Source organism: Rhinopithecus bieti, unplaced genomic scaffold, assembly GCF_001698545.2.
Source record: "Rhinopithecus bieti isolate Rb0 unplaced genomic scaffold, ASM169854v2 scaffold_15813, whole genome shotgun sequence".
Taxonomy (NCBI): domain Eukaryota; kingdom Metazoa; phylum Chordata; class Mammalia; order Primates; family Cercopithecidae; genus Rhinopithecus; species Rhinopithecus bieti.
Genome location: NW_016809040.1, coordinates 1,348,286 through 1,404,036, shown reverse-complemented (window position 1 = coordinate 1,404,036; position 55,751 = coordinate 1,348,286). Strand labels below are relative to the sequence as shown.

Sequence of the window (55,751 nt, the reverse complement as noted above, 5' to 3'; positions counted from 1 at the left end):
AAAAAAAAAAAAAAAAAAAAAAAAAAAAAAAGATTGCACCACTGCATTTTAGCCTGGACGACAGAGCAAGACTCTGTCTTAAAAATATAGGTAGGTAGGTAGGTAGGTAGATAGATAGATAGATAGATAGATAGATAGATAGATAATAGCATCTGCTTCTTAATGTTATTATGATGATTAAATGAGTATAGAACAGTGCTTGGCATACAGTAAAAACTCATTAAATGTCTAGTATTATTGTTGTTGCTCTTGTTATGAGTTAAAATCTACAAGCTTTTAAACTTAGAGTAGAATTTGGAAATTGGACAAAGTAATTTCAAGGTCCAAGTTTCACCAAAAAGGAATCTCCCTGAGAAACCCTTATCAATACACATCCAAATAAGTGAAGGAATGCAGTATTATATCTTATTTAGCAGAATGTTTTCCTTCCAGGTCTATTTCACTAATTTATAGCCCCAGTGAGAGAATGCTGAGTGGGTTGCAGGGAAAGTTGGGTAAAGGTTTCATAGCCCAGAATATTCTTGATAATAACTAGAAGTTATCCAAGAAATTAAAATATAAGATCAAAAGTGAGTATATTATTCTCACTCAGATTGCTAATGGTTGCAACTGCTCAGCAGGGTAGTAGAGTAGTAGAGACCAGATGCTAAGATTCCCTTGTCCTGGGGAAGCAGATTTTCCATAGACAGTGTGCCGAAACAGGGTCTCCATAGCACAGGTCACGGTGACATTTACCCTAACTGGCAAATGGTGCACAGCTCGATAGTAAACATGGAAATGACTTCACTGTCACTAACTTGCTAGCTCCATGTTTTAAGAATTGTGCAAGAATCACTCATCTGCATAGAGAGTACTGATGGTTACACAGCATTCTGAATGTATTTGATGCCAGTGAATTGTACACTTACAAGTGGTTACAATGACAGATACGTCTATCTTGCCACAATAAAAAAAATAAAGTTGCAAATAAAAAATAAATAAACAAAAATAAGCACCACCCGTCTTTAGCCCAGAAGATAGGATATCGTAATACATCTACCCACCAAATGGTGGGACAAAATAGGTGGTAAGTCCACGGGTGAGAAAGTTGACTTGAGGAGAGGAAAACTAGCCTATGAGTCACATCTAATTTCAGAGAGTATCAGCTGGTATTCAGATATGTACAGCCCCTTATGTATGCTGGGATGGAAAACTAACAAACAGGAAAGAATGTGTCTCCATAGTTTAGCAGGGTAGCCAAGAGGCCAAAATAGATTCTGCCGGTAAAATGCTATTAAAAATCTACTCAATTAAGGCAACCTCTTAAGTGTGTGGCCCAATTTCTCTGACCACATTTTTCACTCTATATGGGTGAGGTTGAGTAAGGACGCCAGCCCAAGTTTATGGGTCTTCAAGTCTTCTTTTAAGAAGGCTTTTAATCCCTCTTTTCAGGGAGGCTGGTCTCGTCAGGAATCGCAAGCTTGCCAGGAACCTCCGGTCTTTGGCGCCACTCACAACACTGCTAACAGCTGCTGTTACCACGCTTGTAGGGGGTGATCTTCTGCACGGCGCCTGCTGCGCCCTCTAGTGTCATCAACGGTCTTGTGCAGTTCTTTGTGGGAAAGGGAACAAGGCTTAGCGCTATTCAAAGCCTAACCTCCAGCGATTTTCCTTTCTGGACTCCTTGGTTCATAGAGAGCTCCCTCAGGGATCATGGCAGAGGGGAGCCCTGGGTACCCTGTGTATCCGTGTGTATACCCAGGAATTCGGGTCACTTAAAGCCTTGCATTCCTCTTCATTCATTTTCCAGTGAAGTTCAACAGCACACATACAATAGCAATTCTAGAAACTATTCTGGACAGATAGGTCTCCAGGGTGCAGAGGCTAAATAGACACTAACAACTACGGCAGAGCCAAGTTGAGGCTCACAGCCCTGTTTTCTCCCCCTATGACTAGACCGTACATCCCAGTCAGCCTTGCAATTAGCTATGACCAGTAATTGAATTCTAATCCATGTATAAAAATCCATACATAAAGAAACAATGAATTTGTTTAGGCTCTTAAAAACTCCCACATTTCATCCTCCTTTTTTTCCCCTCATATGCTAGCTGAATGAAAAAGATTCAAGACCCTGGAGGACAGTGGATCTATAATATGGGACACCATCCAGGGAAAAATTTGAACTTTGGTCTGTGACGTAAGTGAGAAATAAACTTTTCTTGTATTAAGCCACTAAGATTTTGAGTCTGTTCGTTATATCAGCAAGCATTACTTGGTCTAACTAGTACATTGACCCTGTGGTTCTACTTTCAAAACAGCATGCTAATAAAAAAAGCAGTGATGCATATAATAATTTTTAAAAAGAAGATAATAAGGAAGAAAAGTTGTATATTTTTCATTAAAAAACTATCCCTTGCTTAATGATACAAAAAGCTTCCAGTAAACTGACCATACAAGAAATGACTGTTAAGTGAATCTATTTCAGTAATGAAAACCATTATAAAACCAGTTATATTTTTTCTGAAGAAAAAGACAGTCTTTTATGTGGTAAAATTGCATGTTTAAAGATATGAATATTTTATAAATCCAAATTATAAAAGAAGAGCATAATAATTTATCACAATTATGTATTATTATATACCATATAGAAATTATCAATATTATATATTATTCTAGATTTCAAAGGAAGTATCTGCATTATGTCAGTTGGTGAGCATTACTATTACTCAGCTGCCAGAATTTCATTGTCAGAACCTCATCCGGGTAGGCTCTGTTTTTTTGTCCAATGATGGCAAGGAGGAAAAGCTCCCCGACCATCTGGTAGGGATGCTCTGGTGGGCATGCCTGCCTTGGGAGGGCACGGGATGGAAGTCTGAGACCTCTTTTAACCCTGAGTGTTTACGCCTTAGCAAAGGAGCCAAATGATCTCCAAATTCCATAAGTTTTATGAGGCTTAATGTGAGATTATATTTGGAATTCCAGGAGCAATTTTTTACTTATTTTGTAAAAAATTCCCAATTCTAAATTCTAATTAAGAAAAGCACAAAAAAGCCATATTTGCATATCATGAGGTCTTCCTAGCAATTTCCTTGATGTTCTTTTGGAAAATAAAATTATACTGACTTTGCATTACCTGAGTTTTCACTAACTCAAGTATAAAGGGAGGGTGGGAAGAATGTGGATTCTTTCATCCTAAAGAGCTATCAGCATTTCAACAGCAAGAAAGTCATTCTGCAACTACCCTGTCTATCTGGGAGGGGAAAAATGAATTTAAAATAAAGCAAATGGTTAAGAACTAGTGTTAATTGAAGATCAATCAGGAGTTAACCTACATTACATCTGAAATTATAGTGCTAATTGATGGAATGCTAGGATTCAATTTAAAAGCAGTTGGTTCACATACAGATTTTCACAACTTGAGTAATATAAAAGATTAGATATCCTGCCATATTTGTTTACCCTTTCAATAGGCAGGAATGAGCTCCTTCAAAGATGCACATGTAAAAGAAGAAAACTTCCTCTTTTGTTTTATCGGTTTAATTTCACTGGGGGCCTATGCTTGGAATGAAGGTAGGTAGGGGCAGGGTCTGAGCAGTGACTAGATATATATTACTAAACATAAATTGCCAGTACACTTTCTGTTTAACTGCTGTGCACATGAAATCCCTGTTCCCAGCAAGGAGAAATTTGCAGGCTGGTTGCATTCATCACCAGAAAAAGCCCTGGATTTTCTGCTGCTGTTGTGTTTGGTGGCTTGTTTTAATTAGGGACCAGGAAATTGATCAGTTTTAGCCTACCAAGCACGAATTCCGGCTTAGACTCTTATTCCTTTCGCCACCATTTTCAGAATTAATTTCTACAATTCTTCAGCTGCATCAGCATTTTGACCCTGAGTTCACGCGAATCCAAAACAGTTGCTTGAGTTGGTCAATACAAACAAGAGAAATCATGCAATACAGTTGAGAAAATCATCGTTTCAGTCAAAAAGTTGATTTAAATGCAGTAAGAAAAGCCTAAAGTTCACCTTTTTGATGAGAAGCAAAAGGCTGTGAAGAGATTTTACTCTAAGGCAAAATTTAAGACAAATGTTTTTAAAATGTCACTATCTCCACAACCTAAGGAGCCCTTGTCACAGTGTCTATGTGTATCCTTTTAACAGTGAATGAATTTAACATTCTATAAACACTTGCCTGTATTTCTGCTCTCCGCCCCAACACATACACACAAAATAAGACAAAGCACTAGTTTTAGATGCAAAGATTGTACTCTTTCCTTAATAGATACATTTGTTGTTTAATGGAACCTATTATTTTGGAAGTGAATCCTTTAGTTCTTAAGATGGTATCAAGTATAACATTGAGTTGCATTTCAGAAAACAGTGGTACATGTGTGGCCTCGAATTGAAAATAAGGAAAAAAAAAAAAAAAAAGAAGGAGAAGGAGAAAAGGCTTTAAAAAGAATAGTCTTACTAAAGGATAAAAAAAATCTGCAAATAATTGGACAACACAAAATAAAATCCTTATTACCTATAAAGCACAACCAAACACCACCTGGTTCTTGACGAAGTCTCTCTAATGGCAGAAATATGTGAATGAAAATGAAATAAGTTAGCAATGCCTCTGTTACTACTGGCATATTAGAGAGAATGGTGGAGGGGAACTAAGGGATATGAGATCTGATTTTGGCACCCACCAGCCGGTCATCTATGACATTGACCAAGCCCCATGACCTCTCTGGGCCTCAGCTTCCTAATCTTTAGTATAAGGGGAATCATTTAGATCAGAGTTTCCCAATGAGTTTATTACAACTCTAGTTCCATAGGATGGTGGGAATATAAGGTAAAAAAAAATTTTTTTTTTGAGACGAGATCTAGCTCTGTTGCCCAGGCTAGAGTGCAGTGGTGTGATATCAGCTCACTGCAACCTCTGCCTCCTGGGTTGAAGCGATTCTTCTGTCTCAGCCTCCTGAGTAGCTGGGATTACAGATGCCTGCCACCATGCCCGGCTAATTTTTGTATTTTTAGTAGAGACGGGGTTTCACCATGTTGGCCAAGCTGGTCTTGAACTCCTGACCTTGTGATCTGCCCACCTCGGCCTCCCAAAGTGCTGGGATTACCGGCGTTAGCCACCGCGCCCAGCAAAAAATTAAAATACTAGATTAAATTCAGGTAAAAGATTCTATAGTCAATAAATTAGGACAAACCTGGGTTAAATAAAGTCAAACAGGTATCTTTACTGCAGAACTTCTCAGGCTTCCTGGCATGCTGTATCGTATTACATGGATATTTTCTTCCTGGTGTTACTGAATGAACTAGGGTCCAGTTGCCTGGTGCAGTAAACCCAGACACTGATGCTTGAGATTTGCAGTGGAGAAAAGGGCATTTATTGCATGGCGTTAAGCAAGAAGAATGAGTGTTAACACTTGAGACCTGAACTACCTGATAGCTTACAAGCAACGGTTTCAGGAAAGCAGAAGTTGCTGTCAAAATTGTAAACCAACTCATGGAGGTTATATATCGGTTTTGCCCATGGGTGTGACTCTTTCCAGGCCCTTCAAGAAGAAATTTAAAACAAGAACCACAGTCAGAGTTTAGTTTTCAGTTCCTCCTTATCTAAGGTCTATGTGACAGCAGTGGGCATTTTCCAGCCAGTGGGAGTTTCTGTAAAACAACTTAAGAACATATGCTAAGATGTTACCTTTTAGTTTCTATAAGGAGCCAAAACAACTTGTGACTCCAGCTTGCTTGGGAGATTGTTGTTACTATTTTCTTGCTTATCTGTTCCTCATTTACTTTTTTTTTTTTTTTTTTTTTTGAGACCGAGTCTTGCTCTGTCACCCAGGCTGGAGTGCAGTGGTGGGATCTTGGCTCACTGCAAGCTCCACCTCCCTGGTTCACGCCATTCTCCTGCCTCAGCCTCCCGAGTAGCTGGGACTACAGGTGTGTGCCACCACACCCGGCTAATTATTTGTATTTTCAGTAGAGATGGGGTTTCACCATGTTAGCCCGGATGGTCTCGATCTCCCGACCTCGTGATCCATCTGCCTCAGCCTCCCAAAGTGCTGGGATTATAGGCATGAGTCACCATGCCTGGCCTATTCATTTACTTTTTAAGGCTAGCTAGGTGCCTGTAATTTCTCTTGAAGGAAGTCAGGATTTTTCTTTTATTTTCATGCTTGGGGGGTCCCAGCAGACCTCAAAGAGGGTTCTTACTTCATCTCACTGGCACATACTATGTCCAATTTATTTATTTATTATGTAACATTCCCCTCCCCAAATTAGGATGTCAGCTCCATGAGCTCTGGAGCCTTGTTTGCCTTGAAAGACAGTGGGGTGTTGACTAGGACCAGCTTTGAGGGAATGTGTGATCTGCAGTTGCTCAGGTCTTCATGCTCAGAAGAGCCTTATAGTTGGTTTAATGTTCTGCTGTTGCCATCTTGAAATTCGTAATAACTTTTGAATATGGAACATCAGATTTTTATTTGTCACTGGGCCTTGCAAATTATGTAGTTCATCCTACCTTTTCTGGTGTTAACTATAAACAGGTTACCTGGCTTTAAAGCCTAGTTCTGCCACTTGTGACTATTGGCAAGTTATTTTTGCCTCTGTAACTCTGTTTTCTCCTCTGTTAGGTGGGGATAATAATGATAGTATGTGCTCATAGGGTCATTGTAAAGTTTAAATGAGTTTGTATAAGCAGAGCAATTTGAATAGGGTGTGGTACACTGCAAGCAAAACTGCCTTTGCAAAAATTATAACAGTAAGAGAAATCTAACATAACTAACTCCATCTTGCTTTTACTCTCACAAGCTAACTGCTCTTGCTCATTCCGGGGAGGCCGAGCAAACTATGAGAGGAATTTAGTTTATAATTTAACTTTTTTTTAGAGACAGAGTCTTGCTCTGTTGCCCAGGCTAGAGAATAGTAGCATGATCATAGTTCACTGCAGCCTCAACCTCCGGGCTCAAGCAATCCTCCTACATTAGCCTCCCCAGTAGCTGGGACTACAGGCATGTGCTTCCACACCCAGCTAATTTTTAAATTTTTTGTAGAGACAGGGTCTCACTATGCTGCTCTGGCTGGTCTTGAACTCCTGACCTCAAGCTATCCTCTCATCTCAGGCTCCCAAGGTGCTGGGATTATAGATGTGAGCCACCACACTTGGCCTATAGCTTAATGTTGAAATAAGAATAATAGTCACTTTGCAAAACTGATCCTCTCAAGGCACTGAGACTGCCTTTGTAAGACTTTGTAAAAGGCCACAGAATTAGGATTATAACAGGGGTCTGAATTCTGCTAAGACATGAACATAATTAAACAGTAACCAACCATTGTTCCCTAGCTTGCTTTTGTATAATTGCTTACTGCTCAGGAGTCACGTCGCTGGAGGTCACAAGACTTGTAACTTCCCCAATTGCTCTTATAGATAACATCACTATTGTAAAACCTAACACTGATCTTTTAGATATTTTTTAGACTTTTGCATTCTAGTGGTACAACTGACACCACCTGGACCCACTCATACCAAGGAACTGACTTAACTGGTCCTGTGACCTCCCACCCAGAAACTGATTCAGCACATGAAGACAGTTTCAACATTCCTATGAGTTCATACCCAGCCAATCAGCAGCACCCATTCCCTAGCCCCCTGCTCACCAAATTATCCTTAAAAACCCTAGCCTCTGAGTTCTCAGGAAGGTGAATTTCAGCAATATTTCTCATCTTCCTCACTCTGTGCCCCACAAATATTAAACTATTTTGCTACTGCAACACCTGCTATCTCAGTATATTGACTTCTTCTGTGCAACAGGCCATAAGAACCCTCTGGTTTCTTTTGGTCTGTAACAAAAGTGCCATACATGCATAAGCTATCACAGAATAATGTCTGGCACAGAGTAACACTCCATACATATCTATCCCCAAATTCATGAGTACATATGCTACAACACTTGTAAAAATCTTCCCAAAAGGAAAATATAGTATGTATTGACCATTGTGTCATTTGACTTTAGAAAGTTAACTCTCACAAAATCCAAAAGTATACAATGAATGTTTTTTCCCAACCCTTTCTGCTAACCATCCCACAACTCTCCTTGAAGACAACCAATGTTAACAGTTTCTTAAGTACATTTCAGATACTCTATGCAAAAACAAGCAATTTTTTCTATTTTCACGCAAAATATAACATGTGGTAAAATATATACATGATATATACATATGCATATATATAATATTGTTGGGACTCAGAAAACAATGCCCTAAAATATGTTGCTTTTACGTGCTGGCTTAAAGAAGCAGCCTCAAAATCTATTTCTGACCCCCTGACTCCTCTCTCTGATCCTCTTCTGAGGCATCAGAAAAGACTTTATTTGGAATTTTCTTATATGAATAAGAAAACTTCTTTCCAAAAGAAATGCAATCATCTTAAAACCCTCTCTCCGGGAATTTCCTCAAAGAAACAGAAAAGATTAAGAGAGGAGACTGGAGTTGTCATTAAGAACAAGTAGACTTTTCCATCTATTCTTCTGAGAGAAGCTCTGAGAGATTACCTGGGAGACTGTATCTGCATAATAAGACAACCTTTGTTCTGTCTTTCACCTTCCTGTAACTTGTCCACAAACTATCGTTTGTCCTTCAATCATTGACACACCATTGTCTGGTCTTTGGGCCCATTCATTTACAGCTTCCTCCTTTACATCTCCCCAGTGAAGATGATATTTAAGCATCAACTATCTGACTCTTCTTTGAGTTTTCACCCTTTTTCTGCCCTTACAAAACACACACACATGCACACACACACACACGTGCATGTGCACATACACCTTAATTTTTTCTACTTAAGGTATCTTAGAGAAAATGTTCTAAGATCTTTAATAAGATCTTAGAAAATACTTATGAATATATTGTATTACACTTTCCAGATGTACTACCGTTTATTTAAAAAGTCATCCACTAGAGAAAATTTAGATCGTTAACAATCTTTTGATTATGGACAATGTTGCCATATAGATGTATCATTTGTGTGACTACAGCTGTAGAATAAATTCCTAGAATTGCAGAGTCAAAGACATATGTTTATAATTTTCATGTATTTTTGCCAAATCACATACCATTACTGTATGATAGAGCTGTTTACCACACTCTTACTCATATAGTGTTCAAACCTTTGAACAAATATTTAAAACAAATATCAATTCAGTTTTCACTTAGATATATCTTATTGTGAATATAACTGGGTATCTTTTTCTGTGTTCAAGGGAGTCATTTGTGTTTCTTTTATGTGTGTATGTGAATTCTCTCTTCATATAAATCATGACTTAAATCATGACTTTATTATTAAGTTGTAAGAATGCTTTACCCACCTGGGAAACAAGTTTTTGTGATGTGAACTAAGAATAGCCTATCAGATTATTGTTACTTTTTACTTTTTGTCATAATTTATTATATGTGCAAATTTTCAATTTCACACGTCAAATTAAGAGTCCACACATAAACATTTTGCTATATTGTTTACTTGAATTGTCATGTTGGATGTACTAATAAATCCACTGTAAGTTCACCTTACTCTCATGAATAAGATGTCTCTCTTATCCTCAGTTTGTAGATAAGATAAATGAAGTTCTGAGTGTGTAAATAACTAGTCATGCATTAAGTGGCAGAGCTAAGATTTAAACTCAGATCCTTTGGGTTACACTTGATGTTTTTAGTCTCTTTGCTGAATTGCATCCTCCAATACCTGTAAGTTTCATGAAAGTTGAGCCTGTCTTTACTTTTTGTATTCTCATAGTACCTAACACAGGGCAAGGCACATAGATTTTCACTAACTGATGGACTGTTTTCCATTTACTTCTTTCTTTCTCTGTCTCTTATTAATGTAGCTCTTATGGGTAACATGCTAACTTTCAGCCTCTTATATTGATTTTTAAGAAATCCACAAAGTCCTCAGATAAGACAGAATTCACAGGAAGACAAACATCAGACACAAAATAGCTAAAGGACATTTGCTTTTAGAATAGTCTAGGGTGGTTTCATTTGGACAGATAAATGTTTTCACTTTAATGGGAAGCAAAGACACTAGCTACATACAGATACTGAAGTCCTCAAATAATCAAAAGTTCACCTCTAGAAAGACAGAGGCCAAGCAGGGAGCCAGCATCATTTACCAACCACAAAGAGGTATGACATGAGGATTCCATTTCATGGCAGTTAGTGTTAGGGCAAGAAAATGATGCCCCAAAATATGGTGCTTTGACATGCCAACTGCTTTGAATTTTAAACAATGGAAAAGCCTCAGAAATATTCTTAGAACAAAGATCTCTCTCTCTGATCTTTTCCTGCTCTCCTGTGTCTCTGATCCTCTTTCTTTTCTGAAGCACCAGGAGGGACGTTCTCTGGAGAAATGCAATTGTCTTAAGACCCCCTTCCTAGGAATCTCATCAAATAACCAGGAAATATTAATCCCTAGAGAAGAGAAGACACTAGGAGTCATCACCATGCCCAGGCAGATTTTTCATCTATTTTTCTGCAGGCAGTTCTAAGGGATTACTTGGGAGGCTTTATCTGCATAACAACACAACTTTTGTTCACAGTGAAGTTCCATCCCTCACCTTCCTGCCATCTCCCCCACAGCACAGAAGAACTCTGTCCCAGGCCTTTGTTCTTTGGGCCATTCCTTTGCCATGAAAATGATTTACTTTTACAACCTCCATCTCCCCTTCTCTTATGAAGAAGGGTACATAAGTATCTGGACCTCATTGGGTTACTGGGGAATCATTATGCTGTAATTCCCCCTTGCTCATGCACATTAAATAAAATAAAAAATAAAGCAAAGGCAAAGCTTTCCCTCTTCAACACTGTATTAGTGATCACTCAGCTGTAAGACATCTCATCCCTGGTAGCCCATTTCTAGGATAGTAAGCATGTGATTTCCCATTCATATCTCAGAGAACCCTAACCCACATGGGCATTTCACTGAAGCTGCCTGTATTGCTTTATCACTCCACCTAGCCTCCGAGAAGCAGCAGTAGTTCACTGTGCCCATGAGATTAGCAAGTGAGTAAAGGGCACTACAGCAAACCATTGCCGCTGCACTGCTCTCCACCATCTATTAAAAATGGATGCACAAAAATCAGATCAGTTAAGGCTTTACTTAACTTTGGCCTGAACAATGGGCCTTATTTGCTTAGGCAGTATGTGGGAGAGAAGCAAGGCACTAGCTCCTGGTGTATCTCTGCTTGATATTTTAAAAAACAAACAAAAGAATGCTACTGTTTCACACTCCCTTTAAAAAAAAAAGGGGGGGGATCTGACAGTCTCTGAAGCCAGTCTACAACCTAACCTTGTGCTCTTTTTTATCTTTCCTGCTTCATGCTGCTAGATAATTCAAACCCAACTCCTCCCTCTGTTGCTTGCCCCAGTCCTGTATTACTCCGCCCCTTCTCTAGTGCTATAGAGACGCGGTGGAGCACAGGCTCCCCACCTGGCTGGGCTTGGCAATTCAGGTAGCTTTTTAGTATGAATCTGCAGGCCTGAGTAGAAAGTCACTGAATCAGAGTGTTAGAGCAGGAAGGGAAGGGCAGGGTGTCTCACAAACTTGTTTTGTTGTTGTTGTTGTTGTTGTTGTTGTTGCTGCTGTTGTTTGCTTGGTTAATTGGTTGCGTTTGGTTTGGTTTGGCTTGATTTTGTTTGTTTTTTAATGATTTTAATGCAACCAGTTAGAAAGGGCCAGAGTCTGGGAACCACTGCCATAGAAAATACCTGTCTTGAATGAGTAATTGAATTAGGCTAGTTTAAAAGTTCTTTTCTACACCAAGATTCTGATATTTGGTATTGCGTACAAGCAAAATTAAGTCCATAAGGTGCGAAGAGTGAAGTGTGTGCAAGTTGTATTTGGATTTTGTTTCCATCACTTACTATGTGACCAAACTTGTTAACTTTTCGAATCCTCCATTTCTCCATCTGTAAAATGGGAGTTGTAACTGCCTTCACCTCATACGACCATTATGAAAGTTACCTGAGATAGGATGTAGAGGGCCAAGTACATAGTAAGTATTCAATAAGTGCTAGCTCTTATCAGTGACTTCAACATTCTCATTCAGCACTCAAGTCCCTGTTATAAAATGGCATAGTAAGACAGATGTAGTAGCTCATGCCTGTAATCTTAGCACTCTGGGAGGTGGAGGCAGGGAAAATCACTTGATGCCAGGAGTTCGAGACTAGCTTGGGCACATAGCAAGACTCCAGTTTCAACCAAAAAATTAAAAATTAGCCAGGCGTGGTGGCACACACCTGTGGTCCTAGGGACGCAGAAGACTGACATGGGAGGATTGCTTGAGCCCAAGAGTTTGAGGCTGCAGTGAGCTATGATCACACCACTGCACTCCATCCTGGGCAACAGAGTGAGACCCTGTCTTTAAATAAACTAGCAAATAAAATGGTGCATCTGCACACAACCTCCCATATACTTTAAATAACTTCTAGGCTACTTATAATACTTAATGCAATATAAATGCTATGTAAATAGCTGTTACACTGTATTTTTAAATTTGTATTATTTTAATTGTTGTATTATCATTTTACTGGGTTTAAAACAAATATTTTGATCCAAGGTTGATTGAATCTGCGGATGCAGAACTTGCCGACATGGAGGGCTGGCTGTCCTTAAATTACTAATTTAAAAAGATTTTTAAAATTTAAATAAGTGCTAGATCTGCAGTTGTTGTGGCTGCCTTTCAGTGGTGAACTATTACTTACAACGCTTCTGACACTAAATTTGTGGGTTTTCTTTTTTTTTTTTCTGACACTATCCAAATTCTCTAACCATCTGGACATCAACTGGTTGCCCTTCAACCCAACTCAAGTCAGACACTAACTACCGATAGTTTGACAATTTGCTGGAATGGCTCACAAAGTGAGGGAAACATTTACTTACATTGACTGGTTTATAATAAAGGAATAAAGGATACAAATGAAAAGCCAAATAAAGAGATACATAGAGTAAAGTTTGGAGGGTCCCGAGCACAGGTGTTTCTCTGCCCCCAAGGAGTTGGGGCACATCACCCTCCCAGTACGTGGATGTATTCACCAACTCGAAAGTTCTCAGAATATTATTATTTAGGTCTTTCACAGATGTTCCATGAGGTAGGTATGATTGATTAAATTATTGGCTATTGGTGACTGAGCTCAATCTCCATCTCCTCTCCGCTCCTGGAGGTTGAGGGATGGGCTGAAAACCAAGTCTTTAAACTCATGGTTGGTTCCTCTGGAAACCCACCCCATCCTGAAGCTATCTAGGGGCCCACCAATAGTCATTTCATTAGCATAAACTCAGGAATAGTTGAAAGAGGCTTGTTATGAATTACAAAAGATGTGCCTATTACCCCATCACTGAAGAGTTTTAGAAGCTCTCTGCCAGGAACAGGAGACAAAGACCAAATATTTATTTCTTATTAATGGTTGCCCAACTCTTCCTGGGAAGCTCAGGTATGTTGCAGGTGCTGAGTCTATCATACAGAAGAGAAGGCAGTCCAGGCCGGCAGTGCAGGGCATCCTAAAGTGAAATATTTGTCCAGATGGACTGAGACCACTGAAGATGGGTCCCCTGTCTTCAAAAGCTATAGGTGCTCCAAAGGTATGATTATCATTTAGCACAACCTCCCGGAGTGAGGGGTTAAGGGAGGGGAGGATTTTATATTCTGTTTGCAACCTCCTGGGCATCCTCCTCCTCTCTCTTCAGTCCTTTGTCTGTTTACTCATCAGAGCCCAAAAAGGAACAGGGAAGCAATCTGGTATTATGATTATAACTGTTTATGTTACTTAATATTATAATCACCATCCAGATCATTTCTGCTGTTATTTTTACTTAATGTCTAAACGGCCCACAGGGCTCTTAAGATGTATACAGTGGAGATGCCGGTTAAAACTGTGGTGGGGCCTGGCAGGGCGCAGTGGCTCAAGCCTGTAACCCCAGCACTTTGGGAGGCCGAGGTGGGCGGATCACAAGGTTAGGAGTTCGAGACCAGCCTGACCAACATGGTGAACCCCCATCTCTACTAAAAATACAAAAATTAGCCGGGTGTGGTGGCACACACCTATAATCCCAGCTACTCAGGAGGCTGAGGCAGGAGAATCACTTGAACGCAGGAGACGGAGGTTGCAGTGAGCCGAGATCACATCACTGCACTCCAACCTGGGTGACAGAGCAAGACTTCATCTCCAAAAAAAAAAAAATTGTGGTGGGGCCTGAGGTCAGGTCCCTGGGCTGGCAGAGGCAGCAATGACAGTCACTCTCACTCACTGCACCGTGTGCTTCCACCTACAGTTCCTCATTCCTAATGCCAGCCCTTCTCAGAAATGTTCTGTTAAGTCCTTTCTCAGGGACTTAAGGGAATTGCAAATTTATTCTCCTGCCACTAGGTGGCAGGCAACACGATGTGCATTTTCCAAGTAAGATATTAACGACAGTCATAAACGGTCCCCCTCTGTCTCCAAGCATTTATTCCCTATAATAAAGTCAGTAAATCTTAAGCTCATTTCTGATTGCAAGCCCAACTTGCTCCATCTGAGAGCACCCCAGGTCTGCCTGCTGTAATGTCTGCCCTTCAGGGATTCATAATCACAACTCTGATAATAGCAAACCCACGTGTCTATGGCGTTTTGTAGTTTACAAAGCACTGTAGGGTTGGTAAAGCTCTTCTGCATGCAGGATCTTATTTGACAAGTGAATGTACATACACACCAAGCCCAGCCATAATGAAACTTCATTATACTGATGAACAATGCATACACAATGTCCTGCTGATCCATTTGCATCCACTTTATATGGAAACAGTTGCTACAGAAGGTCTTGGAACCAATGGCAGTATTTTAAGGTACTCAACTAGTGATAGGCATCACTTCAGCTCAGTGTCTCTGGGACCACCACGGGGAGGTCGGCAGCTGAAGGGGCAAAGCTCTTGGGCTGGGCACCACGAGTACAGCATCTCCTCGTTTGGCTTAGTACTGCCACACCATGGAGGTCTGGTTTGTTCTTTCCTCACAAACAAGAATCAGCTACATCTTGTCATTTGCATATAGCCAGCATGAGTTAAGTCACCCTTGCACTCTGGAATAAATTAATTCATTCAAGAAGGGAGTGAATCCTGTTTATGTGAGTGTGTGTGGTGTTGGTGGGGGGTGCTGTGATTTGGGGGGATTCAGGGTAAGAGAATTGAAAATCCACTTGTCTGAGATTATTTTCGTCTGTCTCACAGTTTTATAACTCTGTCTGAAAAGGTCTGATTCCTTTTATTAACAATTGTGAAGGCTTTTCTCCCAGGCTGAATTTAAGAGGCCGACTCTGCATAGGCAGATAGTGATACACTGCAGAGCTCATTGTTTTCTGTTGTGAACTACAAATGACACACATTTGTATTTCATAAAATCAGCATAAAAGCAAAAAATGTATTGGCTTGGAGAGTGAGTTTGTCCATCAATGTAATATTCCTATTAGTGCAGCTATTCAGCTGTGGAAAAAAACCACATTGTATTCCAATAATTAAATAGAGCAGGTGAGTGTTAGGACTTCCACATTAGAAACTCTGCTATTTACACATTACATATATTTTATTATAGGGCTGGAGGGAAATAAGTTTTGCATAATTTTCCAAAAATCCTCATTGCATATGGAGGCTACAGAAAGCCATGGCTGTTCCCTTAGAATGCTCGTTAATCAAGTCCCTTCCTTTCCAACCAGCCACTGAGATGACCCTATTCAGTCTCCCTGGGTCACCCACTATCCTGGGCCTGTCGGTGCTGGCCTCAGGTACCTTTGGTAATATGACTTGCTATTTCAGAATGCAAGTTGCATAGCAGGTGCAAATTCTCTGATGGAACTTGCAGAATGGACAGAGCAAAATCTCACCGCTTTCATTTCATCTGTGCCCAGAGCAGACTTTACAAAGCAATAAAGACTGAATGTCTAAGAACTTAAAAGAAATCTACTGTGTTATCATCATCAATTTACGAAACTCCCACAAGGAAGCAGGCAGGATACAAAACATACGAATTGTATCGTTGTTGCCTCTGGAAGTTTACATGGCAAAGTAGGAAATGTTGAAATTGGATATTACTTCTGCCTCACCTCCTCTTTCCTCTTTCTCCCTACCCTTTTTTTTATTTTCTGTTTTGCCTTTGAGTTTGAAGGGTTCCCTCTGGTGACTAGCGCTTGGCGAAGCCTCTGAGTATAATACCGTAGAAGACACTGAAGCGTGAGTCACTTCTAAATACTAGGTCGGGGCTAGGGCCACAAGAGGGAAGTGGCGAGAAGTGTGTGTGTGTGTGTGTGTGTGTGTGTGTGTTGAACCAAGGGGTGCAAGTTAAATGGGGCTAAAAAAAGAAGGAAAACAGATGGAGATATTCACTAGGCTGTGTTCACTTTGTTTCTGTGATAGATACTCCCTCGCTACCTCCACATCACCATCCCACCCTTCGGGAATTACTGGCCACGAGGACCTTTCCCTGCTTTTGGACATAAGCCTCATACTCATTGCACAAACTGTCCTCTGTGTTTAGAATGTGTCAGACATTATGGAAGCAAGGATGACAAGGGCATGGCTCCCACTTTTGACAAGATCCTAATCGTGTGCTGAAGACAATTCTGCCATCCCAGTACAGAAAAACATGTTCTACAAGGACTGAGCAAACTGCTAAGGGAACAAATGCATCTGTTCTGAGTGTCTGGGGCAGCTTCAGAGGACAGGGGACATCTTATAAAAGGCTGAAGGAGATAAATAAATTCTGCAGAATGCTGGGCAGAAAAGACATGCACGTAGTACAAAGGCAGAAAATTGCTGAGCCTGTTTTTAGCGATGATAAATTCTGTTGAAGAATATTGAAAATAAAATTTGTAAAAATTGGTTGGGGTCTTACTGTCAATTGCTTTATATGCTACAGTTAGCCAGGTCCTTTTAATTGCAAGTAATGATACCCAGGCTGGAGCTCAGGTTTGGGACAGGGAGAGCTGCTTTCATTGTTAAGAAAAATTATAGAAGTGCTAAGATGTCTCAGAGGACTCAAGAAGAAGGATACAGCTAGGCTTCAGAAACAACTGGAAGCAGAGACTTGCATATTGTCAGTAATCCAGTTATCTAGGTATCACAAATTTCTGCTCCTCTCTGTCTCTCTGCCTGTCTTTTTCTCAGCATGGTATGTATGTGTGTTGTTCAAAGGCTTTCTCGTTTACTCTTCTTGTCCACAAAGTGAGAAACATGGCTGCCAGCACATCCTGGCTTTCAGTCTCACATTCAAGGAATGCAAAGAGAAACTGACTTCTTTTTACCCATTTCAGTGCCAAAATTCCCAGGAAAGAATTTGGATCAACTCAGGTTATGTCAGGTATCCACTATGGAACAATCTGCTATGGCTATGGGGCATTACAATATTCAAACCAGCATGGATCCTATGCCAAGTCCTCAACCAATATAATAAAACTGGGCACTGGGGGATGGGCTGTCTTCATGCAGCTACTATTCTTCAGCCTATGGATAGACAGAGGGTCAAATCTCAAATTAAAAAAAAAAAAAAGATAGTGCTGAGCAGACAGTTCTATAGAAGCCCACTCCACCATGAACTCCATTCAAAGCCACAGGGAAATATTACCAGCTTCAAGGAGACAATGACATGGTCTGATCCAATCTGTCCCCAAGATATAGACAACAATCCTATTTTGGAATTTATTATAGCATCTAATAATTTTATTGTCAGCAAGTGTTTATACCTGACCTGTCATATCTACACTTCCTTTAGAGAATATGAAATATTCACCTCATGACCACAGACTCAAAGACAACTAGTAAGTATTTCTAAAATGTGTCCCCTATAATCAAGCACTGACAAAAAGACTGCCACGCAGTGAGTATTCAGCTAGGTTCTAGGTTTTCAACAGCAACTAAGATCCAGTCCATGCTGACAAGGCCTTTGAAGTCTGGGACCTAGCAAGACGACAAAGACAAATCAAACCTCCACCAACTAGCAGCAGAGCATTTGGTTATGTTTCTCTGTCCCCTTCTGAAGACCCAGCTCTGTGAGAAGAACTGGGAGGATGCAAAGACTGCATCTCCCACTGCCCTCCCCATCCCTGACCTCCAGCTGTTTGGGTGTCAGCAGGTTTGAACTCAAGATAGGCAACTCTGCACTGAGAGCCTCTCTCCCACTCACTGGTGTGCAGTTCAATCACAAAAGAAGCCCTCTAGTTCACAGACTGCTGAGCCCTGACAAGGTGGAAGCAGAGGGCTGCAGGCCGAGAACAGCCAGCCCACGAGACTCTGTGGATCCACTCCATGGATGCTTCCTTGCCCAGAGGAAGGTGGTACCCTGAGTCTATCATGCCTTCCTGGTGACCGAGCCTCAGCACTTCCTGAAAGAGTGAGCAGCCTGAGAATCAGGACATCTTGGCTCTCAGCCACCGGGAGGAAAAGAGGCAGATACATACTCCTGGGAACCAGAGAATCGGTCTTAGAAGCTCCACGATCGGCCAGATCAGCTGAGCTACGCAGAAACTACCATTGCTGAAAACCAGGGCCAGGAAAGGAGCATGTGGGTGGCACACGCATGAGCATCTGGTGCTTCTGCTGTGTACTGGTGACTCTACCACCCCTGCGGGGGACACAGGACCAGAAGACAGGTCCTACCACCTCAACCCCAGGTGTAACCCTAAACCCCCTGCCGAGTTAAACCCCAAATCGTGACTCTTTGGAGGCGTGGGGAATGGAGGCGGGGTTGGCATTATTTTTCCACGCCAGTCGGAGCCTGAGAGCTTTGTTTCAGCGGAGGCGGAAGCCTCCACTCCAGGGCTTGGGGTGGGCTCGGAGAGGCCGCCCGCCGTCTGCCTGGTTCACAGCGAGCTCGGCGCTCCCTCTTGTGGCTTCTGTGTTCCCCGTCAGCCTCGGGAAGCTGCCGGCCACCACATACAAATGGACTCCGCGTAGTTAAGCTGTCAGGTCTAATGTATTTATTTGACTCTCTCCTGTTAAAATGATTTCTCTACAGCACTGCGGTTATTTACGACTATTGTCAGTACAAGGCGATGAGAAGGCAGCAGCAGAGGAAAACAACAACTGCTGAAGGAAAGGTTCTGTCTGGGAGGGCCGGGTGGCTTGGTCACGGGCTTTCCCGCGGCTGCAGCGGCTGTGTGTTTACTTTATCTGCAGTGGGGGCTTCGGAGCTCTTCCATCCATAATGCAGAGCCCACTGCCCTCAGCCCGCAGTTCACGGCCAGCCCCAGTAAGCGCCCTTGCGGAGGAGCTCTGGCCCGGGGAAGACACCTCCAGCACTTTTCAGCGCTAAACATTTTCACAGAGACCCGGCGAATGGGCTTTTGGCTTTTCTAGGGTCCAGATCAAGTTCTTCTTTATTCAGATCGGGGCAGTTCAGAGATGGCTGAACCTGGGACCCAGATGTCGCCCCATGGTTTATCATTTTGGGTAGTTTGCCAAAATGCCGTCCCTGGGTAGCAGCACCCACATTACCTAAGAATTTGTCAGAAATTCACATGGTCAGGTCCCACCCCAGGTTGAAAGATGGAAGTTCCAGGGATGGGGCCCAGTCATCTGCCTTGTAACAAGACCTCCAAGGGATTCTGATGTGGGTTAAGTGTGAGAATCACAGACCTAGACAGTTAAGCCCCAGGACAGACCTTGAAATGAGTTTCCAGAGGGAAATGGCCCAATACTCCTGCACCCCAGTCTCCTCCTTATTGCAAAGGTTCCTAGAGGCCAGGTGAGTCCCAACCTCCCCTGGAGCTGATTTGGAAAAAGATCTGCTCTGACCTGCAGCAGCATGGAACAGGAGTGATCTGAGAGAAGCAGGATAAGGTAGTGGTTAATGACAGAGTTCCTGCAGTCAGTCTCTGTGCAAATTTAGGTAACTCCACTTACTGGTCCTGTGATCTTGGGGAAATGACTTAATCTCTGTAAAATGAATGTAAGATAGCTTTAGAGGGTTATTATAAGGACTAGATGAATTAATTCAGAAAAATTCTTAGAAGAGTAGCTGACATATAGCGTTAATAAATGCTAACTGTGATTCTATTTTGTAATATTGGCTTCCATGTCCATCTCCAAGTCTCAGTCATCACTCAAAGCTGCAGGTTCATGGATAGATCACTTGTTGTCAGACCTGTGTTTATATGCGACCTGTGCTGCTTATAAGCTATAGCACTTGGAGTAAGCCACTTAGCTTCTCTGTGCCTCAAATTTCTCATCTAAAAATCAATACCTATCTCAAGTTTTCATATAAATTATCCTATTTACTCCTCGCACAAGCATTTGTGCTGGGAAAAACAGATGTCTCATGATGTTCATTACACAAATGAAACAACTAGGACTCAGAGAGGCCAAGTCATGTATTCAAGGTCACACAGCAAGTAGACGGTGAAATCAAGACAGGAATCCATTTCATCTGAGTCCAGGTCTAATAAATTTTTATGAGATAATGCCTGTGAGGGCACTATACAAATGATGGTTATTATTGTTGTTATTTTGGAAGGGCAATCAGAAGAAAACATCCCATTTTCTGAATGTGAATTCAAGAAATTAAAATAACCATAAAGTCCTTCTGAAAAAAAAAAAAATCAATAACACCAAAAAAAAACCAACAAAATATAGAACATTCTGCTGCCATGATTGAGAGAAAATCACAAAAATAAATGGAAGAGTGACACTAACATTTTCCCCTTCTTGGGAGACGTGTCTGTGTTCATGAAAGGTACAGAATTGACAGCGGGAGCGGATGGTCTATTTATTCCTGGGACAAGCACAGCCTCATCTGTTTAGCATTTATATAGTGCTTGCCTCCTCTGCTGCACCAAGGCACCAGGGAGAATGGGTTATCACTGTGAAAGCTGAGGAGTAGCTGAGGCCCCTGAGCAGGACAGAGGGTCTTTCCACTGCTCCACTCCACCCCGCCCTGAGTGAGGAAGGGACTGGGTAGCTTCAGACCCACTTTGCAGGTTCATCAGCAGGGGATTCACAGAGGAGGAGCCCAGGAGGAGAGATCTCTGGAAACACTTCTCCTGAGATGTTTTGCAACAAACAGCTTGCTTCCCCTAGGCGGTAAGGAAAAGAAACCTCCTGTAGCTGATCTCTGGGGAATTATCCTTAAACATTGCTTCTATCCTGACCCCCCAACCTTTTCCCTATAAATCATCCATAGCCTTCCATTCCTGCCTTATTCATTCTTAACTTCTCTGCCTAGTTTCCAGCCCTGCTCTTCCTATCTGGTCCTATTTTCCTTAGCTCCCAATTGTGGTCTTCACTTTAGGTATGCTGTGATGTTATGGAAGGTGCAAAAAACCTAGAAGTGAAGAGCTGGGCCTATGAACTGCGTGGCCTTAAGCAAGTCTCTTTACTGTCTGTGCCTTGGTTTCATCTTCTGCAGAATAATGCTGGGCTCTTTTGAAGATAGAAGCTTGTGAAACACCTGTCATGTGTTTCAATATGCTGTTGTCTTTTCTTCTTTTTAAAAAATTTTTCCAGGAGACCATTTGCCCTGGGGACAATGAGATTTTTTTATTTTAACAGAAGAAAGAAAGAGTTAAAAGTCAGCTATTGTTGGTAGAAAGAATAATTGAATTTGCATCTAAACAAGTGATGTTGTCTTGAGATGTGATTTTCTGAATTTCATGATGTTCCTTTTAAGTCTACCAAGAATTAAGGCAAAACGTCTCTGTTCATGGCATTTTCTCAGAGTCTGAAGAAAGCAACCCACTGGCCTGTAACAGATAAGCTGTGAGAGTCACTGCTCTACTGAAGAAGGAAGTTATTTTGCAGGGGATTTAGGGGGTGATGGGAAAAAAGAAGGCACAGAGAGAGAACAGAGTTAGAGAAGGAAGCTGGGTTTGGCTCAAACGGGTATATGTGCATTAGCCCTTCGGTTTTTCTCTCTTACCACAAGGGAGCTGTGGTCCAAGGAGATGTTTCACAGGCTGCCCCTGGGTTACAGCCACAGCAACACTGACTTGGTATTGCAGCATGGTGAAACATAAACACACTTCAAGGCTTAGCTTAGGTGGGTCTCCTTGAGCTTCAGTGGTACATATGGGACCCAGATGTCCCCACAGCACCCCACCTGCAGCCTCAACAGTGAGACAGAAAAGGCTGCTGAGCTGACTGTCAAAAGGCCTGCCATAGGGCTCACTATGACCAGGGAAGGGGACTCAGAGCAGAGGTTAGGTGGGAAGATGGAAGCTGTGGCAGAGACAGAAACAGAGAGGTCTACCAGGCAGGCCAGGGAAGTCAGCTAGAAAGGACTACTGCCCTTGATCAAACCCAGGGGGTGACACCAGCCACTGGCTTCATCACTGGAGGCCAACAGAGAATCCAAAGACAACATTGACACTTCTTCACTGTCCCATCCTAGAGCCAAGTGAGTCCCTCACTCCCACCCTGCCATATACCCAAGGATTATCTCAGAAAGAAGAGGAAAGAATAGGAGAGACTGAGTAATCCCCAAATTTGGGATTTTACCTTCAAGGAATGTTGACATTAACAGAATGAACCATGCTTTAAACCATGGTAGATTAAACTTTAGTCTCTTTGTCACCACTAAGGGATATGGGGACTTGTAAGGAAGACCAGATAAGACATAGACCACGTTTGCCGAATATGAGCATACATAAGCAATTCAGGCAATGATTCATCAGACAACTTTGCCTACAAAGGCTAAATTTATCCTGACCTCTCTGTTTCTGTGGCTCTAATGTACCTGTAGAATTTTTATCCTGTCCATTTAACTCTTGCTTACCCTCTGTGTCCTCATCTCAGCTCATCTCATCCAGGAGTTGTCCCTGAGTCCTCCAGCCTTCATAGATGCCACTTTTCATTTGTTTCTTCCTTCACCTGTGTGTCCATTTATCAAGCCCAGATCAAATGTTCCTACAGATCAAGCACTAGGGATACAAATAGGGTTACAGCACAAGGCATTTGCACATGTCTTCAGAATCTTGCAGCACCTGGAGACTTTGATCGTTAGCTGTTAGGTACATACAGTTGCTGATGCTTTGCGCAAAGCTGACCCTTAATAAACGTCGGTTGAATGAATGAAGAACAACTTAATCTTGATTTCTTGTCCATCCTCTTCCTTTCTGTTTGTTCTCCTAGAAAACAAAAGTAGGGCTGCAGCAGCACATGCTTTCATGAGGGCAGGGGATGATAAGCCTCTAAATGGTTTCTCAGGTTCCAGTGGGTACCACTAAGTGAACACCTACAAGTTCTTCTCTCTGCTTCCCAGGGTCATGCTGTGTGGTGATACTGCTGTACAGGGAGCTATCATAGCAGAAAATAACAGGTTCAGTGGCTTGGAACATCTACCTTTTAGCTGGTTTTTTTTTGGTTGTTGTTGTTATTGTTGTTGTTGTTGTTGTTTTGTTGTTATTGCTACTCAGCTCAGGGAAATGAGAATGAGAAGGACACATTTCACATGATTCCTCCTTCCTGGTCTTTAACAAGTTTAGCAGTCTACCACTAAGTCCTGCTGATTCATTCTTTGGAAGAAAAATAATCTCTTATTTTTTCTTCTTCCTCTTTATTCCTGTAGTCACCAGGCATGTACAGATCCTCACCCTCAGAAACATCCCTCGAGGTTCCCCAGCCTGCCGTTTAGATAAAACTTCCCTCACTCTGAGGTACACCCTCCCTTCTGGCTCACTGACGTTCCTAATCATTTTCATCCCAATGGAGAGAAGAGTCCTGGCACCAAGTAAGCATGTAATAAATAATTATTGAATAATCAGGCACATTTCACCCTTATCTAACATGTCAAGTCTAAATTACCCCACCTGGAATTCAAGCAACTTTACACTCAGCCCCCTCAGGTTTCCTCTCTAACTGCTTTGTAGCTGACCCCTTTAATCTAGGACTCCAGATCCCTCATCACTGTCCATCAGGGCCCAGGATGATTCTGACCTTAGGCAGAAGACTCTCTATCCAGGCATCCCAACATTTGCCCTCGTTCCCTCTTTCTTCAACCATCTTAATTCTATCCATGCTTTCATTGATCTGAGGAGGCACTCAACGAATGTCCATGCTGTGCAGTCCCGTCCCACTTCTTATAAGAAGCCCTCTGACTATGCCTGTATGGGGCTCATTCCTGCTTGTCTGCAACACTCTTCTTTTGGTCTGCTTGTATTGATCGCTCACATGGCTACTCAAATGTCACCCCTACTACTGTAAAAGTTCTCTAAAGCCAGGGGCTATTTTACTTTCTCTTTTCATCCCCTTTTAATTTTTTATCTTTTAACATGCTTTTTCCTTTTGTTAATATATAATATTTTACATATTTATGGAGTACATGTGTTTTTTACATGCATAGAGTGCGTAATGATTGTGTTTTAGCTACTTGAAATACATAATAGGTTGTTGCTAACTATAGTCACCCTAATTGACTGTTTAATATTGAAACTTTTTTCTTCTATCTCACTGTAAGTTTGTACCCAATCACCAGCCTTCTCTGTTTCTTCATCCTATCTTCACAACCTTCTCAGCCTCTTGTATCTACCATTCTATTCTCTATCTCCATATGATCGAGCTTTTTAGGTCCTACATATGAGTGAGAACATGTAAAATTTGTGTTTCTGTGCCTGGGCTATATACTTAACATAGTGACCTCTAGTTCTATCCATGTTGCTGCAAATGACATGATTCCATTCTTTTTATGGGTGAATAGCATTTTATTATGTATATATGCCACATTTTTCTTACCCATTTGTCCACCGACAGACACTTAGGTTGATTCCATGTCCTTGCTATTGTGAATAGTGTTGCAATAAACATGTAAGTACATATATCCCTTTGATATATTGATTTCTTTTCTTTTGGGTGGCTCTCCACTAATGGGATTACTGAATCATATGGTAGTTCTATTTTTAGTTTTTTGAGGCATCTCCATACTGTTTTCCACAGTTATTGAACTAATTCATATTAACAACAAAAATGTATAAGAGTTCTCTTTTTTCCACATCCTCACCAGCATCTGTTATTTTTTTGTCTTTTTAATGATAGCCATTCTAATTGGGGTAGGATGATATCACATTGTGGTTTTGATTTTAATTTCTCTGTTGCATAGTGATGTTGAGGATTTTTTCAGGTACTTGTTGTCTATTTATGTTCTTTGCCCACCTTTTAATGGGATTTTTTTTTGGGGGGGGTTGATTGAGTTGTTTGAGTTCCTTCTTGGATGAATAGTTTGAAAATATTTTCTCCCATTCAACAGGTTTTCTCTTCATTCTGTTGATTGTTTCCTTGCTGTGTAGAAGTTTCTGAGTTTGATATAGTCCCATTTGTCTATGTTCGCTTCAGTTGTTTGTGTTTTTGAGGTTTTGACATAAAATCTTTGCCTAGACCAACGTCTTGGAGTGTTTTACCTATGATTTCTTCCGGTAGTTTTATAGCTTTGAGTCTTGCATTTAAGTCTTTCACCTATCTTGAGTATATTTTTATATATGGTGAAAGACGGGGTCCAATTTCATTCTTCTGCTTATGGATATCCAATTTTCTTACAGTCATTTATTAAACAGAGTGTCAATTTCTCAGTGTGTCTTCTTGGGGACTTTGTTGAAAATAAGTTGGTCATAAACATATGGATTTATTTTCTGGATGCTCTATTCAGTTCCATTGGTCTATGTGTCAATTTTTATAAAAATACCAAGCTATTTTGGTTACTATAGCCTTGCAGTATATTTTGCAAGGCTACAGGTAGTGTGATTTATTCTTTTTGCTCAGTACTGTTTTGGCTATTGAGGCTCTTTTTTGATTCCACAAGAATTTTAGGATTCCTTTTTCTGTTTCTGTGAAAAAATGTCATTGGTATTTGATAGAAATTGCGTTGAGTCTGTACATTGCTTTGGGCAATATGATCATTTTAATGATATCAGTTCTTCGAATCCATAACCATGGGATGTCTTTCCATTTATTTACGTTCACTTCAGTTTCTTTCATCAGTGCTTTGCAGTTTTTCTTGCAAAGATCTTTTACCTCCTTGGTTAAATGTATTCCTAGGTATTTTTTATTTTTGTTGCTATTATAAATGGGATTGCCTTCTTGATTTGTTTTTCAGCTATTCTTTTATTGGTATCTAGAAACACTACTGATTTTCATATGTTGACTTTTTACCCTGCAACTTTACTGAGTTTGCTTATCAGCTATAGAAATTTTTTGTAGAGTATTTTGGTTTTCTTAATATAAGATCATGTCATCTGCAAAGAGTGAAAATTCAACTTCCTCTTTTCCAGTTTTGATGCGTTTTATGTCTTTTGCTTGTCTAATTGCTCTGGCTAGGACCTCTAGTATTATACTGAATAGGAATGATGAATTTGGGCACCCTTGTCTTGTTCCAGTTTTTAAAGGAAAAGCTTTCAGTTTTTCCTCAGTATGATGTTAGCTGTGGGTCTGTCATATACACCCTTCATTATTTTGAAACATGTTCCTTCTATGCATAGTTTGTTGATAGTTTTTATCATGAAAGAATATTGAATTCTGTAAAGTACTTCTTCTACACCTATTGAGATAGTCATATGGTATTTGTCCTTCATTCCATTGATGTGATATATCATGTTTATTGATTTGTGTGTTTTAAGTCATCCTTGCCTCCTTGGTATAAATCTACTTGATCACATCTTTTTAATGTGCTGTTGAATTTTGTTTGCTAGTATTTTGTTGAGGATTGCTTGGAGGTCTGGGTCTTCAAGATGGCTGATTAAAGACATTTCACACTTGCCTTCTCCACTAAGAAGAACCAAAATAGAGTAGGTAATCACATATCAAATAGATCATCTAAGAGAACACTGAATTCAACAGAAAAGTGACAGGAAATACCTAAAGCAAGGAAGGAGAAGGAAATGTGGCAACCTGGTCAGCCAGATTGCCTTGGAGCCAAGAGAAACTCCCTAATAAGGGGAAAGAGTAAGTGATACACTCAGTAGTCCATATTCCCACTGTGAACTCCTTTAGTCCTAGCCATAAGAGAGCCCTTTGACCCTCACAGGCCCTGAAACTAACATTGGAAATTTCCAGGAGATTGTGCAATGACACTGCCCTAGGGAAGATGCTTGCTCTGGGTCCACACCCTCCCTGAGACTTAAGCAGCTACAGCAAAGCACCATTTTAGAGCCCCATCCCCAATACACTGTGCACTCTTTTGGGGCCCAGTAGTGCAGGGACTATGGTGAAAGAGAAGCTGCTAACTCCAGGGCTTAGGTGCCAGGCTTAAGTGTGAGTGATCACGGGGCTACTGCTCCTAGGGCAAAGGCAAGACCCAGGCACAGACTACTGCAGCAGTGACTGAAGTGCATTTGCCATCGGGGCTGAGGCATGAGTAGCATGTGAGCTCCCCACATGCCAGTCTAGGCTGCCATCACTGAAGGCAGCACCGCTCTCTCCGGTGGCAGGGAGGCAGTGCAGCCATTGCTGCTCCCACCCAAGTATTCTGCAGGTGTCCTGGGAATTGCTTCACCCCTGTTTACCATGGCTAGTGCCTGTTCACACCATCAGGAGTGCTGAAAACAAGTCCTCCCGCTCCTTGCTGCCCCCTGCCCCATATCACAGCACACAGTCTGTGAACGAGGAGATTGCCCAACCCAATCCACCACTATTGGTACTTCTCCTGGGAGACTGAAGTTGGACTTATCTACCAGGCTGCTACCATTACAGCTGGCAACTACCTGTACATGCCTCTTGTGGGCCTGGAGGTTGCCCAGTCCAGCTCATTGCAGCCACTGCCAATACCAGTACAGACCACTTGAACCCAGAGGACCATCCTGCCACTGATACTGCTAACATCCAGACCACACCATCTGCCCAGGGGCATGAGAACCCATCCACCAATCTGACCCCCTGCTGCTACTACTGGCATCTAAGTAAGCCACCTGGAGGGCCAAGAATTAGCCTGCCTGGGCCCACTAACATTGGTGCCAGCATACACCACTTGGGAACCCAAGGACCAACATGCTTGGCCCACCACTGCCACCACTGGAGTCCAAGGACTAGCTCACCTGGCATTCCAGTCCCCAGCAAGACTTCTCCACATCCTCCATTAAGCCACCAAGAAAATTACAGATACCACTGACACTGTTTGCATCCAAAGAAATCATATAGAGACTATACTACTGCACACACTCAGAATCAAAGCCAAATGCTTTATTCAACTAACACCATAGATTCATCCTCAGGAAAAAGTCTTCTCCTATGAAAGCAAATTCAAAAAACTGGCAGAAGTGACTGTTACACCAGATGCACAGATATCAGTATAAGAGCAGGAAACATGAAAAAATAAGGAAATGTGACACCTTCAAAGGAACACAATTAGCTCTCCAGCAACAGATACCAATTAAAATGAAATACACAAAATCCTGAAAAGAAGGAATTCAATTTATTGATGCTAAAGAAGCTCAGTGAGATATAAGAGAATTCTGCAAAACAATACAAAGAATTCAGAAAAAAAATTATTCAGACTATGAATGAGAAATCTGCCAAAAAAGACAGATATCATAAAAAAGAACCAAATAGAAATTCTGGAACTGAAGAATTCATTAAATAAAATATAAAATGTAATACATCCAAAAGCTTCAATAGACTGGATCAAGCAGATGAAAGAATCTTAGAACTTGAAGATAGGCCTTTTGAAATAACACAGTCAGACAAAATTTTAAAAAAGAATTAAAAGAATGAGCAAAGCCTTGATGACACATAGAACACCATAAAGCGACCAAATATTCAAATAATCTTCTTTTTAAATCTCTAACTCCCTTCTCACCATCACTGCACACTACAGAACAGCCATATTTGCACCTCACCTGTTGACTAGCAGAGCTCCAGGCACATGGCAAGTGCTCAGTGTATACTGGCGAATTCATGACTTCTCTCTCTTGGTAATTCCTTTAGCCAGTTCCTAGTGAATTTTCCAAGTATATGTGCCTCGTTCCTCTATGTGTTAGACGTGGAGCAGTTAGGGAATGGAGACAGGCAGAAGGCTAACTTCAAAAGACCATTTAGAAAACTTCCCCATTTAGTCTGACCTAATCAGGTTACTCTCCAATTTCCCACAGAAAATTTCCTCCAATTTCCCCTTTCCATGGAAGAGAAAAGGAAAGGAGAGTGTGCTGGAGAACTCTAATCTGATGCTGAAGCGGAGAGGCAAGTGTCCTTTATTTATTGCAATTTTCATTTTCTGGCATTTTTGGTGCCAACATGCATGAGAGGGAGGGAGCATTTAGCAGAAAAAGCTGTCATTCTGACAAACAACTTGCAGTCAAGGCCACCTCTGGCTGTGTTCCATGCCAGACACACCAGGACAGTCAGGTGTGGACAAGGGCCCTGGATATGAGAGAAACAGACTCTGCCCTGGAACTCCATTAGTAAACTGAGGAATCAAAACTTACCTATGTTAAAATTACCTAAGAACATTCCTAACATAAGCCTTAAATTTTATTTTACTATATACAATATAAACTCCACTTATACTGTTGACATTTGAATTTTTTCACAATTCCACAGAGTTAAAGTTGTTCTAAAAACTCATTCTAAAACTGGGGGAGAGAACGTGGATATGGATGGCCTGGAGGCGCATCTCTAAAATTCAGTAGGCCGGGCGTGGTGGCTCAAGCCTGTAATCCCAGCACTTTGGGAGGCCGAGACGGGCGGATCACAAGGTCAGGAGATCGAGACCATCCTGGCTAACACGGTGAAACCCCGTCTCTACAAAAAACTAACCGGGCGAGGTGGCGGGCGCCTGTAGTCCCAGCTACTCGGGAGGCTGAGGCAGGAGAATGGCGTAAACCCGGGAGGTGGAGCTTGCAGTGAGCTGAGATCTGGCCACTGCACTCCAGCCTGGGCGACAGAGCTAGACTCCGTCTCAAAAAAAAATAAATAAATAAAATTCAGTAAGGTTGGTCTTCCAGATTCCCAGATTTCTGCTTCATGTGTCTTTTCTCACACTGCACAGCACCTTTGCTACAACTTTAAAAGCCTCTGGGCTTCAGATTATTCCTTGTCAAAACAAAAACAAAAACAAACATACAAACAACCATAGGATGATCTCAAAGAAAGTTCCTCCCAGGTCTGACTATGACTCCATGACTCCTTGACTTTCAAACAGCCACAGATTTTTTTTTTCTGTCAACATCCTTCCCAGTCACAAACAAGGACAAATATCTGATAATGTGTAAGCCCTCTGGGGAATTATTTCTTTAACAGAGATCATAGAAAAGAATGTGTTGTGGTGGGAATTCTGGCATCAGTCAGTCAGACTGAGGAAGAATCTTTGGAGGCATGATGTCCTTCTAAGGGCCCTTAGCCTTGGGTCATCTTCTTCTGTGCCCAGTAGCAGGATTATGTCTGGCTCGTGGGGCAGGGCAACTCCTAGGGGTCAGACTTTTACCTCATTGGATGTTTCTATTCTTTATGTGTCTAAGTACATCGATTCCCTCACATAAAAAGCTGGATGAGTCATATGGAGACCCTAACTAGGAGGGAGATCCAGATATGGAAAGACATAGTAATAACTTAGACATAGTAATACCAGCTATTGTATCCACAAATTGACCATGTGCTCACTGTATTAGGCTTTAAGCATATGTTGCTACCTTAATTCTTACAAATCCAGTAGAGAAGTATTATTTGTCTCAATTTGTAGGTAAGAAAACTGACCAAAGGTCAAAAATGTTAAGATGTGTCCAAGGTCACACCAACCAGTGAGTGGAAGTACTAGAATTGTTACCCACTTGTCACCTAGAGGTTTTGGGCTCCTCCTTGCCGTCTATGGCCATAGGAGTCCTGAGGCAGGAGAAGCTCAGCCAGAGGGAGCCATTTTACCCAGGGGAAGCCATTCTACCCAGGTGGAACCATTCTACCAAGGGTGAGCCATTCTACCCAGGGGGGTGTGGGGGTAGGAAACTATTCTACTTAAGGGGAATCCTTCTAGTCAAGGGGAATTGTTCTACCCAGAGGGAGCCATTTTACTCAGAGAAAGCCATTCTGCCTAGTAGGAGCCATTCCACCTGGTGGGGATATGAGAGGACTAACAAGCATAAGGCTGTTGCCTACTCAACTGGGGGTTTCATGTCCCTCCCATCTTCGTCTCCTGGAAGCAAGAGGACTTAGAGCATAAACAGAGCCTCCTTCCACTAAGGGAACACTGGCTCAGATGACTTTTTGTTAAAGTGGATGTGTATTTTTGGAAATGTTCTGGAGTGTAAGTGCATAAAAGGCTGGGTCAGACAGTGCCTGGGGCTGTGCATAGGGAGGAGACTGGGCACTCCAAAGAACGCTGGAGCAGTAGCTTCAAAAAGTGGTTTGATATTTTTTCCTCCTGATTTTGATCTTAAAAATGTCTGGAGCCCCAGACAGCCACCGGCAGCTTTGGGCAACAGAGGTTCTTACCACCACGACCTCACAGCCACACTGCAAAGGCTTCTAGTTAACAGAACTCTTTTGTGTGATGGAAAGCAAGGGAAAGTGTGAGAGACAGGAAAACGCTGGGGTTGACAGAGACAGCTGGTTGCTGTGGCGTGGTTTCAGAATTGTCAACGGAAAAACACAGTGGAGACAGCGAGAAATGCTGAGGCACTCTGTGTGATCCTGGAAGCATGTTCCTTCGGTTGGCCCTGACGGAGCCAGTTTTCTTCTTTCTGGACTGAGAAAGCAGATAACTCAGCTCTTGATCTCTCAATTGCTCTGCCTCTGACGGGTGACAAGATGGCATTGATGAGTTCCCAAAGGCGTCTGACTCCTTTTGGATGATTTTTTTAAAATTCTGTTTCTTGCTTCTTCTTTTCCAAGCAGTTTTTCATGACCAGAGATGGCAGGAGCAGACATTGTGGTTATCCAGCCACCATTTGATCATGTTGTGGTCCCCATTTGAATGACACCCAAAGGACATGAATTATACTGTTTGGCAAAGGGGTGCCGTTGGGCACCCCTTTGCCAAGGAAAGCACTCAGCCCCAGGTTTGAGAGAGTTGTGGCAGTCACTCATGCCATGGATTTCAAAGATGCTAGGTTGGGTTTACTACAATCCCCCCAAACCCAACTCTCCAGTCTTTTCTACCCCTACACACACACATACTCACACACATACACACACACACTCTCTCTCTCTATATATGTATATATATACACACACATACATATACACACATATATATACACATATGTGTGTGCGTGTGTGTGTGTATATATATAGGCCTGTCTGGGCCCACTAACATTGGTGCCAGCTTACACCACTCTGGGGCCACTATATATATATGTGTGTGTGTGTGTATATGTGTGTATANGGCACCCCTTTGCCAAGGAAAGCACTCAGCCCCAGGTTTGAGAGAGTTGTGGCAGTCACTCATGCCATGGATTTCAAAGATGCTAGGTTGGGTTTACTACAATCCCCCCAAACCCAACTCTCCAGTCTTTTCTACCCCTACACACACACATACTCACACACATACACACACACACTCTCTCTCTCTATATATGTATATATATACACACACATACATATACACACATATATATACACATATGTGTGTGCGTGTGTGTGTGTATATATATAGGCCTGTCTGGGCCCACTAACATTGGTGCCAGCTTACACCACTCTGGGGCCACTATATATATATGTGTGTGTGTGTGTATATGTGTGTATATATGTGTGTGTGTGTATAGTGTGTGTGTGAGTGTGTGTATGTGTGTGTGCGCATTCACAGAGCCAAACATCAGTCCCACATGCCTGAAATTTAGTTTTGAACTCCCCTATTCAAATTGCTTCCTAATGCAACATGGAAACAAGGATACATTTGAAAAGCAAAAAAGACTGGAAGGAAACTGTTACTAAACTATTAAGAATGGTTGTGTCTGGATGAAAGAATATCAAACGATATTCTTATATTAATTTTATGTTCTAAAATTTTTATGAGAATATATATTTTTTAAATGAGGGACATTTAGATTTCTTAAATACAGAAAATCCAATAAGGGTAATATGTTCAGACCTTACCAAGTCCTGAATTTGAGAACTCTCTGGGGGAAAGGCCCTATAAAAAATGATAAGGGTCATGTGCTCCTGGGGAGTGGAAATGTCCGGAGAGGTGAAGACGTGCTGAAAGGGACTGTAGCAAGACCACAGGGGTATATTTGACATTTCGAAGTAAATTTTCTGGAGTCAGTCCCCAGCTTTAGTGTCTTTATCTGTAAAGTGAAAGCACTGCATTAAATGATCATGAAGGTAGTTTGCAATGTACAATAACTAGAGTTTTGTCAGCCTTTAGTGTCCTGGGAATTCTCAACTTCCTTTTATCCTCTCTTTTCTGTCTCTCTGTTTGGAATCTAGAAGGCAGTTCTAAGACCTTTAGATGAAAATCACAACTTTTCTAGTACAACAGCATCACAAGGGAATGTAGGGCTTACTCACAAGGATACTGTAGATCTAAATGAGGCACTCAGAGCTCATTGAGGCTATCTATCTACCTGCCCCTCAATAACAATGAGTCCCTACCACGACAACACCTATATTGCCACCCCTCACATGTCTGTGTAGGAGGGTATCACACAAAAGTTTTGTAGCCACTTTTCAGATTTCAGAATCTAGGAAGATAAGAGAAGGTGGTGATGAAATCAGGGGCTTTGTAATTAATCAAACGTGAGTCTGAACCCCAGCCCTGCCTCTTCTCAACTGTGTGATATTAAGGATGTTATTCAACCTCTCTGGTCCTCCATTTTCTCTCACTCAAAACATAGATACTGATACCTCACTTATAACTGTGTTGGAGGTATATTTAAGAAGACAAAGTGTTTGGCATATGGCAGGTGTTACATATCTTCCCTCTTCCTCATAACTTAATTTCTTCTTGGTTCCACAAAATCTCATTTTCTCTTGCCCTAACTTCAGGAGAAACTGAGAAACAACACATTGTTTCCCCAGGGGCAAAGTATTTTTATTATTCTCAAATTCAAGCACCATACATTAGTACCAACAATCAGAACTGATATCCAACTCTCAAAACTCCAAGAAACACCTGCCCCAGAGATCCTGATTTTTCCACTTCATTTCTTCTGTCTCTAAATTATCTACAGCACACACAAACACACCCACATCCCCCCCAACACACACATCCCTCAATCATATCCACTCTTCTCTAGCACAAGATTGACTAAATATCCAAAGATACGCCCTGACCTTTCCCCACTAGCTAAATGTCTTTAGATGTTACTAGTTTGATTATAATCCCTGCCTTCTCTTCCTATTATCTCGGATGCCAACCCCATGAGACACATTAAATACATAATGCATTTTGATTTGCATCTGGGCTATGCTGTCTGGTGTGGTGAGGTTACAGCAGAAGCATATGCCTGCTTCTTAAAATTCAATTATTCAAATTCAATTTCTTCTCTTGCTCCCAGTCCTCACCAGCATGTAGCCCGGGACTTTTCATTAGATCACTCAAACACCAACACTAGAGCCAGAAGTTTCTGGCTTCCATTTAATTTCATTCAGCGGATGTTTGCCATTGTTGTTGCTATTACTTTGCACTGTTCTAGGCACTGAGGGTCCAAAGATGTAGAAGACAGAATAGCAACCCTTAATAAGTTCGTGTCCTGGTAGATAGAGAAATGCATCTATATTTAACCCCAATAGTGTGTGACAAGAGCAATTTAAGCATAAAAGATAAAGCAATATGAGAGTGCAAAGGATAAAACAATTAATTATTTCACTATGGGAGTAAGGAATCAGTCAGATAAGATCTCATATCTGCAATATAGGTGGCAAAGCACCATATGCTCACCAGACATGAAGATTAGACCAAAGCAGAATTAGGGTGCCAAGTATTGTTCTAAGCTCAGGCAGGTACTCCTGGGTTTAGTAAGAATAGAAAAACCACAAATTTCTTTTATTTCAGAAGAACTGCCCACCAGTAACTGATAACCTTTCTCAGCTCCACTCTCCAGCTCATGCTATTCCTTTTGCCCCGGTATACATTGATCTCACCCCTCTTTACCATCTGAAACCCCATTCCCTTTGCCCCTGTATATATTGACCTCACCCCCTCTTTACCATCTGAAACCCCATTTATCCTTTCTCCAGTACCACCTCCTTTGTGGATTTCTCCCCCCTGACAGAATAACTGCACTTCCCACATCATTTTGGTTTTATTTTTGGTTTTTGCTCCCATAGCATTTTTGGTCTCAACTCTAATACCATTCATTAGTGACTGCTTTATATTGTAGATTGTGTGATCTTGAGAATAGAAAGCCTATTTTATTTGTATTTGCATTCTCTTGCAGTAACTCACAAGTGCTTAGCACATCATAGACACTAAATAAATGTTCTTTGTATTAAAAATTCAGTGGCAAATATAAACCCAGTAGAAAATATATAATGAGATACTAAGTATGTTTTTGGCCAAATTACAATGGGGAGTATTCACTACTTTTCTGAGCTGTAGAAACCTTTATCCAATTGCCTGTTCAAAATCCTCTTGGCTATCTCAAAGGTACCTCACACTGAACTCATTAATATCTCCCTGGGCACTCTCAATGGGTCCTTTTCCAGTCTTCCTTATTTCTGTAAAGAGCACCATGGTTCGTGCAATTGTACTAAACAGAAACCTAGGGGTAATTTTTGATAACTCTCTCCCTCTCCCATCATGTTATATCCTCTTGGTTTTGCTTCTCAAATGTCTTTCAATTTCCATCTCTAAAGCCACTACCCTCTTGCAAGGGTCCATTGGCTCCCGCCTGGAATAGTGTGACAGTCTTCACTGGTCTCCCTGCATTTTCCTCTGCACCTTCCAGTCCATTCCAAAATACAAATCACATGCTACTTATATCTTTCAATCTTTTAATCACTTCCCACTGTTCCGGGGTAAAGAATGAAACCTCTCTACAGACTTCAAGACCTTGCATGGTCTTGTCTAGCAGTAGGCAAGCTTTTTCCATAAAGGGCATAACAGTAAATATTGCAGCCTTTTGGGGTCACGCAGTCTCTCTTGGAACTACTTACCTCTGCCATTGTAACTCAAAAGCAGTCATAGACAATACAGAAACAAATGAGCATGCCTGTATTCAAATGAAACTTTATTTATAAAAATAGACAGCAAGCTGGATCTAACCTGGTGGCCACAGTTTGTGGGCCTCTGGTCTAATCCGTGCCTCCAGCTTTGTCTCTCTCAACTTTCCCCTCTGCTCTCTGTGCTCCAACCACACTGGACTTTCGCTTCCATGACTTCACCCCTCCTGCCACAGGCCTTTGGTCAGGCTGGTCATCTGTCTGTGACGCTTCCATTCTCCTTCTCCTTTCCTTTACCAACTTAATTTCAACTTTTCCTTCAAGTCTCACCTAGCTATGACCTCTTCAGGGGAAACATTCTTGACACTCCAACCAAGTGAAGATGCCAACTCAATGCTCTAAAAGCACTCTAGCCTTTCCTTCACAGAACTCATTGCAGTTTGTAAATACATAGGTATTTGTGGGGTTCAGTCTGAACTTTCCCACTCGACTGTCAGTTCCATAAAGTCAAGTCAGTTCCATAAAGTCAGGTCTTCATCATTTGCTCCAGTACCTTCCTGATACAGTACCTGACACAGAGTAGGGATTACTGATGAAAGAATATGTGGGTGAAAAACACCAAAGACTGAATGCATGGACACAAACAGTAATTGAAGGGATAGATGAAGTACTGAATGTGGTTGCTGTATTAAGGTAGAAATTGGACATTGTTACCAACTTTCCCAGGATAACTGTGTCACTATATCTCAAAATGCTTATAAATGTACATATCATTTGACTTAGCAATTCTACTTATTGGAATTTCCTTAAGGAAACAGCCATAGATGTATGTAAGGATTGGCATACAGAGATTTTCATCATACCATAATAAACAACTAATTGAAACACATGGTAAATCTTCTAAATGTCCAAAAAGTTATAGAAAACAAGTTAAGTAAATTCATCAATTGAAGCCATTTACTATACAGATGTTAGTAATAATCTTTTAAAATCATGTTTATGGAGCACAGAAGATTTTTAGGGCAGTGAAACTATTCTGTAAGATACTATAATGCTGGATATGTGTCATTATAAATTCATTCAAACCCATAGAATGTACAACACTAACAATGAACTCTAATGTAAACTGTGGACATTGAGTGACAATGACATGTCAATATAGGTTTATCAATTATAGCAAATTTACCACTCTAGTTGGGGATATTGATAACGGGGAGGCTGTGTGTATGTGAGGACAAGACATACGTTGGAACTGTATCTTGCATTCAGTTTTGCTGTAAACCTAAAATTTCTCTAAAAATAAAGTCTATTAAAACATCTAATAAAATAAAATAAATCATATTTAATGATTTGAAAAAAATGATCACAATGCATCATTCAGTCAAGGTTGGCTATATAGTTCACAGGGCCCAGTGGAAAATGAAAATGAGGGGCCCTAAACAAAAAAAAGTATCTTTCCTTTCTTCTGTGGTCTCTCATTTGACTTGACATGAAATTCTTAATTTACTATTTAATGTTGTTAAGTAAATAAAATTTAAAAATTTATTAGCATGAATTGAACCATTCATCTTTCTATCATGTGGTACAAGTTCAAAATGCGAATAAAACCATTTCTTGTTTAGAATCACCAAAATTATACAATTTCTACTTTGAGTTTTCATATACATATGTATTTCTCTCTTGCCAGAACATGGAAATGAGTTCACAAAGTAAACTCAACTGTTTTTATTTCACTTCTTGATGTACCCCCAGTCTACCAGCACTCTCTACCTTTGGTTTACTGATGAGTAAGGAAGAACTGAGAGGAAAGGAATTACAGGTTGCTTACTTTTTCCTTCTATGTCATCATTTCAAGTGCTTGGCTAATACAGGGAGGTAACCTGTGTAAGAAAGGATATGATAAGTTTTCTTGGTCCTTCATGTTTCTTAAAACGTTCATTGTCTTCTCTCTGCATTAGAAGCTAGCTGTGGTTCAAGCGGAAAGCACAGTCCCTCAGGATGGTGAGCATTCAGTTATAGATATAACATGCTTACCTCATGCTTGCTTTCAGTCTCACAAAGTCCCTTGCATTGTGGACCCATCGGAATTCTGTGCTTATGGAGCACTGTGAACACTATATGCAAATGAGGCATCAAGAACAGGAGCCACCCATATTGCATGCATCTCCTCCTCTCCCATCGGACTTCACTTACAACACACAGGTTCAAAGATAAAATTAAGTATTTCATGATGGCAACAGTAGATCATTAAACCAAGCACAGGCCACATGCTTATGAAGTCAGCCTGTGTTAAATGGAAAATAATACAGTTTGATTTCATTTTTGCTTTGAAAACACACACATACACACATAAACACACACACACGAATGCACACAGGAAATTTTAAAGACTGGAAGGATATACACTGAAATATCAATATTAGCTATTTCCACGTTTTATAAATGACTTCTTTTTTTTTGCTTTGTGTTCTGCTGTGCTTTCTACAATAAACCTGTAGTAAACCTGTCTACTTGTAATAATAAAAAATAGTTTGTTTATAAGATTGTTGCTTGGGAAGCCATCCCTTTATGCAGTTACAGTAAGAAGAATGTCAGATGGCCGAAGAGGCCCTCCTCAATGTGCATCCTCAGGGCAAGCCAATTTCATTTCATTTCACCACTTGGAAGCGTTATTTTTCCCCATCCACACCAGGATGCAGAGAGAGGGTGCCAGATGGTGGAGTGGCTTTGTAGTCCTTTGAAGATAGCTTCATCTATTGTTGGGACAGTTTAAGCACTCAAAATTGTGTCACCTTCTAGTCTTTGCCAATAATGTCATCATTTGATATGGAAACGATGCATACCATTAAAATGGTAATTTGATTTTTAAATATGCTTCAGCAGCCAGCGTGCCCTGACTGAAGTATTTATCTTGTTTTTCCAAACCCTTTCTTCGTGAACCACAGTAAGTGAACTGCATAGATTAAGTTCAAGTGTGTGATACATATTCTTCATCTTTTTTTTTTTTTTTTTTTTTTTTTTTTTTTTTTTTTTTTTTAATGATGAATGGGACAGGTTTGGCAACTATTCCTTCCCTAGAGGAAGCCAGGAAGTGAACTCTGGTTGTTCAGATTTTACTACTGCCATACTGTCTTATGCATCAGGTATATCCAAGGCACCTCTCACAACTTGCAATACAGTAGATGCTCAGTAAATCTCTATTAAATGAACAAATGGTGTGATTTGCATAAATGAATAAAGTCAGTAATTCACTTAGAAAGCATACCTATCTAAAATTTCTCCATTACAGTCCCGGAGGCAGAACTCAATTTAATTAGAGACGACATAGAAAATGACATACATGGTGGCATCTGAGCAATAGGGCCACTCATCTCAAAAATTGTCTACCAAGGCGCCTAGAATTCCACCAAAAGATATGCATTCCTTTGGGTTAAATAACTTCTGAAGTCTCCTTTTGAAATTCAAAATCTGAAGGAGAAAACACCATATTAACCTTCTCCGGCACAGTTGAGCTTATCAGTTAACTAGGGTTTACTTAGGACACTAGAGAGCAAGGTCTGTGATGATATATATCTGAATAAGAAAGAGGGGTCAGGCAACCATGGTGGTGCTGTACAAGGCAGATATATATACATAGTCTAGGATAGCCAGAAAGTAGCACGAACACTCTGTGGGGCTAGAAAAGAGAAAGGGGGAAGTTAATTAAGGAGCCATAAGAAGAAAGAAAGGTGTTGAGGAAAAGAGATTAAGTGAATTTAAATAAACTTCACCTATTTAAAATTTCCCCTTGGGCTGGCTTTCCTTTCTATTAATTCCTTCTGGTGATGCCCCAACGCTGGCTGGCCATTCACAAAGTTCCTGGCCTTTTAAGTAAATGCATCCCATTTATTCTATGTTTAGTGTCTGAAAGGGATGGGGGAAGAGGTTGATAATGGGATAGTTAAAGGAATTAAGCACTTACAGAGTTTTAACCCAGACCATCAAAATGGAGTCTTGATCTAGGCATTCAAAGTGGGTATTAAGTTCAAGATCTGACTCTGGTGATTTCTAGAATGAAACAAGAGGGAAAATGGGACAGCAGAGAACAGAACTAAACGAAATGCATTGGAATTGAAAAGAGTGGTGTTCAATTCTTACAAGGAGAATATAAAATTTCAGCCATGTCATACCTCACGATCTCATCATTTAGTTGAAAGAATTAAGTATCTTTGAGAATAAATCTTAGAGAAGAATCCATTTTTTTAAAAAAAGGAAGATGATGAATTAGCTGTATAAAAGATTTAGGTTCAGGAAAATCTAGGTTATTAATGGACGTTGGCCATGGGGAGATTAAATAATGTTCCTCTCCTTCAATTTGTGTTTGTTTAATGCAGAAATTGGCTGGGCAGCATTACTAAGGCATCGTGATAAAGAGAAGTTTGAATTCCAAGAAACATGTCACGCATCTTCTCCAGTCCATGTTCCTGCCAACCCTAGTTCAGCATCCAAAGTTGTGAGAGGTAAAGAAAAATGAAAAGTATAAAAACGTGATGTAATTTTCTTCCTTGTTTAATTATGAAAAGGTTGCTTTACTCTCCTTCCTTTCTACATAGTGAGCCTTTAGGGAGGAGTAAGACATTTTCAACCTGCTTACCCAAGTCATTATCAGAGTAGATTAGAACTAGCAACTTTGCATGCAAATGGACTAACTTGACAAAAAACAAAAAAACAAAAAAACAAAAAAAAAACCTGGAATTTAGATAGCAACAAACTGTACTGAAGGCTAATTTCGATGCTTTGCCCTTGCACTGATGGAGCTGAAACTAGGACAGAGTTATTGAGTTGTTTAGCTGCATTCGCTCTCCTTTAGGACTTATTATACACAACTCCTCTCTCTCAATCCTCATCTGCCCTCCATGCACAAACACACCTGCCCCAGCACAGATTCTCTGTCTACTTAAAGCTAACAGTTGCCATCACCCCACAGATGTCATATGATCAAATAACTCTGCTTTTGACTTCAGGGCACAGCCAGACACCATAGGGTACTTGCTGGAACAAGCCATCTCTTAGTCACATATTTCTCACCTGCATGCCTTTCAGAAAATACCCCAGGCATTTATTTTCCAGATGAATTATATCTGTCATTCTCACCAATTTCCTTCTATATCCCCTCAACTCTCGCCAGCTCCGTGTCTACATCTCTGAAGACAGCTTGTAGCAAAAATGCACAGCCAGCAAATTTTGCCTTTGGGCTGTCTTGTTTGTTTCTCCACCATGTCCCCATTCTTGGTGTCCCCTCAATCCTTCCAATCTACAAACATGGAATATCTTTCCCTTTTGTGTGTGTCCTCTTCAATTTCATTCATTGGTATTTAATAGTTTTCATTCCAGAGATCTTTCACTTCTTCAGTTGTTTTTCCTACTATTTTTTTGTAGCTATTGTACATTAGCACACTTCCCGGGTTTTTCAGGTTGTTCACTGTTGGCATATAACAAGGCTATTGATTTTGTATGTTGATCTTGTGTCCTGCAACTTTACTGAGCTGCTTATCTGTTATAAGAGTTTTCTGGTGAAGTCTTAAGGTTTTTCCATACAGAATATCACATCATCTTCAAAGATGATTTGACTTTCTTATTTTCCATTTGAATGCCCTTTAGACTGAATATGACCAGTTGCCATAAGTTTAAGTCAGTTTTCAACTGGCCAAAACTAGTTTTGCATAGCTATGACAGGCCACAACCAGTTTAGACTGGTTCTGACCATCTGTAATTGGTTTTGGCTGGTTTGGGCCAGCCTCAACCAGTTCATACCAGTTCTGCCAGATTATGGCTGGTTCTGATAGGCTTAGACCAATTACACCTGGTCACAACTGGTTTAGACCAGTTATTACTGCCACAGCCACTTTACACTGGCTATGGCTGGCCTCAACCAGTTTTATCCAGCTTTGTCTGGCTACAATTGGTTTACGCCAGTTCAGACTGATTATGGCCAGTTCCAACCAAATCAGTCCTGTTTCAACTGGCCACAACCACGGTAGACCTTCTCTTACCAGGTGCAATTAGTTTAGTATCATACTGAACTGGGAAAACCTGAGATCCAGAACAAACCAAGAATGCCCACTTTCACTACTTTTTTTCAACATAGTACTGTAAGTCCTAGCCAGAGCAATTGGATAAGAAAAAGACATAAAGGGCATATAAACTGGAAATAATAAAGTCAAATTATTCTTGATTGAAGATTATATTATCTTATATATGGACAAACCTAAAGACTCAATCAAAAATCTCTCATAACAGATAAACAAATTTAGCGAAACTGCAAGATAAAAAATCAACACACAAAAAAATCAATAGCCTTCCTATATGCCAACAGTGAACAATCTGAAACAGAAAACCAAGAATGTACAATAGCTATGAAAAAGAAGTATGAATCAACCCAATCAAAGAGGTGAAAAATCTCTGGAATGAAAACTATAAAACACCAATGAAAGAAATTGAAGGGGACACACAAAAAAGGGAAAAGATATTCCATGTTTACATATTGGAAGAATCAATATTGTTAAATGTTCATATTACTCAAAGTGTTCTACAGATTCAATGCAATCCCTAGCAAAGTATCAGTAATATTCCTCACAGAAATAGAAGCAATAATCCGAAAACTAATACGGAGCCAAAAAAGACCCATAACAGCCAAAGCATTCTTAAGTAAAAAGAACAAAGTTGGAAGCATCCCACTACCAGACTTCAAAATGTTCTATAAAGTTATAGTAGCCAAAACAGCATGGTACTGGCAAAAAAAAAAAATAAACATAGAGGTCCCTGCGCCCAGATGGACCTCTCCACGGCCGGGACCACCTGGACAGCCCGGCCTGGCCCCTGCCTGCGCCTCTCAGCGCCGCCCCTTCCCCCGCCCACGCGGCCGGGTCCGGCAGCCAGGTGCGGCGGTTAGGGTATGCCGTGGGCGGGGCCCAAGGGCGCGGACGGGTGCAAGGGGCGCGGGCCTGGAACCCCGGCCACCCCATCCCGCGCCCCCGCCGCATGTAGGCGCCGCGCGGCCCAGACTTGCGCCCTTTCCGACGCCGCGCGCTCAGCGCCGGTGGGGGCTCCCCAGGTGACCGTGGGGCCGGGGTCCCGGCCTGGGCCCTTCCGGCTGACAGCAACGCCCGCGCCCGCGCCGGACTGGGGGTAGAGGCCAGGGCCAGGGTTGGCCAGGGCCAGGGTTGGCCGGAGCGCGGAGGGTGGGGGAGGAGAGGCCGCCCCACGGCGGCCTGCGGGTACCCGGTTGCAGCGCGCGCGGGCAGGCGTGCAGAGGCAGCCGGAGGCCTAGTGACAGGCGCGCGACTCGGATCCCGGAAGCCCACTTGTTAGAGTTACCTGTCAGCTGGGCCGGCGCCCCCGGGGTCTGGCTTGGTCCCGCGGGTCTGCACGTTGCTCCGGGACGCAGGGGCTGCGCCCAGAAACATTATTTTTCTTCTCCGGGAGGGTGATCGTTTACAGCATTGATTTCCCAGATCTGGTAACATGGCAAAAGTTGCCGGTCTAATTGAAGCCAACGGAGAACTCAAGGTCTTCATAGACCAGAACCTTAGTCCGGGAAAAGGCGTTAGTGTCCCTTGTGACAGTTCACCCCTCCATTGTCAACCCGCTCGGGAAGCAGCTCTTGTCGAAAATCTTTGTACAGTTCAATGACAACATTGCCCAGCAAGTGGTAACCGGTACACCTTAGAAACCGGCAGCGTCAAATACCCTCGTGGTAGTAGGCCACACACCGCCAGCATTCACTTTACCTCTCAGAACCAGCCGTGGTTGGTCTGCCGGGAAGCGCAAGAGGAAAGGAGAAAAGAATGGCAAGCAAGGCCTGTGGCATTTCTCCATGAAGGTCTGAGACAAGGTGCAGTGGAAAGGGACCACTTGCTACCACGAAGTGGCGGAAGAGCTGGTCGCAGAGTTCAGTGCTGCCGGCAACCAGATCTTACCAAGTGAGTCAGCTTATGACGAGAAGAACATCGACGGCGCGTCTACAATGCCTTAAACGTGCTGATGGCCATGAACATCATCTCCAAGGAGAAAAAGGAGATCAAGTGGGTTGGTCTGCCCACCAACTCGACTCAGGAATGTCAGAACTTAGAGGTGGAAAGACGGAGGAGACTTGACAGAATAAAACAGAAAATCTCAATTTCAGGTTTTTTTTATTCGACAGCAAATTGCCTTCATGAATCTGGTGAAGAGAGAAACCAGCAAGAGGAGCAGCAGGCCAGCTGGCCAAGGACGCTCAGCTCGCTCATCCACCTGCCCTTCATCATCGTTAACCCAGCAAGAAGACCGTCATCGACTGCAACATCTCCAACGACAAATTCGAGTATCTGTTTACATTTGACAACACATCTGAAATATACGATGACATAGAAGTGCTGAAGCGGATGAGCACGGCTTGTGGGCTGGAGTCTGGAAGCTGCTCTGCCGAAGACCTTAAAATGGCCAGAAGTCTGGTCCCAGAGGCCCTGGAGCTGTACCTGACAGAAATAGCTCAGGGAACTAACTGTTGGAGGCGTGTTCATCACGACGGCACGTTCCACGTCTAACGGCACGAAACTCTCTGCCACTGACCTGACCAACGGTGCGGATGGGATGCTGGCCACAAGCTCCAACCTCAGTACAGTGGCTCCAGGGTGGAGACCCCAGTGTCCTGCGTCCGGGAGGATGACGAGGACGACGACTTCAACGAGAACAATGAGGACGACTGACGTCCTCTCCACTTCACATTCAGCTTCAAGAAAACGTTTAGGGAAAAGAAACTATTTTTTAATGTGGGTTTTCTGTTTCCGTTTGTCCTACTCCTAAGAAGATAATGGTAAGCCCTTGAATTTAGATATGCACCTCCGATAAGCAAGGATTGTTTCCCGTAGGAGTAAGACGTACTGTGGATGTGTGTTTTGATACCAGTGTGCTGATGAGGGGCGTTTATTTACTTTTCAGGATTTTGTGTTTTTTCATTTTCTGTTTTTCTTTAAGTGCAGACTTAATTTTTGCCCCTTAACAGTTTTTGCTGAGTTTGCTGAAGAAATTGTATTTCATCCTCATACATGAAAATAAAACGCCCTCCTGTTGTGGATGGTGAGCACCGAATGCCGTTTATTTGCCGTGAGTCTGAACAGCACCCATGCTGGCAGAGAGTGAGACTGCAGAGTTGTCCATTTGTTCAGTGGTACGGTGTCCAAGAGCCCCAAGCAAACAGCAGAATTCGACTTTCTAAACAATAAACACCATCAGCCTTACTGACTTTATTCTCCCTTAAATTATATTGACTGTTGTGATTCCATCAAGTTTATACACTCTTTTCTCTCCCTATTTTGCAGCAACAAATTGCAAAGTGCTTTTGTTTGTTTTTGTTTGGTTTGGTTAAAGCTTATTGCCACACTGGTGCGGCTGGGCGTTGGGGATAGACTTGGACATAGGTTATTGCTTAGGGTAAAATTTGGCCTGATTTTCTTACAGGGGCCAGCATTTGAAACCTCTTTTATTATGTTAGTTGTTTACATACTTACATAGTCTATCATTTAAAGACATCGGTACTCAAACAATGTTTTGGTTTTTTGTTTCATAACATCTTCTGTAATCTATTATAAATTGAAATTTAATTATGGAAATGTTTTAACAATTTTTAACTCAAAATTATGACAATTCATTTATTAATTAGGGGTTTTCTCCTTTTCTTTTTGTTGTATATAAAAAGACAAAGGGAATTAAGGCAGGCAATAGTTCCACCTTAAAATTTTTCATCAAAACCCATTAACTGCCCACATTAGCCTGGGCCCTGGCTTCTAAAAATTAGCTGCCTGTTCTAAAATGAGTCTTTTTATTGAAACACAAACTTTTCTGCGATATTTTATGGAATATGAAAAGACTTTCATTGTTTGACTTGTTTAACTTGACACTGTTAGTTTTTATTAATAAAACATGCATGGGCATTTAAAAAATAAAAATAAAAAATAAACATAGAGAACCCAGAAATAAATTCACAAATATACAGTTAACTCATTTTCAACAAAGGCATCAATAACATACATTGGGAAAAGGATAGTCCCTTCAATGAATAGTACTGGGAAAACTGGATATCCTTATGCAGAAGAATGAAACTGGACTCCTATTTCTTGCCATATAAACAAATGAAAATCGATTGAGGCTGTAAATTTAAGACTTAAAACTATGCAACTACTAGAAGAAAACATTGGAGAAACACTCCAGAATATTGTTCTGGACACAGATTTCTGGAGTAAGACCTCAAAAACACAGGCAACAAAAGCAAAATTTGACAAATGGAATCACATCAAGCGAAAAAGCTTCTGCACAGGCAAGAAACAACAAAGCCAGTTTCAACTACTTTAAACATTGAGCAAGGACTTCAGTAGCCATTTCTACAAAAACAATTTATAAATGTCCAAGAAGCACATGAAAATATGTTCAGCATCATTACTCACAAGGTATAGGCAAATCAAAACCACAATTCACAAAAGTTTATTTTTAATTTGAGGAGCTCCAATAATCTATGGCTTGCTGTTCATCATGTACTGCCACTGTTCTATGAACAGTCATGAGCGGTCAGCGCTGGACACTGCTGTTTATCCCTGGACACTGCCCATCATAACGTTGAAGCCAGACATAATGAGTCAAAACCAGGAGAAACTAGCTAAAAGCTAGTCTAAACTGGCCGAGATCAGCTTCAACCAGTTGTGACTGGCCCCAACCTGTTTATACCAGTTCTTTCTGGTCTGGGCTATTTCCAACTGATTTAGATGAGTTTTAACTGGCCACAAATGATTTAGACTGACTATAACTGGCTACAATCTGTTTAGGCTGGTTTCTTCTGGCCACAGTTAGTTTGGATTCGTATAACCAACCATGACAGGGTTAGACAGATTGAACATGGAACAACTGGTTTAGGCTGGTTTTTACCAGCCACAGTTGATTTTGGCCATTTCTGACTGGTCGTGGTCTGTTACAAATGGTTTAGACCAGTTTTGACTGTCCCAAACCAGTTTGGAGCTATTATGACCAGCCACAACTGGTTTAGACTGGCTTTAACAGGGTATAACTGATCTAGGCCAATTTTCAGTGGCCCTAGTTTGTTTCTGTGTTTCTCACTGGTCGTGGTTTTTTATTCAAGCAGTTTTGACTGATTTCAATAGGCCACAATAAGTTCAAACCAGTTCTGACTGCATGCAGACAATTTAAGCTGGTTATGGCTGGTCACAACTTATTTTAATTGGCCACAACTGTTTTAGACCACCTATGCCCAGCCTCAATCAGTTTTGACTCATTACTCATTTTGACCGACTACAATTGATTTATGCCTATTCTGACTGGTCATGGCGGGTTCTGACCAGTTTAGACTAGCTTTAACCAGTTTAGGCTGCCTCTGATCAGCTGCAATTGGTTTTGGCTGATTATGACCTGCCATAATTTGCCTGAACCAGCTATGATTGGCTATGACTGGTTTAAACCCTGTGTAGACCATCCACAACCAGTTTTGCTGGGTTTCAGTTAGTCATTGATGATTCTAACCAATTTCAACTGGCCACAACTGCTTTAGATCACTTTTGACCAAATATATATATATATATATATATATATATATAGAGAGAGAGAGAGAGAGAGAGAGAGACTCCTTCTGTTGCCCAGGCTGGAGTGCAGTGGCACAATCTTGGTTCACTGCAAGCTCTGCCTCCTGGGTTCACTGCCATCCTCCTGCCTCAGTCTCCCGAATAGCCGGTACTACAGGTGCCCACCACCATGCCCGACTAATTTTTTGTATTTTTAGTAGAGAGGGGATTTCACCATGTTAGCTAGGATGGTCTCAATCTCCTGACCTCGTGATCCGTCTGCCTCAGCCTCCCAAAGTTCTGGGATTACAGGCGTGAGCCACTGCGCCCGGTGAACCAGCTGCAAAATATTGATGCTGGTTTCAGCTAGGTTCAACTGTGACTTATTACAACCAGTTTATACTGGTTCTGATTGTTCATGGCAGACTCTTACCATTTTGATTGGTTATAACTAGCCACAAATGGTCTAGACCTGTTCTGACTGGCTGCAACTGGTTTAGGCCAGTATTAAGTGGTCCATAACACCTGTTTCTAATGGTTATTAAAGGGCATGACCAGTTTAGAGTGGTTTGAACTGGGCACAACAGATTTATGCTGGTTTTGCTCCATTACTGCCTGTTCCAATTTGTTTTGACCAATTTTACTGAGTCACAGCTGGTTTACACTGGCTATGGCTGAACCTAACTGGTTTCAACTGATTTTGACCAGCTACAATCAGTCTATGATGGTTCTGACTAGTCATGGATGGACCTGATCAATTTAGAGTAGTTTCAACTGATCACAATCAGTTTAAATAGGCTGTGATGGCTCAACTAGTTTAGGCCAGTATTGACTGGCCACAGCTGGTTTGTACTGGCCTTTTCAAAACCTGATCTGGAAAGGACCCATGCTTGTTAGTTATTCATTAGTGTGATTGCTTTTATCTCAGACATTTGGGCTTTAAGCCCAAAGAGAAATCTTCCCTTTGTACCCCTCAAGGACCTTTCTAGTGCTAGTGATGGGATGGAAAGGAGAGGTTCTCTGGGACTCTGAATTATACCTCCCTGGGTAAGTTTCTCAAGGTATGGTGTGAGGACCCTGAACATCAAAATCACCTAACACACTGATTAAATAAGCAACTGGGCTGATTAAATGAGCAACTGGACTGCTTCTCCCTGCAAACGCTACTGAATAGGACTTGTTGGGGTGAGCACAGAAATCTGTCATTCACTAAAATGTCCTGATGATACTGAAGCCCAACAAGGTCTGTAAACTTATCCTGGGACAATCAGTGTAAAACATTGTGCTTACCTAGCTCTTTAACTCCTTCCTTGGTCACCCAGCCCTATTTCCACATTTTCCAAATGTGAAATTGTCCCAGAGCCACTGTGTGACTTACCAAAGATCACACAATTGATTGCCACAGAGAGAGCATTGGAAAGCAAGCCTTCAGATTCCAAAACCAGGATTTTGCACCTCAAACTTAGTTTAGGGAGAGTGACATAAACCAAGAGGGTATTTATAATAAAGTGACTGTCAAAACTGCCTAAACATAGAACCGTATCTTTCAAACATTCTTCAAATCATCGTTTAGCACATGTACAAATGATCAGAAAAATTTATTAGACCTCACATGGAGAATTCAGGCAGATAACTTTCCATGAAGTGTTGAGAAACTCTACAAAACCCCTTCATTCCCTGCTACTCCTATGATTGAGCACATCATATAAGGGCTACATCTCTGAGCCTCTTGAGATTAGAAATCCCTTTACTTTTATCTATGTGATAGTATTTAGTTGGGACAGTGGAATTTGAATATAATCAAGACCAGAAAAAGAAGCAATGTGAGCTGCCTTGGTAAAGAAGGCAAGATTATGGACTCCAAAGTTCCTGAAAGAGATTGTTTCAAGCCAGAAGAGGCCAGGATGAACTACAGGAGTAAAAAAGATTTTGGAAATAAAGATTATGTCAGTGATGACTACAAAGGTCATGCCTATGATGATTTCTGATGGGGATGACCTATTTGTAGATAACAGGATGCTAATTTCTCCTGGTAAGAAGAGTTCAATCCCCTTTTGAGTCTGACTTGCTTGACCTCACGCATCTAAGACACTGCATAGGAACTTTCAATAACTATGATTCAAGGCTATATATTTTAACTTTGGATTTTCCAACTTTTAGAAAGTCTATCCTTTTATGGTACTGAAACCAGAAGTGATCCACTGGAGAAAAATAGAAAACAAGGACAGGAGAGCAGAAACTAAATTGATTAAAACTCATAGGGTTGAGTTGAGAAATGGAAAAGGCCATTTCATTTACTTAATGAGAAATTGTATTGAGGAGTAGGTTTGGGGATTTTGTTTTTGTTTTCTGTACCATGCAGAGAATGTTTTCTACCCCCAAAAGATTTTACTCCTTGCTAATTCTAATCATTCCCCAAAGGACAATTTTCTTTGACTAAATAAGGTTTCTCAGTTGTAATGAACTGTAAAAGAGACTTACAAGCTCTTACTCACTCGTAAAACCATCACAGATGAAAAACAATTAGAAGAATCTTACTACTTTAGCCTGCAGAAAGTGGAGCAAGAATCTCCAACCTGGGGCAGGTTTTAAAGTTCAACTCAGGAATATTGGGCTTCAAGGCTGCAGGAAGGATTGAGGTCAGACAGGATGGATGCCTCATCAATGTTCTTCCTGCATGTGAGAGATTCCAGTCTAGCCCACGAACCCTTGCAAAACAACTCTGAATCACTACAGCACCTCTCATTTGAAAAGTATGTGTTCTATGAGATAATATTAACTTGTCAAATCTGCCTTTCCAGAGGGAGAAACATGACCCATTTATACATGTTGAGTTAGAAACTCCATGCAGAATTAAGTGACCTCTGGAAGTTGTCTACCAGAGTGTGGGTTCTACAGATATTTCTTCAAAGACTAAAAAGGCTTATTTCTCTTCAAAAATCTCAGTTGATTTCCCACAGCTGGCCTCAGAAGCATGCAGGAGGCTCTGGCCCTTTCATCTGGGCAAGGCTGGCAGAGGAAGGAGGAACCACCTTCTTTTGTAGGCAGATTATGAGAATAAATTATCACTCATGCTCCTAAGATATCTATATGGAAATAGGTGCACAGACACCTGATTTAGAAAGGATTAGAGTATTTCTAACAAGTCTTTCTGAGCCTGGGAAACAGAATACAATCTCTAAACAAATGGGAACTATAAAGAAATATTATTAAGCTAAACATGTATTCGTATTTAGGGACAGACTTACCTCTCTCTGTTTACATCATTTCCAAAATTAAGAACAATTCCAAGCAAACCCCCACCACCTCACATGGATTCTAGTAGACAAATAGCTGTGTCCCCACAATACCAGGCATATTGGAGACAGGCAAACGATTCAAACATCTGCATGTCCAGTTTGAAGGGTGATTATACGAATTGGGTCACTCTTGTCATAACCCAACTGAATCAGAGTCAAGAAGCCAGGGTGGGGAAACACTTAGGGCACATAACACTGTGCAAAGAATTTAATTCTCTGCAAGCCTAGTTGCTGAAACTGCCTGCTGTAACTCTAAAACTAGTTAGATCCAATAGCTGCCGAAACAGCCTGCCACAACTCTTAAGACTAGATTTTACCTACCACCATCATTCACCAATGAGAGCTTACCATCTCCTAAAATTCTCCCAGTGCCAAGAAACTTTCTTTCAAAATAATATTTCCCTTTCTAATAAACCCCCCATCTTCTCTTTGCTCTTCAGATAAACCGAAGACCACCCGGTCTCTAGGTATGTCTAGAATCACTATTCTGTGATTCTAAAAATACAATGTTAAGTTTAGAGATCCACCTTTATATTTTATTTTGACCTCAACAGAGTGTATTATAGGTTGCCAAAAATCTATATATTTAGAATGATCTAGATAACAAGCTCTGTTTTCCTTTTCTTTTCTTTTCCAAGCTCCTTAAAATGACACTTAGTGAAAGTACATGAAAAAGTGATTGTAAAGCACCCTACAAATATAGGATGTCATAATTGCTGAGATCTCATTGCTTTTAAAAATTGCTAGAAATCCTTTTAGAAACATTTTGAGTATGAAATACCTTCTTGACTATAAATCATTAATGCTCTGTATTTCCCCCCACCCAACCTTTCCACTCTGCATGCTACAGCAGAAGCTTAAAAACAAGAGAAAATAACAATAAATGATATTACAATGTTGTTTTGAAATGAGAATTGGTAGTATAGGGCAGGGGAGAAACAGATGGAAAAGAAATGTACCCAGAGAGGATTATTTTTGTTTAAATAAGTTCATAATATGTGAAATACACGATGGAAACTGACAGGGGAAGTGGAAGATCATTGTTTGAATAGCATCAATATAAACACAGATGCAAAAGAAATTGGCTTGGGAGATGGAAGAGCCTAGCTTGAATAATGTTGCTATACTAATAAAAAGCATAAAAAGGGGAAAATATATAGAGTGGGTGATTATTTCTGTGATGCCTGAAGATGCACATTTCCACTGATATCAAGGGGAAAGGAAAATATGCCTTAGCTATGCCTTCGTTGGCTGTTTCTGCTACAGTTCATAATTCTTCTAGGTTTCACCAAATCACGATTCGTCTATCTACTTGGCTGTATGTTAAGCAGACCTCTATCTCAGAATGAAAGAGGCTGCATGTGGGTCAGTCCTGGGAAATATAAAATATGGAGATGTGAAGTATGAATAAGTTCAACCCAAATCCCAGCCCTTGTTGACATTCACACTGTTTAATGGGAACCACAAAAATGTTTAGGGCAGACAGAGGACAAGGACAGCCATCCTCACTCCTACTCACTGCCTACCCACTCCCACTGTGCTCTGGGGAGCTTCTTCTGTGCCTCATTTTCTTTGCTACCTGCCTATGTTATCCTGGGGAGAGAGAAAGATATTTGTTAGTCATATAGTAATATTTATCAAGTATATCAGCAGAAAGAGCAACTGCTCCCCACTCAAACTTTTTAGTATTCCACTGGCTTGGCTGAAAATCTTTGGATCGAATTCATAAAAAGTAACCATGGATAACAACAATAATAATAATGACAGCCAGTTTGTATTAAGGACAATATACCTGGCAGGCATTGTAGAATGTGCATTATCTACATCATCTCTTGTAATCCTCACAACAGCCTGTAAAGTAGGCCAATTACTCCCATTTTGCCGATAGGAGAAATGAGGCTCCAAGAGGTTGAATAAATCAACGAAAGTGGCATAGCTATTAAGGGGGAACGGATGCAGGTCTCCCAAAGTTTAGGCTGGCTGCCTTGACTCAATACTCATGGTTAATCTTACATGCATGACATTACTTGAGAGATGTGGGCAAAGTTCACCCTAACCCCAATATCCCTTTTAGAGTTTCCTGTAATGTCATCATTAATAATTCAGCATTTTGTATTAAGCATTGCTTGCTTCTTGCAGATCTTATCTTGCAAGGGACCAATGTCTTAGAAAAAAAAAAAAATAACATATCCATCTACTTTCCTTTATGACAACTAAGACACAGAAAACCTTGGAAAACGGAAAGAGCAGAGGATGCATTAAAGAGTGGGGGTGGGGAGAGAAGAGAAGGCACTAAAACTAACCTTTACTTATTTTATAATTTTGTTATGGGGGCAAACTTTGTGAGGAAGAAGGAAAGTAAAAGATGACAGAAAAGATTTCAATTAGATATAAAGCATTCCAAATATAAGACATTGTCATGGCCAATAGCAGGAAGCTGAGGAGAGTCCTTCCCTGGAGACTTTCGAGGTGAGGGAGGGATCTCTAGAAGAGCATCTTGCAAAAGACAGAAGATAGACAAGATGATCTTCAGGGAAACTTTTTGTGCTGCTATCCAGTGTGCTGGTGCTGAACTGACTGGCAATCCTTTCCCAGCTTTGCGAAATAGACTCATCCTGTTTCGTCTTATTTCTGTTATCCTGGACAGAGTCAGCAGCTCTTCTCTGTGAGAAGGGTCGTTGTGGAGAAGCAGTTCCCCCATGATAAGATCCAGGAGGAAGAATAAGCAAGAAAGAAGGTGTAAGGCTCCTCACTGTTGACAACCAAAAGGGGCAGACGCTTCATAAAAGATGACAAGCAATCGCCTTTACAGGGCCTGATAATATGTCTGGTTGATCTGATGTGTGGCTGTTCTGCCACTGTTGTCTGAACAGAGGCAACTCCATTAAGAGCCTCCGGATGTGCTCAGCAGTTTTTTTCTTCCAAATCAAAATACTATTTCTTTTCGCCAGTTGCACTTTGCTGTTCAATGAACAATGATGGGATTTTATTTTAAATGTGTAGCTCTCAGCCCCAAGCATATAGACTTATGTTTTAAGTAAAACCAGAAGAGTTGGAATAAAAAAAAAAAAAAAGTCAGACAAGCACTTTTTCTCTGTTTTAAGAGAAACTTGCTGGAAACGGAAAGTCCCTTTAGGGGGTCAACTCATTCATCCTCTTGAATTTAGGCAAGAAAAACTGACTCCACAGCTGGATGAACCCCACTTCATGCAGTCCTCAGGTTCCATCTTTGTCTCTCTGCCTCTGCGTCATTGATTTGGGTTGGTCCTCTTTGAAATGAACATTGGATGGCTTCAGATATTTCAGCATCATCAGCCTTGGTTCTGACATGATAATGGTGTGATAGAGTAACAATTTGAGATCTTACCTGGCACAATTTTTTTTTTTTTGAGGCGGGGTCTCACTCTGTTGCCCAGGCTGGAGTGCAGTGGTGTGATCATGGCTCACTGCAACCTTTAGCTCCTGGGATCAAGAGATCCTCCCATCTCAGCCTCCTGAGTAGCTGGGACTACAGGTATGCAACATCAGGCCTAGCGTGTGTGTGTGTGTGTGTGTGTGTGTGTGTGTGTGTGTGTGTGTAAAGACAGGGTCTCCCTATGTTGCCCAGGCTGGTGTCGAACTCCTGGACTCAAACAATCCTTTTGCCTCAGCTTCTCCAAGTGTTAGGATTACAAGCGTGAGTGACTGTGCCCAGCCAGTTCTTTTTTTTTAACCTCCCTGTGTCCATCCTTGCTCCAGTTGTTGACAAGGGGCCACCTTCAACCCCAGAGCTAGAGAACAAAGATGTCACATTGTCAGCTTCTGAAACAAAGTATTGAGATTTCTGGTGCAAGACAGAAAATATAAGAAAAGGAATGCATCTAAGTAGAAACATCTCTGCCCCAACTGTTTTCTCCATATGTAAAAGAGAGAGGAAGGAGTCAGAGGGGAATCCAGGAAGCAGAGATGTGGATTCCTCCTTGTGTCATGCCCCCACCACACCCAGATAATTTGAAAGAAGGGAGTAGAACAAGAATCACTGTTTTTCTGGGTCAGAGAGAGAGCTATGTTTTCAGCAATAGAGAGAAATAGATGCAGAGAGATTCAGTCTTTAACATTCCTTCCAGGGACCCTGGTGCCTTTGGGCAGGTGAACAACAAAGCAGAAAGATTGCAAGGCTATGCTGCAGCAGTGAGGACCCCTGAGTGCCCCCTTAGTCTTTCCAGGGTCACAGAAAGACTCAGAACCATGTGATCTCCAAGCTCGCAAGAAGGATGAGGAAGGGCTGATGGATGCACAGGAGCCTGGGAGTCCAAACAAGGAAAATGAAGAGTAACCCTGTGAGCCCTGATGGTGGAAGCTACAGCAAAACCACAAATACTTCAGAGAATGCAGCTCCTAAAGGATTGGGATGACCAAACACCTTGTGGTGGGGAAGTGTGAAGGGGCTCCCTCAAAGACCAAACATTCATGTTACATCCCAAAGGACAGCAGCTCAGGATCAAGACAGGTGGACCCTGGGAAATGGGCAGCTCCTGTCCAGATGACACCATGGTGGGGGACCACTGCAAAACCACCTCCTCTCCAGCTAAAAACCTGTGCCAAGGAGGTAGGGGAGGGAACAAATGGAAATGGAGAATTTTTTCAAATCTATAATGTAACTGAATCCTAACCCCATTTAGGATGTAGTATCCAAGATGATACTACATAAGAGTAAATTTACTCAGAAGTGACTAGATTACGTTTCTGCATCAGATGGAATGAGGGCTTAGGTTCAGAAAATTGAATTGGCTTTTAAGAAGATGAAGAGGCCGGGCGCGGTGGCTCAAGCCTGTAATCCCAGCACTTTGGGAGGCCGAGACGGGCGGATCACGAGGTCAGGAGATCGAGACCATCC

At 41.4% G+C, this 55,751-nt stretch overlaps 1 pseudogene; it reads left to right on the top strand.

Annotated features, from left to right (window-relative positions):
• The first annotated feature begins 43,356 nt into the window (after nucleotides 1-43,356).
• On the top strand, nucleotides 43,357-45,398 carry LOC108539519 (transcription factor Dp-1 pseudogene; annotated as a pseudogene).
• The last annotated feature ends 10,353 nt before the right edge of the window (nucleotides 45,399-55,751 follow it).